At 40.0% G+C, this 72,089-nt stretch overlaps 2 protein-coding genes across 2 annotated transcripts; one reads left to right on the plus strand and one right to left on the minus strand.

The window, feature by feature from the left end:
- Positions 1-8,948: 8,948 nt before the first annotated feature.
- On the minus strand, positions 8,949-42,674 carry CUNH10orf67 (chromosome unknown C10orf67 homolog). The gene is given in 14 exon segments (XM_042816930.1): positions 8,949-9,218; positions 9,894-9,974; positions 10,850-10,937; positions 14,220-14,279; positions 14,375-14,410; positions 14,412-14,458; positions 25,675-25,740; positions 29,137-29,195; positions 30,331-30,475; positions 37,330-37,457; positions 39,064-39,160; positions 40,008-40,151; positions 41,595-41,715; positions 42,574-42,674. Coding segments are annotated over 14 exon segments (1,266 nt in total). The 3' UTR covers positions 8,949-9,125.
- Positions 42,675-53,386: 10,712 nt separating this feature from the next.
- OTUD1 (OTU deubiquitinase 1) lies at positions 53,387-55,760 on the plus strand. Its single transcript, XM_042816929.1, has one exon. The coding sequence runs from the start codon at positions 53,437-53,439 to the stop codon at positions 54,577-54,579; it is 1,143 nt and encodes a 380-aa protein (XP_042672863.1). The 5' UTR covers positions 53,387-53,436; the 3' UTR covers positions 54,580-55,760.
- Positions 55,761-72,089: the final 16,329 nt, after the last annotated feature.

Consider the following 72,089-nt stretch of genomic DNA (forward strand, 5'->3'; position numbering starts at 1 on the left):
CCGAGCCCCGTGCCTCCCCGGTGCGCGCCGGGCGGATGCGAGCTCCGGGTGGAGGAACTCCGCGCCCGGCGGACGGAGGCGGTGTTGGGAAATGTCTTCTTCGGACGCGTCGGTGGGCTCCCCCACCGTCTCCCTCCTCGTCTCCTGAACCCGCAGGGACCGAGAACGGCCACTCGGCGCTGCAGTTGTCGCTCTCCAGCCCCGGTCGGAGCCACGGACGAGGGAAATCTGCCGCCCGACCTCGGGGCTTCCCGGCGTACGGCGGTGTTCCCCTGACAGCCCCAGGGGATGCCTCGCGTCCCGGAGGAGGGCAGCGAGGCCGTCCGTCGGTGCTCAGCGCTTCTCGGGCAACCCTGCAGGTGCCAGGCCGAGGCCGGCAGAGTTTGGGTGAAAAAGAACGTGGTGGAGTGGGGGAGCACGGAGACACGGGGCAAGGCCGGGTGGCAGCAGGCGGGTAGCGACAGGCGCTCCCCGACGGGGCGGGCGGCTGGGCCGGGAGGCTCCGCGGTGTCTGTAGCACCTTGGTAGGCTGCCCCGAGCTGTCCTCGGAGACACGGAGACGAGCCTCTCCGCAATTAACCACGAAGGCAACTTGCCACGTCTTTTGCTGCCCGCCACCGCCCGGCACAGAGCACTGAGGAGGGACGGCCGCTCGGCAGCCGCGGCTCCGAGTCCCGGCCCCGACGGCTCTGCCCGTGCCCCGCTGCGACAATGCCGCGAATGCGTCGCTGTCAGCGCGCCGGGTGACTGATGAGGAGAAGGAGCGGAGCCCTCTCCAAGGTCAAGTTGAAGATCCCGGTGGCGGTTTCGCTGCCGAACAATGGCCGGCGCGGGGCCCTCGGGGGGGCTCCCCGGAGTTGGTTTTTACACTCTCGCCTCCCTTTTCCCGTTCTTTCCCCCGTCTGTGCCGAATGGCTCCGCGAGGGGCTCGGTGGCACGGCTCGAGGGGCGGGGAGTGCGGGCGCGGGGTCGCGGGGGCGGTGGGGGGGGGGGGCGGCTCTGGGCAGGGAAGGTTGCGCAGAGCTGCGCATCGCCCCGCGCGTAGCGCTCTGCGGCCGCTTTGCTCCGCGTTCCGCCAAAGTTTTCCAATCGGAGCGGGGCTGAATAAACTCTCGGCCCTCCTCTCTCGCCCGCTTGCTCCGCTCCGTGATGATTGATATTTTTTATTCAGCCAACTTTTATTTACCTTGCAAAAATGTTCGGGACCAATGTGATAAATTACAGATATGCAAATTTCTTTGAATGGCGTTGTAAGTGTGTCTCGCTGGAGCTGAATGCGGCCTTGCAGTCGGTCTGCGCGCACTCAGGACCCCAGGGAGCTGATCAAAGCACCCTTTCTCTTTCATCCCCAGTATTCTCCTCCGAACTATTTCGATACAATATGTTTCCATGATGCACTCAATGTGCGAAGGACACAGAACTCATTACAACCTAGCTAGTTCTGCCGACCCCTTTGTTCCGAGGCATAAAGTTAAAAAAGGAGGAGGGGGCGCGGGGGGAGCTGCCCGTTGCCAGCTCTCTGAAATGTTAAAGCATGCGTCATTTTTCACCAGGTCTCGTCTCGATATCCTCAAAAGACAAGCTATGAAACCGGCCTCGGCCCTTCTGGCATTAATTACGCCGCTGTCCAACCGATCTGTTTTTCCTATTATATGCATTTCTCAGCGGGGATTTTTTTTTTTTTTTTTTTTTTTTTTTTTTCTTGCAAGACTAATGCAGCTGCGAGCCGAAGTATGAATGCATTTTATCAGTATAGAAAAAGATCGGCGGAAAGTCTGAAAAAGATGTCAAAGTCCGCGGCGGCGGTTTTCTCGCCCGCCCCTGTCTGAGTTCGCTGGGCTTTGGGAAAGCGCTGCGAACCGCGCCGAGCTGTTACTAATGGGTTCTGCCTCGAATTCGCAGCTCCTCAGAGGGGAAAATCTCAGGACGGAAAAGCAAGGAGGGTGCCGAGCGCGGGTTATGCGCTCGCTGGACGCCCGTGCGCACAGCGCCCCTTCCCTCGCTTCCTCCCCAGCGTCCGGGGAAGCGGCCGCGGTCGGCGGTCCCTGCGCAGGGCGCTCCGCTCGGAACCTCCGCGAGGTCCGCTCGGGGCAGCGGCTCCGGCGGGTGACAGTCAGAAAGAAGCCCCATTTCGGCGGATGGCGTTTGTTTAGGGGCTGATTGGTTGACGGAAATGGCTGGCAGCCAGTTCTGGGAAAGATTCCAGACCTGACTCCGATTAACCCTCTCTGGTGAAACTCTGCTGGAAACCAACTCACCAGCAATTGCCATTAATCTACTTACTAATTAAGCCAATTCATTTCTAAAGGAGAAAAATTCCTTTCTTTGGCCAAAGTGATGGGAGGAAATTTGAAAGAAGCGCCAAACTGTGTAACTGTAATTCAGCCAAGGACTGCTAAAACGAGGTGTTGATATATAGCTGGAGATTTAAAACAAGTTTCTAGGGCAACAATCCTTTGGAGGCGGTGGTATATAGTGCATAGTAGATGAAGCTCGAATAATGGTGGACCGCAGTGTGCAATTGTACGGACGTTGGTTGGAACCGGGGCCGCGTTTCCCAATTAAGCCCTTCAAGGCTTTGACTCCTCCGATAATTTATCCGCCCCGTTGAAGCGCTTCGGCCGTGGGCGACCGCTACGGGACCCAAAAACTACCGGAGCGGAGGCATCTCCAAATTTTTTCCCGGTGTCAGGGATGACACGTCCGGGTCTGGAGGCTCTGGAGGGGGAGGGTGGCCGCTCTCGGTGAAGCTCCTCTTTCGGCGAGCAACATTTGGCTCCCGAAGAGCAAAGGCCCGGGAGGGGGCCCCAGGAGGACCAGCCGAGGCCAGGCACCCCGAGAGCAGGAGGGGGAGTCCCGCCGCTCCTGAGGACCCCACGTCGAATGGAGGGAAGAGGGTGCCGCCTGGGCCCCATCTGCCCCGTCCCGCCGCTCACCCCCGCTCCCGTTTCCACGTCGGACCCCCTCGGTACCGCCCGGCAGAGGCAGGGAACTGGAGAGCAGGGACCCCCCGACGGCCACCTCCGCATGAGAGAGCTGACGCGTTCAAGGGCGGATGGTTTAAAGGAAGCGTCCAAATTCCCCCGCGTTTGGTTTTTGCGAGGTGTGGGGCTGCGAGGGCAATCGGGAGGATAACAAACTCAGCGCTCAGGGACTCCGAGGCCGGGCGGGGAGGCGGCGGTCGGAGCGCCCCGCTCGGCGGGAGGTGGGGGCTGAGCCGCGCGCACGGCCGGACGCCCCCGGGGGCGGAGGGGTCTCGGGAAGCGATTCGGTCCCGCGACGCGGTGGGAGCGGACCCGCGGGCGGAGCCCGGGGCAGAACCGGGGACGTTCCGTGACGGCGAAAGTCGCCGCGCAGCGCCGGTAGCGCCGTGTGCGCTCCTATCCCGGGCGAACACCGAACTTGTGCGTTTAATCTCTCTCCGAGATCATAAAAAATAGGACGCGATATCCTAAAAAGACTAATGACATTTCACAGGTAATGCAATTTAGAAAGCAACACTTCCATGTTTTCTTTTCCAACAATGTGCATTTTTGTAAACTGCTATAAATTGCGATTCAAAAGCCCTGATCTCGCCATCCCCAATCATTTTTTATACTGATCAAATGAATGCAGATACTCCCATTTGGGAGGGGCGACATGACATTTCCCTCGGCAGTTCTAAACAGGTCACGGACCTTTCACAGACCCTAAGGCAGTGGGAGGGAGCTCTTTACGAAACCGTGTAACCAAATCAAACCAATGGTTACCCCTTTTCAATACCGTTGGAATGGTTTGCACAATGCTATTCACATAGCAGCAGAGAAACTGAAAGGATGGTCATCCAATGGAAATTTCTTTGCTTTTGTTTAAACTTGCGGAGCTCAAAAAATACTAGAAAACAATTACTTTTTGTATGACAAAAAGATAAACACTCTCCGCGCAGCCGTGCGCGTACGCCGCGGCCCTCGGCGTGCCGAGATATTTATCCACGGAGGCGCACACATGTGTGTGGGGATGTACATTTATCGGAGATGTTGCTTTGTTCGAAGCCATAGGCACAAAGACACAACATGGCTGCCCTGGAGATGACCTATTGCTTTCAAGTTGCTTGAACACATCAGAATTTCTATTGTCGAGGTTGATTAATTGTAACTGATAAGTTACCATGAATAAAGATTGTTTTTCTGTTTAATGTGGTGGGCCTGATTTGGTAAATGCTTCATTCATGTAGCCTTGCAGCGCAGCATATGGGCGAGATTCATTCAGTATCGCAAACATATACGATTTATTATGCTCGTATGGTCACGGCCAAAAGGCCTTTCTATTTTAATGACAAAGTTTGAATGAAAAATTCCATTTAAAGAGTCACTAACGTTAAACGTGCCTTTGTGATTTATTCCGGCTCCCGGCTGCCGGTGAACCGAGCGCCCGGGGCAGGGCCGTGCCCGCGCTCCGCCCGTACCGCGCACCGCGCATCGGCGGCGCCGGGACCCGCGCAGCGCCTTCACCCCGTCCCCGTCGGGCCCCGGCCGCAGCCGGCCCCGCTGTCTGCCGTGCACCGGCTCCAGGTGTGGGAGCAGCAGAGGGGTTTGCCTGCGTTGTGCGGGCACGCGGGGGATGCTGCGCTGATGGCCAAGACAGCTGATTCGGCCCCGCGCGGCCAGGAGGATCTTTTCTGTTCTTTTGACGCGTGTTAAACTGTGTGAATATGATGTCTTCGATTACCTCTTGTCGGGATGGATACTCGTTGTTTAAAGCTTTTTCCAACAACAACAAAAACAAACTTTGACTCCCTTCTGCTTACAAGTCCCCTACTCTCGAAAAGGGACTCAAAACAGCAAAGAAAACCTCTCTCAATAGGAAAACCATGGAATAATGCCTCTGATCTGCAGCCCACCTCTGGGGTCTTTAGATCCTGTTCCTGCCCATTTGAGGGGGCTTCTAGAACTGAATTTAACAAAATCAGCACCTTTGACAGGCAGGCGAAGTAGAGCTTATGCACCACCACGAATAATTGATTAAACATAGGGTTGGTATTTGTGGAAAAAACACCAAAAACCAACCAAACCCTTGAAAGAGCCCTTTCAAGCATTTTAAAAAATATGACCTTTTAACCTTTTCTTCCCCTTTTGACAGAGTAATTTGAAACAGAAACAATGTAATCTATCAAAATAAGTTGTGTTACTTCTGTAAACCAGATATTTATGTTTGAGCTTTCTCTTGCTGACAAGCTGTAAAGGCTCACTGTTATTCTAAGGGTTTATCTCCGCGGTTCTTGTCTTTTCTGCTCATTAAGAGTCTGTCTACAGATTACAAAGTCAATAGATGCAAACACCAGACTGTGAGAAAAATCTCCCTGAGTACATAAAAAGCAACAGCGGTGGACGCTGTACAATGGAAAGCATAGATGTTTGTAGGTGTTCAGTTTTATCATCTTCAAACAAGAGTAATGGGAGTAAACACTGTGGCAAAACTTCGCCTTCCAGTGTTGTGCACTTCCTTTTGTCATTCCCAAAGGCTGATCTTTAGTTATCACCCGTTCTTAATGGCAAATTTAGTAAACAGTTTAATTGAACAACGGTTTACAGGTATTTTGAGTTTCTTACACAAAGCACCAACACTAATTATCAGTCCAGCTGCAATGCAGAGGGCCTGGATGGGATGACTCTATAGCTACGTTTTTGGGTCATCCTCTAAAGGGATGACTGACCTCACTGGGGCTCATTCAGTTCATTAAAACACTCTGAAGGATCCTGGGCCCTGAGCAGGTTTGAGTTGTTAAGAAGTGCCTTTAGGTGTGGACTTCTAATGTTTTATGCCCTAATGCATTGGAGTTATACGCACATCTTGTTAATACTTAAATATATACACTGCCAGTATTCTTTCATCTGTGCTTGTACATTAAATAGAGATTAAAACAAAAACTAGACAAAACCTCAGCTCCAACCCACAGTATCCAACCCACCCAATCCATAGTAGAGGGCACTTATGCATGAGTAGGCTGAAGTGCACAGCTGGATGAATGGTACCAAACTTTAAAAAGTCATTTATTCATTTGAATAACGTTGTTTTAAACTTCTGCAAGAACTGAGTTGTATCATCTCTAAGTTTTGGAAGAAAAAAAAAAAAAAAAAAAAAAAAAAAAAAAAAAAAGAAGCATAAGCATTTCCAAAATATTCACGTGCATACCTGGAAGTTGGTAGTGGAAAGCTATTCAAGAGCAGTCTGAATTCTTCACGGGTGCCACTGCTGTCTGTGAAAGGCCCACTTGCTCGCACCCAGGGAGTTGTTCGAGCACGTGCCTTTAAGAGGAATAGCCAAGAAATCAGTGAGGTACAGGCCTAAGAAGGACATTTAAGCAATCCTGTCACACACTTAAATTCATGTTTATCACGTACTTTTAAAACAACAACAATAACAAAAGGTAGCTAAAATCATTTAATAACTTCCCACTGGCTAGAACTCACACAATCTTTGCGGAATGCCATTCTACCTTCCGACAAAATTACATCAGAGACACTATCCCCTGGCTGTGCGCAGACGGGTCTCTGATAACAGGCACTCATCAGGGTTGAGAGGCGGGCTGACGGCTGGAAAGGAAGGACAGAAGGACAGCAAGGCCACGGCTTCCACGGCTGATCTGGAAGCCACCCCGGGGCCGGTGCTGCGCCCAGCCAGCGCTTCTACGGCGGGGCCGCCGATGCGCGGCCGTGTGCGGGCATGGAGCTGTCGGTGGTGCTGAAGCGCGGCGCGGGGGGAGGGAACGGCCTCAGGTAGTTGAGGGCCAGGGGCGCTGGCAACGCTCTGGGACGTGGGTTCAATTTCTCGCGTGTCTCTTCTTCGCAAAGATCGACACTTGTTAAAATGCTAGCAGCAATTCTTCTCGGGCAAAGTGACAGACAATAGATAGAGTTTGCCGCAAAAGAAACATCCAAACTGCCTGTATTTGCACAGATCTGTCTGGGAGATCTACTAAGAGAAGGACTTTGTGTAGGCAAAACTGCTAGAAGATTGCACACTTCTTGCGCTGAAAGAATCAAACTGAATTACTGTGTGGCTTCTTCTACCAGCAATCAACAAACAGTATGAAAAAGCAGTACAGCACAGCAATGTTTTTAATCTTAGTCCTTAGTTAAAAACAAAACAAAACAAAACAAGAGCAAAATAACAATAACAAAAACAAAATAGAAAAACAGATAATAGTTTATAACCTGAATTTCGAGTCTATTTATTTGTATATTGTTTAACTGCATAACTGTTCAATTGTACTTAGTATCATCTGTTGAATATAACAAATACAGCTTCATGTAGTTCACATAGTTCTATGTAATGTGTTTTATCTGTGATTTATGAAGAGACTTGCATAATAAGGGTGCTCTTATTTTGAATGATAAAACATTTGGTTCAAACTCATAAAACGCTGGCAATTACCAAGAGCTGCTAATAACAGTGCCTGTTTGGACAAGTTCCTGCTTGGTAGGTATTTAAAAGGGTTATGCATTTGTTAGATAGACTTCAAAGAGTAAAGGTAACTAGTGTTAATGTCATTGTGTGAAGCATCCAGACTCTGAAGTTATTGTACTTTCATCTGTTTATCAAGAATGCACAGTCTCTCATGTGGAACTAGAAGACCCATAAACACTCAAACATCCAAAACATCCCTACTTGCTTAAAATATATATATTAGAGGATTCCTGCAAGTCCTCTGTTCTTGTATCTTGAATAAGATATTTGTGTTTTTGAGATAAGTGTAAATTTGCTATTAAAGAACTTTTTGCCTCAAATCCCAAAGAATCCTCCACTTGTATACTGGGCAGTCCTCTCCAGCAAGAATGTAATAGATCTGAGTCCTTTTGAATGTAGCCTTCCACATGTGGAGGAACTGACACTGAGTTAATGCTCCAAAAGCATACAGACTAACTTAGCTCTCTTTTCATAGTTTCAGCAAACAGCCAACAGGAAGAAGGAAAAATCTGATTGTTCACAAAATACTGTGATATACAGTATATTCTTTGTGGTTGCCCTTATCACTGTTATTGACTGATCACAAAACAGCCAATGCTAATTGCAAAACAGTAGAGGCAACTAAATGTTTCCAGAATTAGGACTGTCCAAGGGATCAAGGCTATCAGAATGATCTCCACACTTGTGATACCTCTAACTCATCCCAAAATAAAAACAGTTTGTATGTACGGAATCAGAATAGCTGAAGAAGAGCTACATAAACAGAATACAAGGAGTACAGCAATGTTCAAAGTAAAAACTTGTATGCCGGAGTGTATAACTAAACCAAGGGGAAATGTTTAAATGATGTTCACACATTTACAGATAAAAATGTAGAAAAGGTAGCAATTCTCTATATTTACGTAGTCAGAAATACATATGAAAATTACAACAAATCATTTAGATATGTGTAGTTTGTTCTAGACATAAGCACAGCCACTTGAATTAAACACTGCTATCCGCATATTGGTATTGATGCTCAGTATCTTGCCAGAGAAGGAACCATAAGGTATTGGTAAATAAATTGTTATACCACATATCAAATAAACAAGAAGCCCTCAGAACAATCCTGCTTTTAAAATAAACCATAAACTAACATTCCTAAGAGATAGAGTGAACAATATCGTGCTTAATTGCAATTACATTTTTAAAATTATTTAATAGTAGAGATACTGAAAAGAAGAGGGTTTAGTATTATACTCATGCATCTTTGTTGTTGTAGTGTATTTTTGATAGATGCTAAAAGAAAAGGTAAATATCTCATAATGTTCTTCAAATACAGTTTAGTGGTGATATTGGAATTCAGCACTGAAATGGCATTACGTTCATCTCTTTTCTCGTGGGAAGAGAGGACTATTCACAGTCACACAGAACTATGCTGGAAGGGACCTCTGGAGATCATCTACTCCAACACCCCATCTAACACAGATTCCCTAGAGTAAATTGCACAGGAAAGCATCCAGGCAGGTTTTGCGTATCTCCAAAGAAGGAGACCCCAAAAGCTCTATGTACTTGAAGGTTTGCAGGAAAATGTATCTGGAGAAATACAATTATGTTCAAGTATATATTAAAGAGTTAGAAACAAATACTTAAATTGCAGAATAGGCTACGTTGCATCAAAGATTTCAAAAGCACCATCTTCAAACACTGGCCATTTTTGGTGTGTTTAGAAGCCTAGGAAATTCACCTGCGTCTTCTTTCTGCTTTCCAGTAGACTGGGAATATAATGGGGGCTAGATGAGAAATATTTTCTTGTTGAAGATCATGAGAAGCTATTAGTCTGCTATAACTTGGATCCCTCCCCTGAAAGAGTCTGATAATCCATTCACTGAGCCTGAGGCATTAGGCTTAAAAGACAAAATGAAATGTTATTGTTTTAGGCAACCGTGCTATTCAGAACTTTAGAATGCCATTTCATTTCTCACTCTGGTCTTCCCATTTATTTTAGTACTAGATGAATCAAGCTTATATCAGCCTTGTTACTCACAGAGAAATACTATTTTGGTTCATAGTCAGATAGTTACAGTTGCAGCCACAAACATCTATTTATTATTTCAAGTTACATTAGCTTTAAAACTGAATGTGGATTGCTTTACCCAAATGTTTGTTACTGCATGCACGTGGCAACCAACATTTGGAAGATATGAATATGTAAAATATTTCAATCACGAAATGCATTTAAATAATCACAATTCATGTTGTAAAGAAAAATATCTCTGTCTCAGCAACAAATCATTGTCTCACATTGAGAAATTCTTTCACTGAGACAACTGTCCATTATGAAAATGATGAATGTTGATTCCTGGATATGTCACAGTCTTGTGCTTCACAGAATTGTCAGAAATGCTACCCCTATTTACTGCTGAGCACATCTGAGCTTTTATGTTCTGAAAAAGAAAAACGCTTACCAAAGTTGAAGGTAAATGTGAGCCATCTTTGAATCTGTCTGTGCCTTTTATGTCATTTTCAATACAAATAGGGCAAACCATCTGTAAATGACAGACCAGACATATATTAAACACATTTTAAGACAGTGTTGTTTAAGCATATGAGCTGATAAGCAAGAAATCAACATTAATGAAAGATTTTGAAAAGGATGCAACATTTTTTGGACACTTATTGAATATGGATTTGCAATGCATAATCTTTTATAAATCAGAAGGAAATGTTTTAACTTATCTGTTCCTGAATTGTCCATTTTTTACAAGAAGAGTTGAATATATTTGAGACTAAAGTTGATATATTAATATCCTGTATATGTATGAATATTTCAGATATACTTCCTTTATCAGGAAAAAAATCAGTGGAAGTAACTGAAGTAACAAGTCTGTGCAAGTCCTGTATCTTAATCTAGGACATACTTCACCCTACTAACCTTATCCAGAAAAAAGGTCAAAATGCCACTCTTGATGTTTGCACACACTTGCATAGGAGGAAGATGGATAGTTTTTAGGGGCTGCACTCCCTGCTGCGTTAAGACATACAATGTGAGCAGCCCTCAGAGCAAGAAATACACTAAGTCTTATAGTTCCTGATCCCTCTACTTTCTGTCAGGTGAAGCAAGGGGAAGTCTGTAGTTTTAGTTCAAATCTGGAGTCTGCAAAAGCTGTAATTAAGGCTCTACCATGTGTGATATTTGTACACATGCTACATACACAAGATTGTGCTGTGTGCAGCTGAGCATATCCGGCCTTGACAATCTGCCTTTGTTGGATTTACCATTTCACAATTTTCGCTATCAAATTTGTTTGACTTTATGCTATAGGCTGGCTTCTCTGACTTGTTACATTAGAAAGCTCAGCATGACTTCCAATAAAAACATTAACAGTTAAAAAAACAGTCCAGTTGCTGCGTCTCTGCTTACTGTTTCACCAGCAAATATATATCTAAATGCTAGAAACTGGCGTTGCAGTGTTTGTCTAAGAAACATCTCGTCCTTAATTGCATGCAGACTGAAAAAAATCTCATATTGAATGAACTTATATTATGCTGCCATTCTGAACAATACCATACATAACATTAAAGTTTAAAATTGCCAGTTAGAGAAAATTTACTTTTCGTATCTTTTACAGGGGAAATACTTAGGTAAACACTATTGATCAGCAAAAGTAGAGCAATAACCAGTAAGAATTCAGTAATCCATAGACATTAAAATGCCATTAATATATTATATTAAGTATAGTATATTAAATACATGAGTACAGTAACAGATCCTATGCAGTGGAAAAATCTGTGAGGAATAGAAACAGAACTGGAATTCTAAATACTGTCATTTTTTCTGTCTGTAAATTTACTGTATCTTTAACCTCTGAGTGCTGATACTTTATCTAATCATTGAAAATTGCTACCTAATTTCTCAAGGTCCGGCTCATGAGGTAATTTGAACAGCTGTATGTTTTTTTTTCCTCTTTCTGAACAAAGAAAGGTATTACAATACTGAAACTGAACTTCTAAAATAAGGTAAGCAAAGGGAAAAAAATAAGATGAAAATTGTTCCAGGTGGTAAGTTTGTTTTCTTAAGTAAGGGTAATAGTTTGGATGGTTTGGATTATTTTTCCTGTATTTGCCATGAAAGTTTGATAACTGGCGTTTAAATAGTCTCTTGTGCCACAAAATAACCAGAGCTCAGTTGCAGTTTGTAATACTAGAAGACAACATGGCTTGATGTGACTCAAGTCTTTGACACAAAGATTTTAAAGTAAAAAAAAGTCTGTATAAAAAAAAACCAAAAAACAAAGGAAAAACAAAAAAAAACCATTTCACATTAACTAGCACCTGTCACAGCTGTTATACTTGAGTGGGCAGAGATGATAAAGTTTGATTTCTGTGCCCTGTTTGTGTGTGGTTACAAGATAAGAACTTCACAGATCTTTTAGCGGCAAATAGCAAATTAAGAAAGAAGTAAAGGAACACTTAAATGGATTTAATTTTTATGAAAAATGAAAGAGAACTGTCATTAGAAGGAGCAATCAGACACATGAAAGCTCCTCCAAAAACAGTGCTTCCTGTTTTATTGTGTTGGCCACACTGTCAGAGGCAGGTGTTGGTGGTACGGCAGTAGGGCTTGAACCTTCCTGCCAATATTCTGGTACATTTTGCTGCTGTGTGAGGGATGGCATCAGAGGGGCAGTCTGACTGGCATATGACATGCGAGAGCATATGTGTGGGAACTGCTGAGTCACGGCCTGAACCTCTGATTGATCACCTGAGGCGAGCACTGAGTCAGCCAGAGGAGCACAGGTGAAGGCAATTCTCCTGTGCTGCCGGAAGGGTGGAGCCTGGCTCCTCCTAGACCTATTTAAGAGCTGGCTACCAGTAGGGAAGGATCTTTTCTGGAGATGGCCTCTACTGGTGTTTTGTGGGTGAGCCTAGCATAAGGGTAAGCCTTCCATTTATTCTCTTTTGTTATCATAGTCTACTTTGCCTAGCTCTCTTGTTTATTTTGTAATTATAACAGCCTAATATTCTTTGATTATATAGCATAGGAAGTAAAGGAGTGTAACTGAATTGCTCCATGTGGATAAAATGGCACCCACTGATATTCATCAATGCTTGTTGAATGCTTCTGGAGAAGCAGTGAGGAGGTGGGTGGTGTGATTCAGTAGTGGAGACAGTGACAGAGGGCTGTCTCCACTCATGCAGATTTTTACAAACATAGAATGCAGGCTCTTTTTCTTTGCTGGAGGAAACGCATAGCCAGTGGTGGCGTCTGTGTTGAAAAAGAATATTTTGTAGGTGTGAATTTGCTCTATCAAATGTTATTATTGGGCTCTTTGTATCAGTTGTCATTTCATTGAAAATAAACAGGAGGCATTACTTTTGGAGCAACCTGCATTCAATGCCCTCTAGATATTTTTCAGGCATTTCATCCACCAGACTGCAGTCTTTGATGACATTCGTAAACACACTGAAGTTTTTCTGATCACAAGGGGGCTCATATATTTTATAGTTAAAATTTTAAACTATGCACATAATAGAATAATAATTTATAGCAATGTACAGCATAAAATTCAAGGTAAATATGCTGACCAGGTAATCCTACTGTATTGTAAAAATAAATTGCACAGTCCTTTAATACACTGTCAGGAAGAAAAAAGAAGCAAGAGATAATGATTTTCCTTCCTATGGACTATTTGTATCTTATCATTAATTGCCTTTTTATCTAAATTAATCCGTTTCCATGATGTGAGAGTTCTTTGCTGCATATAAAATTAGAAATTAATCTCTTTCTTCAGCAACTAATTCTAATGTTCTCCGTTAAAAATGCTCCAGTCCATTCAGGTAACACAGTAAATACTCATTAAGATAGAGCTGAGTAGATAACAATGATACAATTTTATTTTTCTACTGAGTCTTGCATGATTGCTAAGAACACTGATAAGACTGTCATTATGTTATCACTGTATCAACATAATGTATTCCCACAATTTTCAGATGAGAGGATAACTTGAGGCCAATCTCAATGAATAACAAACTTAACAAGAAGCTCTCCACTGACCTTAGGGATATTGTATCAAACTGTATAAGCACAAAATGTTTGCTGTGAATGGATGTACTTTCATTACAGTTCACCATTTGTAGGATGGGAATTACACCATTCTCACACTGTTGAGAGGTGTTGGGGAGATAAAAAGTAAAATAACCATCTGAAGTACAGTAGAGTGTGCGGTTGGAGGGGAGTTTGTCTTTCTAAAATATGGTTCCAGCCCAGCTGGATTTGAAACTCTCTAGAAATTCTCAGAAAACAGTCGGTCCCTGGAGGTGTTGAAGAACCATGTAGGTGTGGAGCAGAGGGACATGGTTAGTGGGCATGGTGGGGGTGGGTTGGGGTTGGACTAGATGATCTTTTCCAATCTTAATGATTCGGTGATTCTATATTCTACTGTAATGGATTTTTAGATATTCTTGATCTGATGCTTTCTACCTAAAAGCTATCTTGGAGATATCATGGCCTACGAGAATGGTGTTTTTACAGCATGACACCAAATATGTATGTTGCTCATTCTAAGATGCAGACTAAAGTTATGAGTGTTTGAAAATTCAAGGTTTCTAGAGATAGCAGCAGAGGACTGCATAGTGCAGAGGGAGCTAAACCTAATGCCATCTGATCTGTGCTGCCTCTGGAGCACACACAAGAACCAGAGCAGCCCTAGGGTTTTATCTTGAAGAACTGATTTGCAAAGTCTGACTTTCAGTATTTTATTAATGCAACCAAAGTTATTATAATACTATACCTGTTTTGTACAATCTGGAATTTCTTTTTCCATGTTGCATTACTTTGCTCAGCTTTCTTTCTATGGAGGGGAAAAAATAGAAAAAGAAGTGGTTAAAATTGTGTAGGGGCTTCTCAAGTGTCTTCAAAGCACATCTTAGAAATATTGACCACTACCTTGCTATGGTTTGCCTCTCTTGACCTTCACATTGGTTTTCTATTTTCAGCAGTCAGGGAACTTTCAGCAGCTACATTTGTTATCTAAAAGTAAGTAAAACATTATTTTCTTAATCATCTTGCAAAAACAAATACAGGTTTTGCTCATATGCAGTGGTATTCCTGTGTCAAGTTCTCCTATTTTGGTCTATTAAATATTTCCAGTACTCTGCTAACAATTGAAAGATTATGCAGCCTAAGCCAGCAGTTCAAAGTCGGTTCATCTTTTCCTTTGTTTCTAAGAATGGTGGCAGTTAGGCAATGTTTTGGCAATTGTAACAAAAGGAGCACGGTGGACAATTAGATGCACTTGTCCTAGTCTTATGTGTCTGAACCTCACCTTAGTGCTGTATATGTGTCTGAACCTCATCTTAATGCTATCAGTGGGAAAATTACCATTGCCTTAAATTTAAGAGGACTCGAGACTGATCACTGTAAATTCCCCAAACAAAACCAGCAGTATGTAGAAAGTATACAGTAAAGAAATAAGAAAAAAAATTTGACTCAGATCTAGACCTGATTTGCACAATTGTGTCTATTCTTTGGGCCCAGGGATACCTCCTGATCTTTGATTCTGTGTGGATGACCTGCCACTAAACAGTCCCACACCAGGTATAAGGGCAGGAAATGCCAGGTGCACAGACTTGAAAGGAAGCTGTTTTTCCAGCATGGAAAACTGGATGGAAGGACATATGCAGGTGCTGATGGAGCATGCATAGGAGAAACCTCCTTGCTCTCTGCAAGAACTTGAAAGGAGGTTGCAGCAAGGAGAGTGTTGGCTTCTTCTCTTGTGAGACAGCTAATAGGACACAAAGAAAAAATCTCAAGTTGTCCTATGGGAGTCTTAGATTGGATACTAGGAAGAATTCTTTTCAATGAAAGAGTGATCAAACATTGGAATGGCGAAGTCCCTATCCCTTGAGGTATTTAATAGACATGAGCGCATGGCACTAAAGGTCATGGGACTCGAGAGGTCATGTTAGGGTTGGACTTGATGATCTTGAAGGCTTTTTCCAAACTTGAGTGGTTCTACAATTTCTCTTCCATAAGAAGTTCCCTTTGAAATTGTTTTCTCCTCAGGCAGCACTGTTTCAGTTTCACCTTACATTGGCAGATTAGTCACTGCAATTTCTTTTTCTTCTACTTGCAGTGCTGAAATCTGACCATGGCCGTGAAAAACTTTAGTATCCTATAATATTTTTATCCCTCATGAAATTGGAGTGCTATTAATTGGGCATGACATGTCAGGAATCTGTAACCTGCTAACCCACCTCAAATACACTGTTCTCTCTCAGCAAGATGCCATATGTATTACTTTCTCCAACTGTAAGTTATAGCCTACACTACACAGAGAAAATAAAAAATCAAATGGAAAAAAAAACCCAACAATAAAGATATGAAGCCTCAGTCATTTCCTACTTCCACACACTTCATCTAAATATGTATTTCCTCCTCCAAGAGAAACATTCAATCCCTATTGTATTTCCACAGTTCTCTTCAGGCACACTGGACATGAATCTGGTACCTTATACACTCATCTGTTCGAACAGAGATTTCAAGCTGTCAGTAGTGTTCTGTATTAAACCCTTGCCCTTTCTACATCAAGTCATCATTTTGTTTTTTCAGCTGCAGATGCATTCTATTTTCCCTCAAATACACATGCTGGTGGCTGTGTGGCTAGTTCAGAGGTGCAAACATCAGAGTTAAAGAACAGATAGTATTGCAGATACTTGGCAGTACCAAGACTTTTAAATAAAGAAAAGCCATTTTACTGACTACTAAAAATCAAATTAAATAAATTGCAAAATAATTATCAATTATTATTAAAAGACTTCAAAAAAAAAATCGCATGACCAAATTCATCTTCCAACACTGATTTTCACTGATAACACTCCAGATTTCAATAGCAATACACCTAGGTAAATGCAGAGCTGTAAAAACAGAATTAGGCCCAATATAACTGTACACAAAATATCAAACCATGTGCTTAATGGTGCAAAGCAGCTCAGAACTCCTCGGATTTCATTTCCAGCTGATTCTTCTTAAGAATTACAGATGCTTGAAATAGAAGGCTAATAGGGTGTAACCTTGACTGATCTGCTCTCTGACTGCTGGGTCAGGTTAGGGTAGAAAAGACCACATTTAAAGACTTTCCATAGTTTGAAGATCCGTAGCTCTTGGAATGGTCCCCTGAGGAAGCAGTAGCTGTTCTGAACTCTAGTTCAGGATGGCAGTCAAAAAGAAAATGAGACTTGTACCTGTTCTTCATTTAAGAGCTTATGTGGGGGGGAAAAAAAAAGGATTAAAAAATAGTTAACTTTAATCCCTGTAGGGATTAAAGTTTGTAATGTTTCTACTGAAAATAAAAAAAAGAAGCTGATCTTCTTGAATCTCTGTCATCAAGTACATCTCTCAAAATGATGCACTTCATGTCTGAAAAGAAGAACAAATATCTTTGCAAAAGCAACCATAAACTGGATAAAAGATCAACTTTTGGAGGTGAGTGAAACTCCTGTACCGTTTCAAGAGCATCTCCAGATCACAGAAGCACATTCTTAATACAGAATAAATCTTAAACTTTTAGTAACAAAAAATCTTTGCTATTTATGGTATGTTGTCTTTCAGTTTTAAAACCTCAGACAGGCAAATCAAGATTTTATTCAGAATTAAATATGAAATTGATATAAACAGTAAATGGTTTTTTGCCTTTTCCCATCATTTGAGATATTAGTTCATTTTCATTTTTGCTTCTCAAAATTAGGATTGTATCATTCTAGGTGCTTATTTTTGTCAGTCTCTCAGTCTAGTGCAGAGTGATTGACTAAATGTTATACACTCTTTAAGCAGATTGAAGCTAATGAAACAAATTTCTGCCCCCTATTGATCTATCCAATGAAACACTGCTGAAGGGCTGAGAAACTGTTGCTTACTTCTTTCCATCTGATTTAAGTTCCCATGTTAGATTAATGTTGCTCAGATTAGGACACCCCATCCATAAGCCTCCTGAATAATCTCCACTGAGAACCTGAGCTTTCAACAGCCACCCATGGTACATTTGCATGGTCTTTGGACTGCCTCAACACATGACCATCTGTCATCATTGCATGGTGCCTCTCCACAACTGGGTCGGACCCTTGCCTGAGGGCATTAGGTTCCAGACAATGCTGGTTTAGATGAGCAGTTTGGTTAACACTACAAGGGCCATCTGTTCTACAGGAAATCCTTTCTCTGTGTCATTAATGAAGTATTTGCAGCACATAACTATATATTTGTCTACTTGTGTAAGCTTTTAGGTAACAGGAATTGTGAGGGCACGTTGTTTGCAACTGAACAAAATAGTCTTCAAAAATACCAAACTTTGTTACATATATCATGTTTACCTGTTACAGGTTAGTAGAGATGAAAATCAACTACATATTTAGCAGTGGAAGTGGTTAATTAGCTATGGTTTCAGCAGGGTTATAACACCTCAGAACCTCAGGCAATCTAAAAGAACTGAACATTAATCTAAACCTTGCTTAAAAAGTCTACTGTCTTCTGAAGAACAAAATATGAATCTGATCAAAGGATTCAAAAATTTAACTTTGGCAGGGAAGTACTGCTCTTCTGTAGCATATTAATTTGTTGATTATAAGGACCATATTATGGGGAAGACATTTCATGTATTTCTGCCTGTAATAAAAAATTAATTTCCAGAAAATGAAGCATAGCCAGAATCTAATAACTTAAGTTTAACATGCCTACTATGCTTTCCATCCACTGTTCAAACAGACTTGGCTTTCAGATACTGGAATTGCAACTTGCTAAGTAGGAAGAAAGACAGCTGGGAAAGAGCACTTTGCAGTCATCATTTTGATAGAATATCCCCTTCCTCCAAGTCTCATTTTCGTCTTAGAAGGTGAAAGGTGAAATTCAGTGTACCCTACTTAGAACAAAAAATATTACATTACAGAGAGAAATTCACCTTGGGAAGACTGCTAATTGCCTGAAGGTTTCTAAATGTGATCACTGTGGGCTGAACACCCATGAAGGCCCAGAGATGGATGAAAATGCAGTGGATGTATAGGCTTCACTTTCTACATAATGCGGGTGAGTGTTATATCAGACATAGTGACCTGACTGGGAATCTTCTCTATTGAGGAGCTTCAGAAGTACAATTTCTCTTTTCATAAGTTCTGAAATTACGACTACTTGAGAAATTAAGAAAAATCTAGGCTGAAATTACTGATTATAGGGTGTACTACAGCCTCCTTCTAGGCTACTTAAGCTCAAAAAAATTCAGAAAACTTGAGTGAACCTCAATACTATTTTGAAATCTGAAACACAGATTTTAACACCAGTATATTTTTTTTTCCCCCAATAACTATGATTACAGGATTTTACAGTAATAATGAGTATGTATAAAATCAAAATACGGAGAAAGAAAACCATTTAGTCTGTATTAAATACCTCAAGTTAAGGGGCAAATTGAGGGAAGCTAGAGAATAAAATGGAACCAAGAAATAGAACTGAAAGTAATGAAGCTGTGAAACAGATTTCAGGAGAACTATGGCAAGACTTCAACACTTTTTCTGTTCTACTCCTATACTGTTCTCATTATTAAGTTTCGTGAACATGAATGATTTGCTCTAAATAGAAAAAATATTGAAAAAAATATTTTAAATCTGTTTGATGAAAGTAGTAGAACAATGTACTTTTCCATCTCCAAACTACTGTTTCCCTAATAAACTTACATCCATCTCTTTGCTCAGTAGTACGTTATGCGGTCAGCTACCACAGAAGCAGTATAAGCTGATATCCTATTATTTTCAATGTCTCAATCTATAACAAAATGGATTTTCTTATGTAAATAAAATCCCTACCTAGATACATAAAAATTTAAGGTGAATGCAGGTGTCTGCTTGCTCTGTCCACAAAACAAAATTGTACAACCAGATCTGCTACAGTACAAACACTGAACAAAATATCAGCTAACACTGTATGTGTACTTAGTAGTAATTGCAGAGTAATTTTACTTATTGAATGTACTGTCATGATCCTTGCAACCCACACTCAAAAATTTAATAACTTTATACGTCAGAATCATCTGAATAATTTAGTGTTTTATACATTACCGACAGACTGTATCTTGAAAACACCTGAGGCCATGTAGAACTCTCTGCATTTTCTAACTAACACTGTCCTACATGGGCAGTATGTCTGGTTAGGCCTGGCATTCACACAGTGGCCTTTGGGATGGCCGCTGAGGAGTAGTCAGGGCTGCAGAGATACACTGTGAAGGTGAAACTAATCCAGTGCTCCTTAGTTCCTCAGTATTTTTTTACACAGTTCTAACAGGAAAATTCATGAACTATAAGAAGAAGCAAGAGGAAAAGAGCATTTGTAACAACAACAATTATGCCAATGAAATACTGAGGAAACCAACCTTATTATTCAATCAAATTGTTGCGGGATAAGAGATGAGATCTGAAGAATGATTCACACATGCACGTTAAGTGCTATTTCTTTATGTAACTTAGAATTTTCTTTTAACTTCTCAGTTTTATACCTTTCCTTCTCTTCAGCTGGCTATGTTACCTTGAGCTTAAAGCTCTACTCTCCAAACGGAAGTCCAACGGTGGACAAGGCTTACTGTCAACTCTAACAGCCCTCTGCTCTGAGTCCAAACTGGCAGAAACACTTTAACCAAGGGCTTTTCGAGTATGGAAACATCGTAACTATTACCTAGTGTTCCTTATGCCCCCGTCTTTCAACGTCACAGCTACGTCAGCCAAGTTTCTGGTGAAGACCTAATTTTCAACCCCTACTTTTTTAGGATGTGTACCTATGCAAGACCAGGGAAATTCTGTAGCGAGAAAGTTCTCATGGTATCTAACCATCTTTGTTTGACTGTGGACAAAAATCTCCTCCTGCTACAGTGTTTTGAGCTACAAGAAGTCAAACATAGATAATTACTACTAGTATGCCATACTTTCCTGTTTGTGTTTTTGTTTATTTTAAGGCAATCACATGTTGCTTTCAAATATTACAAGTATTTCAACCATCCAAGATGTTCAATTTATCTCAGCATATGGCTTATTCTCACCACATGCCATAGATTTCCAAGTGTAACTCTGATTAATAGTATATGTCAAACTGTTGAAGGAAATTCTCTTCAAATGTCAGGCTGATTAGAAAAATTTAGATATTATCTTCTGAGCACTGGCCTTTTTTTTTTTTTTTTTTTTTTTTTTTTTTTAAATTATTATTATTCAAACTGAGACGAGGGATATCAGCAGTCCTCTACTGAAATTAGTGCATTATGAAATTTAAATTCAATCTTGCTTTTGGGAAAATAAATAATCCAAAAGTCCTTTCTTCTTACAGTGCTTCTCTGTATTTATTTATTCTTTATTTTGATACTATGAATAGATCCCACAAAAGTTGAAGAACATCCTCAAATGCAAATGCACTTTTCAGCCAATTATTTTTCTAAAACATTTACAATATAATTCAAAGCAAAAGAGAAATACAAACACTTTAACTACTCTTGCTTTTCATGTAGGTAGCAGTAGGTACAAATGATAAATAACATTCCTATTTGATTATGATCACAATCATAAAGCTCACGGCAGAGTGATGGCTTTAATAGTTCAAATAACCTGACTTAGGCTTTAGGTTCAAAAGGGCTAATCTCACAAGGAGGGAAATGTAAATTTTAAAGGAAAGCATTCAAATTCTATTGAAATATTTCAAGATTATACCTTGTTCACACAAATTCATCTATTTAAAGAATTCCAAATTTGGCAAGTAAGGAGAAGGACTTATTGGAACTTATAAATCTTATAAGGACTTCCCTGTCTTTGGGAGGGGAGGACAACTTCAGTAAAACAGACCACCCTTTCTCTCTCTCTGTAAATCAGATAAATGTTTTTGATCATTAAGCATGAAAAGAAGGGAATAATAAATGGAGGATAACTCCCTCAATATTGACCGGAATACAAAGACATGCAATTTTCTAACAAAATCATTTAGTCCTGTGCTGCCGGTATCTCCTCCCATGCACTCTCAAATGAAACAAGATTCTCATGAAAGAGTGAGTGAACCACACTGTGGAATCAGTACACTTGTTTGACCACAACAGTGTTCAGGAGATAGATGGCTACAGGCTTTCAAAAATTGCGCTAAGTATTAAAACCCTTTTTTAACTGTAGTTTGGTAGCCATGAATTCTGTATTTGCAGGCTTCTCTGTAACTCAGTGATGTTTCTTGTTTCGCAGTAATCTTTGCTTTTTTATTTTCACAATCCCTTCAGGATCATATCCTTCTGTTAACCGTGATGAAGAAGAGGAAATGTTTCCATCATGTGGATACAATTGATTCACAGCTTAACAAATTCAGAAATAAAAGGCTATCCAATATCTAGACCATCTTTTTAGGAAGTTGCAGTGCTGTACAGCACAGTAAGATATTGGCCTACTGAAGCATTATGGCATGAACTTAAAGCTCACTTTGTACTGCTTTGGTCTTGAAATATGAAGATATTATGTCAAACAACATCCTACTTTTCTGTCTCTGCTTCATAGCATTGGTTTTTAGGTAAAATACCACTACTTCTGCACGAAAGTTGGATTAGCAGACTGGTGCTATAGGTTCAGTATTTTCAGCTATTTATGAGGTAAGATAATAACAAATGGATTTGCTCCATAAGATACTTCTGTTGTAATCTATTGAACAGATTTTCATTTTTGTGGACAAACCTTCGACTATGCTTACCAGCTAACCACAGTTGTCAAACATCATGCCCTGTAGTCTGCCATCTTTGCTTAGATTAAAGAGCAAGGAACAGTGAGGAACATCTAGATTCAAAGGGCTAGTGAGATAAGGATAAAGCCTAGGAGCAATGTGACTTGACTCCATCTGGAAGCAATGGAAAAAGAGACTAAAAAAGTTGTAATGAGAGTAGAGTGCTACTAGTGCAGGGCAAGGAAAGTATTCTTTTACTCAACTAAAACACAAATACAGGTTTATGGGGAAACCAATGTAAAAAGAGAAAACTAGATTAAGATGATTAAAAAAGAGGCATGACACAAGCAGAACATTGAAATATTGGCTAATAACATTGACTTACATTTTACTTAAAAAAAACCAACTTGTATACTTCTTTTTGTGCACCACCCAGGACGATTGGCATTTTTATTTCAGTGTCTCTTCTCCTTCTGTTGCTACAATGAACCACTGAGAAATACGGATAAAATCATAGGCACAGATTTTTGGAAAAAGTCTAATATTAACTCCCTGTTATAATTTCTTGAAAATTTTTATTAAAATGAGAAAACAAGAAATATTTTACAAATAGTATACTCAAGAGGCAAAGGGCTTTTTATTGACATAAAGTTGTATAAATATGTATTTGATTTTTGATCTATGACAAGGGAAAATTATTTTTCAGTTCACAGACAGAGGGCATGATAATTAGAAAAACACTTTTCCTTTGAAATCTTCGCTGGATATGAACTGGAACTGTTCACAGCATCAGAAAGTAACAGCAACTCCTTGGCTGGCACTGAGCTGTGACAAAGCCAATCATTTCTGTGTTACTGCTCAATGCTGATTATGAGGCTGCATTACTCACATGGCAGGAAAGCGAAAATATTATTTAGAAATGGTGATCCCTCTCCAAATATTGAAAGAATCATTGAAGTAGGCAAAAAGGGAAAAACATTTAAATGAACATTTTCCCCCTAGGATTTGTTCTAGAATCCTACTATTGTTTCAAGTTTGTGTACCTTACTGATGCTGTCAAGTAATTTAATCTAAATTATTACATTTTCCAATATTTATACTATTAGAATAAGTCATTCTGCATCACTTTCCAACATTTATTGTTATAAAGTCAAAATATGCAGAAGTGCATGGTAATACAGAAATTAATTAATTCACATAATAATCTTCATGACAATCCTTTAAAAACTTGTTAGTACTTAGAGACCTTTTGGGAGTGCCAATGCTTTATTCCAACATATGTCATAGGATTTATATTTTCAGGATCATTACATTTCAACCTTACATACAATGCACTTTTGACATTCAGCGCTCATTTCTCTTCCTCATGAGATCGATGTGTCCTGAGCCAGTTTTTATTCTCTCGCTCGTCCATCTTTCATTCCCACATTTGTATGCAATCAGAGTACAAAGAAGAAGTCTCAGTGAGCAAAGTGTGCAAGTTTGCACTAAGCCTACTTCTTCCTTGCTGTTTCCCATAAGGTAGGGTTCCACTTAACCGTGCACTTTACTGCTCCAACCTGTCTGCCTTACTGTATTACTGCTGTATTTCTTTCATATTTCTTGATGATTTGCTTGATGGCATATAATGAAAAGATAAGGCCACAAAAAGCTATACTCTAAATTACAGTAAGTATTGCAGGGTAGTCAAGGTATCTTCAGTACGGTCCATAAGCCATCACAGTGCATACATTCCACGTTTATGTTGGGGTACCATGAGACCTTAGAGCCATCCTCACAATGCGTGTCCTAGATATTTGGTAACTGTGTGCTTGACTTCAAAGAGAATTGGGAGGAGAGGGAAGAATGAGACCAAGTCTTGCTCAACATCCTTTGCAAAGTTTGGGTTACCATGCACTCCTTTGTTTGGAACTCGGGCCATTTCTGAACTAGGAAGGTTTTCGTAGTTCTTTCAGTAAGATGAAATATTTTCTAGATAAAAATTGCAGCTAACTCTGGGGTGAAAATAGAATTGAATGTCTGAGAATCAATATTTATTCATTTTAAAAACTATTTTATTTTACTCCTGAATTATTAAAAGCTTCAATCTCTGTTTTTTTTTGTCTTTTAATATATATAAAGAATAGATCAATCCTGACTGCCTAAATTTTAGTGTTAGAGGTTCCTCAGGGATTTCTAGGACTACCGCAATTCAATTTGTAACTGGAAATGATTCCTCCAGGTACCTCAGTTATGATTTCAGATCCAGAAGTCTGTCTGAGCTCTTCTTGTGTTATAAATCAGTTCAGAAACACACTAGGAATCCAAATCAATCCTCAGCTTTACTGTGTAACAGCAATGCGTTTAAGCGTTTCCGATAAACATACAATTTAACAAATCCGCAAATCAGAGTGCAGTTCCTAGCATCAACCAGGATTCTCTACTGTGCTTTTCTATCCCAAAAGATAATTTTTTTTTAAGGAGCAGCTTGCCCTTTTGCAGGCTAAGTTTAGAAAGGCAGATTTTAAATTATTTCATTCATGACTTCCTAATTTCAAGAGAATTGTGCATACATCTTGTTTTCGTAATGAAAATTATTTTCATTACGAAGATTCTTATGTGGATTAATTTAACAGGGAATTTTTTTGGTGGCTACTCACCTTCGTAAACTGATTTGAAAGCCCTGTTCTATAACATTGTGTTTTGTTTTCCTCTAGTTTAAAAAAATGCAGTCCTACAATACTCACCCAGGCTCACTGAAACTGAAAACTGAGGAAGGAGCGCAGGATTGGCCCCTCGCTGTAAAGCCCACGACACATGGTGCTGAGATTAACAAAACAAAGTACAGCAGCTATGACTTGGCACAAAGTTTGACAAGCTGCAGAAAAGCAAATGTTTAAATAACTGAAGTGGTACTGATTTTCTATTCACAACCTTTTCTCTTCTAAACAGTATCATATTCTTTTCCAGCACATTTAGATCGCAAGTCAAGCTGTGTTTTATTTTTTATTATAATAAACCCAGTCAGTTTACTGTAACAAAGACATACTAGTGGTGATCAGTGTGAAAGCCAGTACGAAATCAGGCTAGGAAAAAAAAAGTCAAATGGCAAAATAAAGGACCAGCCGTCTGGAAAGTTCCTGGATCATGTAAAAAGAAAATAAAAGGCTGTGTTCTTATGAGACTAATGCAGAATACAAAAATATTTAAAGACAAAACTCTCTGTCGTTGCCTACAACATTTGTTAACAGCAGCCATAAACCTTACAAATAATGTCGCATTTATTAAACATTTTCCAAGCCCATCTAAAACAAAATATTGGTATTTTTTTCTTCTAAACATTTCTAGTAGCATTGTTTGTATCTATTCCTCTCAAAATACCACACACAAAAAACAAAACCCTAACATAGTTTTGCAATGGCTTTTTCACCTGTAAAGCAACTTCCTGACCTGAAAAACAACCACATTCAATCTATGGGATATTGCAAAAGTTTTGTGCATTTTATTATATTTGCAATAAATGATGGTTCATGAAAATGTTTACACAGATATCTTACCAGATTTTTATATAATGATCTTCTGTTTTCAAGTTCTGCCTTCATCTCTTCTTGAAATTCAATCAACTAAAATACAAGCACACAAGGATTAGTGTTGGATTTTGTATTCCAGACAGGCATAATTCTCTAAAAATTATTTCTAGAGACAGTTCCCTTATCAAGAGACAACACATGGACAAACATTTCTTTATTAGTACTGGTAGTAGATAGGGATCTTGATTTACTGCTAGCCACTTTCCTTTGGGATTTAATAGTGCCACGAGTCACAAAAAGCCTTCTGAGGTAAGTAAAACAGAGCGTGATGTCACAGGAGGCAGGAAGATGACAAAAACATCAGAAACAGAGAGTTCACTGATTTGAACTCTCAGAAATGTGGCTTGTAGACATGTACACACTTGTAGAAAAATGGCAGGATTGCAAATAATCAGCAGAGTTCTAAAAGATCTGTGTGAGATAAGATTTGTCAGCAAATGATACACGGGTCTCATCAATGACAAAGAGATGTGACTACAGAAGAGTGAAAGAAGGATTTGTCAGGGATTCTCCAGCAGTTTCAGAATCAAAACATGCTTAAACATTACACCGTACAGCAGTGTCCTTGAGTTCTGCTGGATTGGAGCTGTCACAGTTGCTGTCAGTCGGGACCGGCAAGTTAAACATCTATATTTCCCAGTGTGATGAGGAACAGAGTTTGTTGCTTACTGAATTTGCATTTAGAACATTATTAAAACCAGACAATGTTGAACACAACACTGTCATTCATTTTCTTTCATAAAAATGGAGAAACGCTCCCCTTCAGCACAATAACCCAGAAGCTGGAATGCTCAGCCGCAAATCAGGGCAGCTCACATTGTGTGCCTCTGGGAGTTTTATGGGGCTTGATTACAATATCCCAAGTCATGGAAAAGTGCCTTAACTACCACTCTGTGATGAGAATAAGCCACCAGTTCTGTTCAAGCTGTGCCATTGGACTCAAAGAATATGAAATTCATGAGACTAGATACAGAATGCTCACGCATGAGCTTCACCACATAGCAGAGCTGTGACTGCATGAGAAAGAGGAATGCTGTGTTCTGACATGCTGGATCGTTTATGAATTTTACATTAGACTACAAGAAAAAAACACCAGACAACCTCACACACTGCACACGGACACATAAAAACCAAACACAGATACTCAGTAATAATTCAAAGAACAAACTTAGGGGAAAATTCCTTCCTCCATGTATCCCTGCCAGTACTCCAGAGATTATGGCTCTTGTTTTAAGAGAATATTTTCCAATCAGAACACAGTGTAAATGAGCAGTTAAATCACTGCTATACAGAGCTATCTACTCAAACATCCTTGAGTTCACCAATTAGCAGAATGCTAGGCATGCACTCTAGTCCTTGGGAGAAAGTCAGTGCTTGCCATCTCTCATGATGCTTTGAGAGGAGACTGGAGAGCTGGGGCACAGCTGGGCTCAGCTGGGCTGTCTGGGCACAGGGAATCCTGTCAGACTCCAATTCCTAACTACAAGACATATAACAATATTTTCTAATTAGTCCAAGTAAAAGACAGTGCTCTGAGCCTGTTGCACCATCATTTACTGTTTCAACACAGAGTGTGCTTTGAATTTCATCTTTAAGCCTTGACTTTTCCTTGTGTAGTGTGTATAAGAAACTGGCTGGCATCTGGACCAGTTTTGTAAACTCCACTTCTGGAGCGAGAAGTCCAGCTGCTGAGCACTACAGCAGTGCGTGCCTTCTGGTCAAACTCCTCATATTAAAAATAAAGGCTTTCTAATGTAAGAAGAATTTAACCATATTCTGGTTATCGAGAGAATAGCTTCCAGTGGGATATGCAGAAGAGGGAAAAAAAAAATCAGAAACGTCAATAATGTAGTTTATGTTTTAGAATTGTATTTTTTTTCTTTTGGGAACAGAATTACAGTTATCAGAATTGTAATGAGAAGGGCTTCTCCAAAGGCTTCTGACAGCACTCCAATCTTATCTACTTGGCAGAAAGTACAGCAGTCATGAAGGGCTACCTGTGTGGATAGTGGAATTGGAGGAAGTTTGGGATTAAAGCATGTGATCCATATTTACACAAATGAAGTGCTTTGAAATCACATGAGAGATAGGTAGAAGAGTTCCTACACTGCTGCTCAAATCTCCCAGCTGAGGGAGAATCTGCAGGAAAATGTGAGACAAAAGCCTCTATTGCACTGAGATGAAGTGAAGAAAAGGAAAATAAAAAGTAAGCTAGAGGAGAAAAAACTCTGTTCTGATGACTGGCACTTTCAGCATAGTGGGATTTCAAACCTGAGGGGGATTCCTGAACACTGTCAGACCTTAACAGCCAAAACACTAACAGAAGCATCCCTTCCTTGACAATGCAGTGAAGTAGGCTGACCAACTAGTTCTCCATTTCCAATTTTAGATTTCATGCATAGTATCCTTTTTTTAAACTTTAATGAATATAACCTTTCAATAGTCCTTTAGGGATAAGTAGGTTTCTGTATTTTAGAGTGGGAAACTTGGTCATAGAAGGCAGATTCATCTACGGTCACAAGGAAAGCCAATGAAAGGAAGACTTTAGAATTCCAATGCCTTAGCTCACCATCAATTTGTGTTTTTAACATTAAGTTTTGTGAGAACTTTGTAATCCTTAATAAGCACAAAAAAATGTCATTACTTCCCTTAAGATTTACCACAGGTAAGTGAGTTTTCTACAGAATCTCTTGGGATTTTTTCACAGAAGGAATGTTCTCTATAGAAAGAAGATTTGTGACTGTTTTAAAGTTTTCTATTAAAAATGAATAGATCTCAGGAATGAAATATATGCCTTGCAGAAAAAGTCATTTGAGAACTGTCACAAGACAGAAAGGCACTGGAAGGATATGTAGAAGTTATAACAAGTAAACTCTGAGATCTGTCCATGTTTTATCATTTGTTACCAAACGGATATTAGCGTTGGAAATGTTTTTTAGAAAGTTGTGTTTTATGCCTTGCCTAGCTACTGTGTTGCTCAGATAACACATAAATAATAAACCACAAATAATTATAGGTCTATCCATGGGTAATGGAATATTTTACAAATTGTAGGTTACTAAAAAGGCTTTTGTTGGATGTAACTTGCTATTTGCTCTTATCCTGCCTTCAAAATCTTACTGAATGCATTTCTTTCTATACTAAAGTAGTCCATCATTTTAGTGTAGTATACTGAGGTTCAGAACTTTCACTGTATTTCAACAAAATTATACAATATGATGGGTCAAGAAGCAACCATACTCATTAAAGGAACACCAGCTCACTATTACTCTACAATGAGTTATACTACCATAAAACATAATGTAACATTATTCAAGTCTGAGACTATTTTTCAGCTTCCTAGCATTGTTTGGTCTATACACTGCTAACAGTCCACGCCTGTTAATGGTCCTCCAGGAGTGTAGCTAACAAATGTAAAAATTACCATACCTGTTGAATAGTTTGCTCATCACTTTCCATTTTTAATTGCATTCTTTGAACTTGCCTATCTGAAAACAAGAGGAGAAAGAGAAAGCATGAAATTATACGCCTCCATTAATGTATGCAAAATGTTTGCTTCAGGTCAGTCTATAAACCTGGTGGAATGCACAGTGGAGCAGTCCTGGCAGAACGGTGACCTTCATCACTGCCCTTGACATTCACAGCCTTCTTCCTGCTGTTTGGCCGGCTGGTCAGATTGAGATTGAGAAGTAAGTTCAAGAGCCAAGTGTGACTGAGAACCCATAGCTTTTCATTAATACTATTTATGGACATCCTTGCTGTTAGTCACAGCCAGTACAAAGTGTTTTAGCAGGTGGTTCTTCATTGTTCATGCAAAACTTCCAAAAGATAAGAAGCACCATTGAATCAGATGATAAGCAGGAATCAGGAATATTTTCTACGTCGAATTCATCTTGCTACTATTAAAGACAATACTGGGTCTAAACCACATGGATGTAACAAAATTAAACAGCCAAATTCTAATCTATTGCTACAGTTTCCAGTTCTCCATTAAATATTTTATAAAGGAAACATACAAGAAGCAACCTGTTGGTAAAAATTGCACATTGTAGGTTTTTTGTTTTTTTTTTTTTAAATCTCCTTTTAAGAACTGTAATAAAGCAAAAATATCGGAAGCATAGATTATTTCAAAGAAACAATTTCTGTTAGAAAACTTCCTCAGAAACACTGAAGTACATAAACAGATAACAAAATGTACGCTTGGATATTTTGCAGAAGCTCAAAATCTAGCCCAGAGAGAATTTCATGTAATGAAGATAAAATAGCAGATTGTCATTTAAAAGCAAAAATACTGATGTATAATGCTGTTCTACTTCAGTAACTTTACAGCACTTATCTGCCAAAAATATAAACTCAACTGCATTGCTAGGCAACATTACAAGTCTCAAAAGCCACAGCAAATATTCCTTTGTCATAAAATAAAAATATGTAAATATATGCATTAAAATTAGAATAAATGTGTATGACTTTCTGTACAAATACACACAAAATTAGCATTTAATACCAAAAAAAGACAACAGCCCGGGAAGAAGTTACAATACTTCTGAAGTGCAGTAACAATTAATTCCTACTTCAGCAACATTTCAGCTGAACATCTTGAACCACATCAGCTTAAAGTTTTACCTAATGCATGCTTTTCTTTTTCAGAGTGTTGCAGACAATTCTCAAGACGAGCAACCTCGTTGCGTAGTTTGAAAACCTCTTCTTTGAACTCTTCATTCTCTTTTTCAAGCTTTTTGTTTCCACGGTCATCGTCTTCAAAGACAACCTAAAAGATTGCAGTGCCTTGAATTTATAAGTGAGGAATCGGGGGATTCAACATGCTGCACTGCTATAATATTATACAACACAGTATCATATAATTTCTGAATTCTATTACAGAGTCATAATATGAATAGAAAAAAGTTGAGGCTCTAAATAGGTTCCTGCAAGAAGAAAGGCTGCAGTACATTATATACAAAGACTATAACACATGGGGACATTTTATTGACAGGAATAATGCATATCATACTGTTTGTGTGCCCTCATCATTCAGGTCAATTTATTATGGAGGCTGAGTCCAGGAAGGCAGCTGGGGCCTATCCACCCACACTTCCCCCCGTGTTTCTGAAGCGCTGTCCGTAACTAGGCAGGCAGGAGAGGCTGCGGACAGGCAACACCAGGGGGTTGCAAAGTGCATGGCTAAGGAGGGGGGCTTGTTGCCTTTGTGCCATTTCTCAGTGACAGTGCTGCCAGTGTCATGAGGAGCACATCACATGTCAAAGCGGTGAAGTTTTCAGGCTGGGAGCCGCATGGAGTCCATCAGGCCTTCTGATATCAACACAGTTGGTTTGCTACTTGGTGTCGGAGCCACCCAGAGGCAATTCATATTCTGAACATTAACATGGCTTTGCATGCCTGTCACACATAGACCGTGCAGGGGTTTAATGCTATTGAAGACTACGGTTTAAATCTCTATGCAAACAGTGATTACCTTGTAAGAAGGTTCCAGGATAACATACAACAAAAGACTTTAAAGTTATAGTTTTAGTAAAGCAAACTCATTTACATTTTTATTATGCGTGTCCTTTGTTTAAATCTTGCCACGTCCATTATGGAAAAGACTTCTTATGCAACTGGAGCTTATTGGGACAGCTACTCTTTTTTTCTTGTTGGTCTCAAAGCTATTGAAAACATTTGAATATATTGTCTTATGGCTGTCTAGATTTTACTGCCACATATTTCTTTCAAAATTATAGAAAAGCTTTCAGAGCTGGCACGGATCTTTATAGTAATACCGGAATATTAACTAACTCCTGGATCTCTTTAAAATATTAACACAAAAGAGAAGATTCAGACAGCAGCTACTTTGCTTCCTAAGGAAAATTTAGGATGCTGTTTGCTCTGCTTGGTAAAAATATGAACTCTGTTTAAAAAAAATTACTTGAAAATAAAACCCTGAGGTTTTCAAATGACATAGAAACTTGAACTGTAAGGTACTTAGGGGTAACATTTAGCCCAGAACTTTCTGTTTTGCCTCAGAAAAACATTTTTGATCTCAAACTAACCAGAACAGATTATCACTGTATTATATAAAGTTTTGGCCACAACGTTTCCATTGATTTTATAAGAAATCGTGTAAATAAAATGCAAAGCATTCTGAAAAGTAATTCATGCAAGCTTGTGCTTCTCCATCATTTACTGAAGAAATTTTACTTAAAGAGCAAGTTTTCTTAGCAAACACGTTACTTCCAAGAATGCAAGGTGTCTTCATAAAGTTGTGAAAAATGTTTCAACAGTATTTCACCTTAAACAATCCTTGTGCAGCAAAAAATTTGCTAGATGGCATGTTTGTTTTGAGAAGCTGTATCAAGCTCAGGAAACAGCAGCGCTAGGAGAACAGCACGTGCAATATTGGAGTGCTAACTAACTCTGCTCAGGCTGTAGTCAGCTCAGCCCACTGCAAAACCAACTCCGGATCTCCGAGCTTCTAAGAAGCGGTTACAGCTCTTCATAGGCTGAGGTCCGTTTGTTCCTTTCTTCAGGCAGTATTCGAGCAACAGCCGATGCTCGCAGAAGAACCTTGAGTTTATCGTAAAGTAAGCCCAAACGATTGAATGAATCCCGTGAATAAGTTTTAAACGGTGCCACAACTACAAGCGTATCCGCAGTCCTTTAGTGCTTTCATGAAAGGATACAACACTTTCTCCGCCTGGACTTTGCACATTACCGAGGCAGCCTTTAGCTGTAGCCCCACCGCCTGCCAGGGACCAGAACTGCACGTCATTAACTATTCAGGCTCCTGCTGCAATGAGGACACTCATTAGCAAAACGAACAAAGGGACAATTTTCTGTAGCTACAGTCATCTGTTACACTTTGAGTGGCAGGTTTTGTAGCAATGTTCTCTCTACCATCTGCCCACAGCGGTAGCGTTTGGCTTGCTTAAACTGGGGAACTTTCAAGATGTAAGAAAAAAGGGCTGGAGGGCTGGAAGGCAATTATGACACGGCTTAGCCAAGAGACTTCAGCATTTCTCACCTTATCTATTTCATTATCTCCATTCTAACAGTTTTAATACTTTAAGATAAAAAAAAAAAAAAAAAAAAAGTATATGCTAAGTCTAAATAAATCCAATTACACTTTTATTAAAGTGATATAATGCAGGTTGTTACCTGCATGCATTAGGCATTTCTAATTATATTAAATATGCATTCATAATTTTGGGCAGTAAAAAAACTTAAATTAGATTTATCCACCTATAATGACAATATTAAAGGCAAATGGCCTTGAGGTAAAAGTGAGAGAATACAGCTATTTATTATGTAGTTGTGAAATTCACATTTGCCTTTGGCATCTCAAAGTATTTAATATGCACACAAGATAACTAAAGGGACACTTGAAAAACAGGTAGGATTTTTGCCCTTTTAATGCAAAAACATACAACGAAAATTACTGATGCTATCATATGATACCAAAAAAGACAACACTTGAGCATGTTTCAGATAAAACTATAAACTGCAGTTGTTATTGCTGTTAGTTTTTTATGAACTTGCCTTGGTAAAAAAGTAACTGTAGAAAATCTGCCATTTAAGTTATCATCTCCCTTTTCCTTCCAAAGCTATAAATTTAAAGTCTATTATTTACACCACAAGAGGGTGCAATGGTACAAGTCGTCATGAAAAACATCCACAATACAACAGTTTTGAGTTGCAGGGGAAATGATCATTCCAGTGTTTATTTACATTTATTGTTGGAAAATCATACATCCGTAACAAGAGTACATTTATAACAATAATTGTTTCATTTTCATGCTTAAAATGTCAAGGTTGAAAGTGGAAGGTTCTAGTATGGCCACTGCTTGCACAAAGCCATTACTTTTCAGGCAGTCACACTGCTATTGCACTCTTATCTTCAATTCAGCTAATGGGTATACTCTAAAAGGGCTTCCAGTCCTCCAGGATCATTCAGGGGATCAAGATTCTACCACTCCTCTGATAACATACTTCAACTGGCTATCATTTTCCTGTGTATTTTCATCCTCTGGACACTGAATTTTATTATATCATCTACGTAGGTCTTTTAAATGTAACAAAATGGAGGCATCAGAAAGGATAGGACTAACAAATTACTACTGGCCCAGATAACTCCTTTCATTCTTTAAGGCATGTCAGAGACAGAAAAGAAGTTCAGATGGCATAACTTTGGAATGAGAATAGGCATTTCAGTGCAAATTCCTTGACAGGGGAAAACAGAGAATGTTTCCTTTTGCATAAAAGCAGAATTCTCAGAGAACAGATAGAGTTAATTCCTCATTTCCATGTATTTTTTGAGTTCTTTCACTGGGTAATGAGGGCTTTGCCTGAAGAATATTTTATCTCTTTCACAGATTACACAAAGGTCAGGAGCTGCACAGCACCCCATCTTATCAGAGTGACAAATAGAACTGTAGATATTTACCCTACAAGCTCCACAGTCTGTGTTACTAACATAGAATGAACTTCTTATAAGAGAAAACTTCACCAATATGCCTCCTAGCTTTCCTGGTAGGCAAAGGGCCTCATCTGTATCTACCTTCCTCTTCGTGAGGTCTGAAACTAGAGACTTACAGTATTTTCCACAACTTAGTGGAAGGTCACATCACTAAATTTTAAGGCAGGACATATCTTACTGCAGCACGCTATCTTTTAAGCAGTGCTACTAAATCAAACAACTTGCAAAGATCTTGTGTTCACAGGTACCACTCAACTAAATGCATATTCTTCCAAAATAGCAAAATCAGCTTTGTTGGAAAATAGGTTTTATGTAATCTGTGATGCTGATTAAGAAAAGTCACACTAAGTTTTCCATTATGTAAAACACCTACCACAAACCGGTCAGCTGTTTCTGGGGGGCTTCTAAATCTAAGCTCTCTTGGCTTCCAAGTCTACAAATGTGTGTTCTCTGCAGACATTCAGAATCCTTTGTAGTGGTTGATGAATCAGAAAGTAACTGTTACTCTGTGATAAAAGCATATGATTCTGCCTCCTCCTATACAGAACATATCTTTTTAAAAATTGCTCCCAGAGTTTTTTTCATGTTATTAACCACTCTTGTAGAGTGGTTAACTTTTACCTACTTGTATGTTCACACAATTACAGCCGCTTTTTTTCCTCCCAATATGTTAAGAATTTTTTTTTGTTCATAATATTGACATTCATATTACCATTTCATATGGAAACAGATGGATCACGGCCTGAACCTCTGATTGATCACCTGAGGTGAGCTCTGAGTCGGCCACAGGAGCACAGGTGAAGGCAATTCTCCTGTGCTGCCGGAAGGGTGGAGCCTGGCTGCACCTCTCCTAAGGCCCATTTAAGAGCTGACTGCCAGTGGGGAAGGAGCTCTTCTGGAGATCCACTCTGCTGGAGTTTTGTAATGAGCCTAGGACAAGGGTAAGCACTCTATTTATTCTCTTTTTGGTATAATAGCCTGCTTCGCCAAGCTCTCTTGTTTATTTTGTAATTGTAGCATCTGTATATTCATTGATTATGCACATTTATAGTCCTTTTTTTGCTTCATTATCTATTTTAAAGCCTTGCAAAACTTCCAATAATAGAAGGTGCCCAATGAGCAACAGAAGATACCCAAATGACGTAGTGAAGAAATAAAATGTACTCCTGGTGACTGTTGTAGCTAACAGACTGTTACAAAAATGAATTACTATCACTTCCTTCTGTTAACAAGGGCTAATGATGCAGCTTAAATATCCTGTTCTAGAATAGATTGCATAGCTGTCAATTCCAAACAGGGAGAGATATGTATGTTCCTCAGAGGATACATCTGAGACTCCGTCCTTTATGAGTAATACTGTCTAACTTAGGTGGCTGCCAGTAGAAGATGGCATTTTCAGATTTCTGTTACTGCTGTACATCTTAATGACGTGCAGGGAGCTGAGATCAAAAAGCAATCTACCACCAGACTTAGCTAAAAACTCTTTAGAAACTGAGACTGCTTCTTATCAGTCTAAAGTACATGAGAAGTCTGCAATGCCTCTTTAAACTTCTCACATTTCAGCAAGCTGCTGACAAGAGTTGTTAACTTTGGAAGGACATGTTTATATTACTGAAAGGAAAAGGAAATGATGTACAGAAATATGTGACTGAATTAAGTGTCCCATTTGAAGGCTACAGGATGAATAATTAAGACAGTTCTTAGCCATTAAGACTAACTATTTCTGTCTGTATTTGTGTGGGGAAAATTAGTCAAAGGGACTTCTCATGTCTGTGGATGGTTAACCTGGGTGGTTGTTGGACTCTGAGAACTGTTGCAGGAGTTAAGAGAAATCAAACATGAAAGATTTTAATCTTCATTAGGATACCTCAAATGCTGACTTAAATGACCAATGACACAATTCTGAACAAGAAAATATTTTATTTCGGAAGTTACATGGAGGCAGGAGGAACAAAGAGAAACAAGAGAAGTAATGTAAGTATAGAGATGAAATTTTCTGTAACTGAAATGGAATAAAATAGTGCTGAGAGCAATATTTTATTCAAGTATTACATTTTTAAACAAGCTTTTTTTTCTTCAGGATTTACAAAAATATCTTAAAATATTTTATTTTCTTAAAAACAGGAAAAAAAAAAAAACAACAAACCCACTGTATCTATAGTCAAACTATCACTGATTACACTATCACGTTGAATTGAGTGAAATAAATAGATCACTTCAGACTCCTTCAGTCAAAATACCTATCTTTAGCAAGAGATATTCCAAGAAGTGTTCTAATATTTTCCTATCTTTGTCTTTACTGGGAAAATAATGAAACCAGAGATCACAGAACTGTACGGGTTTGGAAGGATCTCTGGAGATCAAAGTCCAACACTGCTAAAGCAGGCTCCCTGCAGCAGGTTGCACAGGAAGTCATCCTGGAAGGTTTTCAGTATCTCCAGAGAAGGAGACTCCACAACATCTTTGGGTAGCTTGTTCCACTGCCCTGTAACCCTCACAATAAAGTTCTTTCTCGTGTTCATATGGACACAAGAAATTTCCTGTGTTCCAGTTTGTGCACGTTATCCCTTGTTTGGTCACAGGGCACTGCTGAAAAACCCTGATGCCACCCACTTGTCTTCTGCCCTTTATTTATAAGCATTGATAAGATCCTGCTTCAGTTTTCTCTTCTCTAGATGGAAAAGCTGTTCATCCTATGGGAGATGCTCCAGTTCACTCATCTCTGTGGACCTCTGCTGTACCCTCTAGAAGTTCCTGTCTTTCTTGAACTGAGGAGCCCAGAACTGGATACAGCACTCCAGACACGACCTCACCAGGGCAGAGAAGAGAGGAAGCATCACCTCCCTTGACCTGCTGGCTACTCTATTTTTAATGCACCCCAGGATACCACTGACCTGCTTGGGCACAGGAGCACACTGCTGCTCACAGCCAACCTCTTGCTCACCAGGACACCCAGATCCTTCTCTGCAGAGCTCCTCTCCAGCAGGTCAGCCTCTAATCTGTTCTGATGCTTGCAGTTATTCCTCCCCAAGTGTAGGACTCTGCACTTGTCCTTGGGAGCTTCTCTCTGCCCAACTCTCCATCCACGTTTTTCAGTGTTTAAAGGTTTCCAGGTTTAGTAACAAGTTTACAATCTTTTTAGAAAAACATACCACTTTAGTCCTTTCATTTTCTTGATATTCCTGCATTTTTCTTTTCAGATCTTCAATTATGGACTCTTTATCACACAGTTTGTCATGTAGAAACCTCAAAAGTTTTCCTGATGAACATTCTATATCTTCTCTATGTTGTAATACTTCTATTAGGAGATGAGATTACTTAATGACATTCTTGCATAAATCACATAGCCCCTTTTTTTTTTTTTAATGCTACAATTTTTTTTTTTTTTATTTGAGCACATCATAGTACACATTCCAGAGTTTCTGGTACTAAAAATGTTATTGTACCTGATATTTCAGATACTTAATTGAGAAATGTGTTATCTAATACCTAATCTATAGTAATAGAGAATTCAAACATGGCAAAGAAAGGAAAAAAAAAAAGGAAAAGCATATTCTATATGTTTAAAAACTTTTAAAGAACATATCTAAAACTCTTACAAGAAACAAAATAAAGTGCAGTGTAAGTACAGTGTAGCAAGATAAACTACTGAAATGTTAACTTCTGGATTACTGACATTTATTTTTGCATCTTGATTGTATCAGTAAGGTGTTTAAATTGCAGTAAAGGTTTTTAAAAAAGCATCTGCAATGATTGATTTGCTTCAATGCAGTAAAATCAGCCTTTCAGAGAAAAACAGAATGTGCAGCCCCATATTATACTGAAATGCCTGCCCATTGTGATGCACAGCCCGCAGTAACCATTAGGAAACACTATGCTCAAAAGTATGTGTGAGCTCTTCCTTCACGAGTACCTTGATTAAGTCATTTTTCAAGGCTAGGTGATTAAATATTGCTTAGCTTCTTTAAAATATAAATAGCAGCAATATTTGTCTCTAGTGCAATCCATTCATATTTGTTTGACTCCTTAGTGAGTGTTACAGTTTCATCCCAGAGCGTCCCACCTACTGAATTACACTCATCTGGCATGGGGTGAATCTCTACCTGTTTGCTGAAGCTGGACTAAAAGAATCCAAAAGTAAAAAGATCTTACAAGGGGAAAGTCAAATAAAGGGAACCCAAACCTGCAGTTCCCTACTGAGAACACTTTACTGAAAGCTCCTTGGAATACATATGCATTTTATTTTTACTACAGAATGATTCATGAACAGGAGCTGGGAAAGAGAACTTTTCAAACACAGTGACATTCGTGTTTTTCTATGTGGCTTGTGTGGCAGTGATCTGATCATACGTACTCATCTGCAATTCAGCTAGTAACCTTATTTTTACGGTGAAAGAAAGACAAAATTTAAGTTCCAAACTTTCTAAATTGGTTCATTCTTAGTATTTGTGTTACACTCTGGAATCTGGAACTCTGAAAATTTAAGGCACAGTTCCTAGAGCACAGTATAAAGTCATTAAGAGTGTACATGATTGGTCATCCTCCTCTTGTAGCCTGGGAATTCAATTTCCAAATCTATCGAGACATTCATTTCTGATTGAACCAAGCAGCATTATGTGATTACTATGTCTCTGCTTCTGAAGAGAGCCAGTCATAGCCTCTGTCTTATAAAACAACTTTCAAGTATGCAAAACTGCACAGCTCAACATGAGAGGAGGGGGAAAACAGGACTTGTAAAAAAACCAAAAACATATTTTTGTGCTATTTTCATTCTACTTGATGTGGCTTATATGCTTAGTCTTCATAGATTATACAAACACATCCTTCTCCAGGTATTGTCAGAACTGACTTATGACCTATCACTACTCCAATCAACAGTCCTTAACCTTGTGAATGGTTAAAACCTACCTTAATATTTCCTCTGAGAACAGCCAGTGCATCACATAACTGCTGTTGGTAACTTTGTCGAATTTGGACTTCTTTCTGGAATTTAATGTACAAAAAAAGGAAGCAGGCAATCACTAAAATAAGCAAGCAAACAAATAAACAAAAACAGACAAAAAACTTGCCTTCCGTGCCTTCCTTTCAATTTAAGAAAATTAAATACCATCGAAACTCCTGTGAAAGAGAAAACTGTATTTGTGTTCCTTTTTTTATCTTTTTCTTTCTTTTTTTTTTTTCATTCTTCAGTCTCTTTTTAGCTTTTGGCTAATCAATGAAACTGTATCTCTTTCTCTAGAAATTGAAGATTCCAAATTGCTTAAAGACAAGCACTTATTAAAGAGTTGTCTCAGATGTTTAAGATGGGAATTAATGCATTGGTTTTTTTTTTTTTTTTTTAATTTTACTTTTCATACGTTCACATCGGGAGCTTGGACATCTTGAAGGCTGAAAGTTGAATCTTGTTTCTCCCTTGTGGTGAGTGCTCACTAGTTGCATAGGACTACTAATGCTGGTGTGAGCTGTGGTTTACTATCTAAAGATCAGTGAATATATATTTTCAAAGAAATACATGGAAAAGAACTGTAAGTGATGTGTATGTACACATATATTTTAGAAATAACTGCACTAGAATGTAAGACACCTTCACAGCTATGGATGTTAATATGCAGAGTACAATGTAATCCATGTTTTATTAATTGCAAATTTACAAAAGACAACTTAGTCATTTTTAAAAAAATTTATATTAATATTTTGCTTTATCTTATTTTCAATACTTCTGTGAATTATTTTTATTAAATAAAACATCGATCTACAGAACAATGATGTACAAATGAGAACTGCCATCGAGTGAAGATTGACATTTAATGGAACAAGAACTTTTCTCTACCTGTTTATGAAAAGTCTCAATGTCTGTCAGTCTACCATTTACATATTTATAGAGATTCGACACTTGCTCTTCAATGTTTTCTTCATATTGTGCTTGAATGGCGCTTTTGTAGATGAACAAATCTTTCTGGAGGGAATTGGTGAGCTAAAAATAAAGATCCTGTTATTACTTATATACAAAGTAAACTAGACATACACACACACACATGCAAAAAAGGTGCAACTACTCTGTTCAATATGCTGTTGATGCTGATTATTCACCTAAATACAAGCATCTAATGCAGTTCTATACCTTGTGGTATCTCCTTTGGCCTACAACAGTCAGTTCAGAAGAGCACGTGTCTCTACGCTGGCAGGAGCTCCCTGTTCCACATCTACAGTGTTTGCTGCCAAATTAAAAATGCCCCTCAGAAACTTTCAATTCTGAAGAGAATATTCATGCAGTAAAGATATTTAACTTCCTCAGGAAATAATTATTTTTTGAATACTCAAGTCTCTGCCAGATGGTAATTAGTTACTGCAGAAGAGATCCAGACAGGTCTATCAATACAGATATCACAATGGAATCCTAGAAAGTGGTCAGAACATGTTCATAAAACTTAAACAAATAGCCTGCAAAGTTTTTTAGTGTAAAAGAGTAAAGATAACTGTATTTTAGCAAGAAGTAACAGAAGAAGTGTTAAAGGAAATGCATTTGGCTTTCCGCTGACTTTGATGAGGAAAACACTCAGAAATCTTTATGATGTACAACGTAGAAATAAATATTGCTTCTAAAAGCAATACCAAGAACATTGAATTTTTGCTCTTCTATATGTTTATACATTACTCATAATCTGGAATGACAAGTGTCTGTTTGTTTGTTTTTCCAAGGAAATTAAACTTTCTGCACACGTAATTACCTCACGTCCTGAAGCATTTTCTTTTGTAATTTCTTAACACAGTGAAGGGACAGATAGCAACATATCATTTTGATGTAACAGTTCTCCCTCTACAGGTCCCTGGAGGCATCTATCTTCACAAACAGTTAAGGCATTTACATTGAGAAAGCTTTATTTTTCCTTGTTATGGACTGCATCTTCGCTCCAAAATCTAAGCATTTAATTTCAGTAAGGCTCTGCTTACATTACACATCTGTCTAAGCAAGTGCAGATAATGCCATCTGAATCTTTTTTCTAACTTTGTATACGATTTGCACAAAGCAGAAGCTTTTCTACTACACTATTTCATTTAAGCAGAAGCAGCAGGGCACGTTAGCTATGCTCATAACTGACATGAGGCCCACATTTATTGCTACACTATTAGCTATGATCAGATGGGTTTGAGACTTTAGAATTTATCATTTTCAAAATTAAACAATGGCAATCTTGATGAAATCTTCTCTGATTCAGTTAGCTGAGTAACCCAATCTCTAATTCACCTATCAATATTTGTGTGTTGGTATATTTTGAAAATAAAAAATCATATATAGAGTATATGAATACAGAATAAATGTCTAAACAGATTGCCCAAATATTATATAAAACAGGTGACAGTGACAAAAGTATCTGTTCTATAGCATGAAAAAAACTCAGATATCTTCCTAGTTTACCTTGATTAAAGCTTGTGTAGCAACTGCTAATTCATTTAATTCTGGTATTTCTTTGATATCTGTTTGTGTTGCATGATCTCTGCTGTGATATCCTATTTTTAAATCATCTGAAATGCAAGGCCTGTAAAAAAATCAATTTGAATAGACAATAGAACAGCAGTTGCATTAACCAGATTAATCAGTCTTTATTAGTAATGGATATTCAGGAATAAAGTAAGTATTTTTTTAATCATTTCACTTGCATGGCATTTTTTAAAGACAGGAACTTAAGAGTGTAACAAACACACCAGCAGCTTCTTTGTGTTTGTTTCATAACAGCAAATGTTTTCAATAAAATACTGAATAACAATGGAAATGTAAGCAACTCAATCGTTGTACTAAAGAACCTAAAAGAAAGTGCCGAAGAACAGAATGCATTCTGACAGCAAACAGACAATTTTCAGTGCTCTGTAGAGAAATCGGTCCAAGAATCCTGGACAGTGCATTTAGTTATGAGCTTGTTTTTCTATTTCACTGATAAATTTGATTATTTGATATTACTAATTTACTCTAAAAACACCTACCATTAATTTTTAATAAAAACCTACAGCATTGCATTGTTAAAAACAGAGCAATGCTGGCGCTGTCAGAATTCCTCTCTGTCACAAGCAGATGGTGTCAGACAACTCCTGCCCAGGGGTAGGTGATCCAAGCCAGCTTAATATCTTAACTGCCCTCGGAGGTGTTCTGCTTTAGGAGCATTCCAAAATATTCCAAGTACAGTTGAATACTACTGGCCACGAAGGGCTGTTTTCATCTCCCCAGGTTCCGTGCAGGAAACCTGCAGAGAGCCCCAGCCGTGCGGTGATGCTGTCAGATGCAACGTATCCCTGCTGGGCCGGGGAGCAGTGGCAAGAGGCACGGAACAGCGCTGAGCGGGCCGGACGGGCAGCTAGCTGAGACACAAAGGGAAACCAGCACAGCCTGGTGAAGGCCTCACCGGTGCTCGCGCTCCTGCAGGCCACATGGCAGCGCCAGCAGCTCCAGCGTGGCCAGCAGGCGGGCCCAGCGCAGCGGGCCGCCCCGCCTCACCGAAGCCATGGCAACCAGCGCTCCGCCCCGCCTGCCCGCCGCGCCGCTCGGAGCGGGGTGGGACGGGCTAAGCGGCGGTAGTGGCGGGGCTCCGCATGGCCGTGCTGTGGTGGCGGTTTGTGCGTTGCGTCACTGTAGCCGGCTGCTCGGCAGGTTCAGGCTCGGAGCCCTGCGTTTTATTTCACCCGTACGGAATTCATAGGTTATCCTGACCCACAACGATCATCGACTGCAACTCCCGACATCCAAGCCCTATGTCTGAGAGTGGTGTCCAAAAGCTCCTTGAACTGTGCCGCCGTGGGGCCGCGCCCGCTGCCCAGGGCAGCCTGCTCCATGCCCACCGCCCTCTGGTGAAAAACCTTTTCCTACTATTCAACCTGAACGTTTAAGTTATTGCCAGGCCAGGGAACACATCTGCCTCAGGGGCATCAGAGCATGTTTCAGAGGAGATTGGACAATGTACCACTGCACCCAAGTGCAGCAATTCTCTCAGCATCTCCATGGCCTTTGGCTTGACCCAGCCCTCCTTGCTCCAGCCTGTGTGAATGTGGAGGTGAGGAGCCCAAACGGGCTCTTTGAACTACGTAAGACTGTGAACCAAAGGTGGAGGAAATAAGGAATAGTGGCTTGTGTGACAGAGGTAGAAGAAGAAAATGCAATTTCATGCCGTTTCAGACTGCAGGATAGAAGATCATGTCAAATGTGAGCATATACGTTATTAGTGGTCTGTCTGCTTTCATTGTAGTAACAAATGTAGGCGTTGACATTTTAGTGTTGAAATGGTTGAGACAACAGTGAGACGATCAACAGCAACTGTGATTTTCTCATAATTCTCCCTTGACAGAAGTCCATCAGAGTATGGGCCATCTGCAAAAACAATGTAGTTATTAATATTTGAATGTTCTATATGAACTGTAGTGTTCTGGTCTCAATAATTTTAGCATTTACACTAAAAATCACTTCAACTTTGCTCAAACTCAAGCTGCGTGTAGAAAGCACGAGTTGAAGGGCAAACATTTATACCACTCTGCTCTCTAGATGTAGGAGCAAAATAACCTCCTACATAAACAGAAACCACAAGGATTTTTAAACAGGATGAGCCCTTTTAGTTTTTGCTAGGATTAACACCATATGTAAGTTCAGTGATATATAAACTTTATGGACCAGAAATTATTGTAGGCATTGTTTAAATAATAAATCATTTCTAGTATTTGGAGTCATTAGTGTGGGTGAAACCTTCCTAACCTCAGCATATGGGATTCATTGGCTTATAGAAAAAAATTGCCTTTAACGACAGAAACTAAAAAATAAATTTTTAATTAAAATTCTCTTTTATTTATTTATTTATTTGTCTATTTATCTATCTATTTATTTATTTTAAGCTCTGGGCAGCATTTCATTTTATCAACAAGAAATATGGAAAGGGATACAAACTAACAAGTTAAATTTAAATTTTTAGAATTGTTCTCTTTCTCAAGCTCAAGGTGAAGGTGAGACCAAAGCCATCTCTATATCAAAGAAATGTAATTGGTAAGAAATCTAAGTTAGCTATACTACCAAAAATAAGTCATCACTTACTACTTTCAGAAATGTTACCTGAGTTAATATAAAAAGGGAGATGTCATTGTTATGCCACATGCAGAGTGGTACTTTAAACCAATGCTTCTGACTTTGGTATTCTCAGGCTTTTTCTTTCAGTTTAGCAAAAATGGTGAAGGTAATTGAGTGAAAAGCAGAAATTGTTACTGGACTTTCAAAGCCCATTTGTAAAACTTGAGTTACTTTTGGGAAACCTTCCAACATGAATAATGTACAGAAAAGCGCATTTTCTTTGGGGAAGAAGTATAATTTGCCATTGGAAGCAGGCAAAAAGTTTATTAATATAGGCTATAGCATGTATGTACAGAAACTATCAAAAAATTACATCTGTGTTTTTCTGATCTATAGGAATCAGATTAAAGGTCAAGAAAGCTGGTTTTCACAATCCCATATATTGCTTGGATGCATGCAAGAGCAGTGTCAGGGAACTGATCAGGTGATCATGTTTATTTGTGAACATAGAAAATCCAACATTTTTTTGGTGATGTATTTCATCCTGACTTGGTTGTTTTCTTATTATTGATTGCAACCTGGTCATACTATTCTAACTACTGTGTTTATGTTAGTAGCTTGATGCTTCACACTATAATTACTGCAGTCATGATAACCTTGTTTATTTAGAAATGTCTTTGCTGTATAATCTGAACAAGGCTAACTATTGAATCTTTTAAGATAATAATCAAGTTATTTGTTTTTGTTTTTTTTGTTTTGTTTTGTTTTGTCTTGTTAATCCAATTCCCTGAAAGATGTTATGATATTTTAATCTAGTTACAAGCTGCTGAAAATGCATTTGAAATGGTGCTGTTGACAAATCTTAAATAGTATCATTCATGTCATAATAAAATATTGGCTTTAACTTAGCAAAACACAGTTGGTTCTCTCTCCAGGATAGCTGTTCTTTCACGGCCTTCTGTGTATTCACAAATGGGAGGCAGGGCTTTTACATCTGCAACTGCACCTCACCAAGCTTAGATGAACGTGACCTCTAAGGAGCTGATGTTTACAGTAGCACATAGCATCTTTTAAAAACAAGGTACTTGCTTATTACTTAACTAAAACAGGGTAGGAGTCTGTTATGTCAGAATGGAACAGCAAAGCTTTTGTGTCTGTACATGGTATGCCTGTCTGTCTGTATAGCTTGGAAGTATCCAGATTCAATGACACAATGGAATTGGCAATAGACAATAAATCTCTCCCCTTTGATCTACCTCAGATTTTGCTTCAGATTCTAGTTGTGATAATTTTACATATTCTGCCTCATTTGACTGACAGTCATCAATAGATAATTTCTAATGGAGTCTCCAAGGTAACCAGGCTTATGTGCTAACAGTTCTTGACATTTTCTCTTACAATCCAAAATTTATCTTAGTCCCTTATTACACAAAAACAAGTAGAGATGGCTGCAATACAAGTACGACAATTCAAACAACATGTGCATTTCCTGCTTTTTCCTGAATATAACAGGCACTGTTGACCTGAGAAAAATACAATAAGTCCATTTTATTCTGTCTGTGTTGGAAAAAGTGAACTGATCTTCAGGCACATAGCTCCTTTCAAAGGCCAGTGAACTTCAAACAAAATATAAAAGACAGTTGCTCTTTGTTGAAACTAATGATGTTAATCCCTCAGAAAATTGGGGGGAGGGGAAAATAAAGTAGTAGTAGCACTTTCAGAAGAGAGATGTATTTGCAGGTGGAGAGGATGACAGATTGTAAATCCCTTGGGAAAAAAAAGAAAAAAAAACACAACAAAACACAAATAGAACAAAGAAGCAGGCTGATATTTTGCTGCACGTGAAGATCAAAGTCTTTACTATTGCTACACTGTTATTAAGCCAAAATGGTCCTTGCATTCACAGGCCCTCCTGATTTCCCCATACTGCTGCAAATATTTTGTTACCAGGATCCTTTCATAAAAGTATTTGCAATTATGTCATATCTGAAAGCTAAGGCTATGAGTCAAGACTAAATTTATTCATTGCCAAGTTGTATCCATTTCCTTTTGGCTAGTGCTGTCCTTTAGCTTCATCAGCTCTTCTCACTCCCTAGTATTTCATCTGTCAGGTATTTATGGAGGGCCCTTTTCAACCTGTGCCAGATAAAGCAATTCAAGAACAGTTAGTCTCTTGTCACTGGTGCTCCAATCGTTTTAATTCCCTTCTGCTCATGATGCAGTCAAAATGTAACGTCCTTCAGCAGTATTGATCAGAAATAGATAAGGTATCCAGATGAGGTGATAGTGGTGAAGCTACAACAATTCCACAATCTGGGTCTCTGCTCCTGATGATTTCCCACAGCTGATATTCTGCTAATAGCAGAAATACTCACCTGTCACTGAGTGGATGTCTTCCATTTGCAACTCTGATTTTCATCTACCCTCGGAAGCAGCTCGATTTCTAGTCTCTGACTGTTTCCTATATGGTATTTCAAAAACTGTTATTGTAAAAATGCTGCTCAGCTCTATTGCCACTAGTGAAAGTCAACTGCACACCATATGGCAGGGTAATTAATGAAAATATTAAAGTCAGTCCCAAGACTGATCTTTAAAGAACTCCACTGCCAAATGTCTTTCAGCATAATGATTCCTTTAAATTATCTGCAGTTTTCTCTCCTTTAATGAGTCCCATAGCCACCTTTCAATTCTTGTTCTAATCCCCATTTTCATTGGTTTAGTAATGTCTCACGCTGAGCAGTACTAGAAATTTTATTGAGGCCCAACAAGATTAGACATACTAAATTTCCTCTAGTAATTTTGTATCAAATTCAGAGGGACATGCACAATCCCTTCTGTTCAGCAGAAAGGCCCAGATCTGTTATATAAGTTAATCTCAGTTGGGATTCTCACTCTGAATTACTAAGTAATTAATGTTTAATTTTTATAAAATTGTGCTTGTATAGAAATCATGAGAAGATTGCTTATATTTTCATGTATGGATGATGTAACTCTTAACGAGTGCTTCTTTGTAACAATTTTTAATGTTTCAAATAATCTGAATAAGTACAGAAAATCATATTGCTAAAACATTTCAAAATTCCTACAGATATTCACTCAAAGCAGCAGAAACATGACTTCGCTTTTCAGTATGACTGAATTGAGTTTAGATACCATTTTGCTGGGAGTTACTGGTACAAATTCACTAATATTCACTATAATTCACTTTTAAAATTATCTCATAATGTTGAAGCAATATTGAATCAGAAAAATAATAGTGTTTGTATATTTAGCTATAACAAACTAGATTAGGAAAGGTTTAATTATTTACAGAGTAGGACATTAATAAGGATGAATTGATGTCACCCCTCCTCTGGTTCCACCTGTGTTATTTTTTCTCATTAGATAGTGGAGTTAAATAGCTGCAATCTGACCTTGCCTTAACAGTTAATTCTGTGCTGTGTAGGTGGAAATAGAACAGGTTGGTATTGTGATGAGGTAGGTTCTTCCCCTAAATTCCACTGGAGCTAGAACAGTACTTGTTGAGCTGGTTACACTGCATGTAACCACAGTCCTTTCCCACAGGATAGATCAAGCAGTGGAATAACAAAGGTATTTTATTTAATTAGATGCTATTCCTCGACTCTGAAAACATGAACTATGCAATGTGGTTTTCTGCTAAGCTCACCCATGTGTGAAGTAGTGATACCTCTTTCTGCTGCTTACCAATGGTAGGGAAAGCTGACTATTGCAAGGCTTTGGGGGACAGGGCAGATGAGACTGTTCTTAGAACTAGTCTCAATCTCAAAGCCTTCTGGTGTAAGGCCACCTGTGGAAATAGTGGCTGCTTGGTACCTCACTGAAGTTATGCTTCTACTTCGGGAGTAACCAGTCCTGTAGTACTGCACCGTTTTCTTTTAATGTTATTTCATACTTAAAGGTTTTTTTTTTTTTTTGTATTTGTTTTGTTTTGCTTTTTTTAATCAAGAGTAACCTATTAATGATATCCGGCTTCTGTTATTTCTGTATTACCTACTTCCTCTACTTCCTTCACAGGCTGTTCTTGTCAGAACCCTGTTCTGCTCTTGGTATGAGCTAGAATAACTACTTTCCTTAACGCTAAAATCATCATTAACCAACGTGAAAGGGAGGGAAGGCAACTATTTCACTTCCTATAACTGATAACAAAATATGGGTATTGCAAGCACTTTTATATCCTTTACGGTTTATTAAAATATATAAAATAGCTCATTTTAAATGTTGTGTGCATTACAGAGCTTGCTTATTGCATTATTACAATTGTTTTTTCTCTGAGGAAATAGCTTTTATGATTCCTTTTTGTATTCTGATATCATCTTTGGGCCCTATTCACAATGACCACCACAAATACCATCTACACACTGAGTAGAAACGAGAGACTTCACCTGCGTCACAGCTCACATTTAGAGGCTCACTTATCAAATGGGATGTGAATCCAAGACCCTGAGGTGTGAGTGGAAGTCTATATTTATCATCAGCAGCACTTTTTCCAGTCTTGCCATGTGATGTCATACTGTATGTTACATCTCTAATGCCCAGGGCACCCATACAGTGATATGACTTTAACCTGAGAGTATTGCAGAAACGAAACAACAAACTGTGAGTCAAAACTGTCTGAGACACATCTCTTGTTTTATGCAGTATATGTTTACCTCAAAAATAGCTGCTGATATGGCTTACTTTCCATTTTATGTTAGTAATACAGAAAGGGTTGAGCAAAATATAAGATCATTACTGAAAGAAAAACAACAACAAACCAAACTGGCATATGGAGTAGGAAAAAAGACTGGAAGTGGAAGCAGCAGAATCTGTCAGTGCTGTTGGCCCATTATATCTACACAGGTTCATTTAACTAAGGGTTAATTATTCAGGTTATAACTTGGTAACTTTATGAAAGGAATGATATGATCGCGTGCAGGCAACAAAAGAGAAGATAGATGATTCAAGAAGTTTTTTTTTTTTTTTTTTTTTTTTTTTTTTTCCCCAGCTAATATTTCTTTGGATGCTAGGGTAAAGTTCTTTACAGTGGTGAGTGCTGGAACAGGCTGCCCAGAGAGGCTGTGGATGCTCCATCCCTGGAGGTGTTCAAGAACAGGTTGGATGGGGCCCTGGGCAGCATGGTCTAGTGCCAGATCTGGAGGTTGGTGGCCCTGCCTGTGGCAGGGGGGTGGAACTTGATGAGCCTTGGGCCCATCCAGCCCAAGCCATTCTATGATGTTCCTTCCAAGCATTGAAAGATCCTTGGTATGTATCCATTATACACACAGAGATATTTTGATTTTTCTATTTTTTTCCCTTGGTATACTACTTCAAATTATTTTAAAAAATAAAATAAATAATTCCATCATCCAATTATGTACAAAGAGCTATCAATTCATGAAATACTTCAGACAGAAAATGTCTTTGGCTGAAGTACAGATACATCAGCATAAATAAAAAGCTGTGGAAATGCTTATTCAGTGTCATTCAATACGTCACTTCAGCTACCTTCTTTCTCCTTCTTCACTAATAAATGATCCTGCTGATGTAATTAATTTGTTCGTTAAAGTTAGAAGTAGTTCCACTCTTAGGCATCCAGTTTTACGTCACTGAATGCCACTGTTTTTCCACAGCTGTTTCTATGCTTGTGGTTTGCCTTGTAAACAATCTAAACCATTCCTGGAATGTGCAGTGTAACCAGTGGTAATGATTATGTCAGGAGAAATTTTAACCTCAAGAGATGCTTATGCTTTGTTACCACAGGGATTGCTTTAAGATCTATTCTGCATTAGCAAAATGTTTACATTTGCCTACACTGAATGAACCAGAAGCCTGGGAACATTACAGAAGACAGTGAAAGGCATCTCCATAGTACGTTCTGCTTGCTCTTTGAGGCCTTCTAATGCCCACGTGACAGAGTATGCAGGCAGAAGTGACAGAAATGGCAAAACAGGAATTTATGGAAGCAATCCATCTGTGCATTGTGTTTTAGCCAGTTTTTATATGCTGTAAAGCAAAGTTCAGTTTTTCCCCAGTGGCTGCTCTACATGCAACTCAGAGCAAATAAGCACCTCCTGGCAGCAAAAGGCACCAAAAGCACAATATGCTCCTTCCTTTTACAGATGGTCTTATATTAAGGAAATTCAAATTCTTCTCTGAAATTTAATATTCACAAGAATTTATTCATAGGACTGGATCATTCCTTTCTATTTCCACCCTTTTCTTCACCTAGTGATCTTGGATCAAAGCATGGGTTAAGATATTACTATTATTGCAAACAGATGTCAGACATTTACCAAATGACCTTTCAGGTAAGTGCTGACTGTTGGCAACTCCTACAATGAAAGCTGAAAACTAGCCATGAAATGCTTGTGCTGCAGAGGTACAATGGGATTTTTGTTGTTGATTTCTAGAAATATTGGATTCCACCCAGGCCAAATGTGTGTGACTAACTCTAGATGCTCAGTCACAGAAAATGTTAGCCACGTTACATTGTCAGTATTTAATAACACAGGTAAAATATGCTGAGGTGAACTTTTCTTTCTATTTCCTTCACATGGGAGGTAATTAGTATGTTAAAAGCAATATGCAATTAACTCTCATAGAATGGCAGAACTGTTTGTTATGTTGCTCAGTTACCTAGTAACAGATTTTGATTGTATTTTAACAGTACTAAGAAGGTTATATATATTTTAAGTGAAAACATGGGAATGATGTTACTGATACCTGTTTGTAGAATGATCTGGTAACTGTACCAAAAGCTGCAAGTGTAGTTAATGTGCATTTCAGGATGCTCTTTGGATTTTTGTTCAGCTATAAATAACCTTTTTCCCCCTCCAAAATATCTTGAAGCACAGCATTGAAGTACTAACACAATGGAAATCTGGGAATACGTAGTGAATCTTTCTTTTCTCAAATACTAATAATACTAATAATCAGAATAACACAGCTGCCCATCCGTTATTGTACTGCTGTTCCAAATAACCAGTGGTTTTGGAGGGACAGAACAGTCATTACTGGGAGTTTCTGTAACATCCTAGTAGAAAGAAAATTGTGGCATTAAGTATTCAAAGAGCAGCACTCATTTTTAACAGAAATGCTCTTATTCTGCTGGATCCATTTACTATTCTCTAACAGAAAGAGCTGCCTCTTTCCTCTATACTTCCTCCTCCTGTTACCAGACTATTTCAGACTTCAAATCCACCACCCAGTATAAACCTCTGACATTTACTTGCAGGCAGAACAATTCACTAAGCAAAAATATACAGATCTTTGTCTTTTTTTTTAAACTTAAAAAAAAAAAAAAAAAAAGTATGCAGAAGAGCTGGTGAGAATAAAGTAACATACATCATTATTATAATGACAAAGGTCACAACAGCTATTGGCACATTTTAAACCCTCTGGGAAGGGACAGCTTCCAGTGATTTTACATTAGATCACCTGTGAATATACTAGAATGCATCTCATCTTGGAAATGTACCTTGTAAGGTTTTGATTAACAAGTAAAACCAAGCAGGAATTTTTCTTTTGCCCCAAGCCTTTGCTTGAAAAGTATTTCAATTTAGCACCACTTGATTGGTATATTTTACTCTCTAAGAAATGATTTGTCCAGAAATAAAGATTCACTGACTGATCTCATAAACTATATTTAAAACAAAGTTCTGAACATTCTGACACATGAGAGTCACTCTGTAATTTCAGAGCAGTTGTAATACTTTATCCTCCTGTTAACAGGCTGTAAGAAATGCTCCTGGCTAATGCACATCACCATTTGTTCTACAGGTATCAGCTTTCTGGCTGTGGTGGATAATCAGGACCGTAGAGCCCGATTCATATCTGATGTACCTCTTACACTTCAACTTTGGAGGCAATAATTTTGGATTTGTATTGATTCTTTACATTTCAATTGAAATATTCCCATTAATGCATTGAATTAGATGCTGTATTTTATTCAAAATGAAGAAGGAAAGCAAATGCGAAAACTGTTCCCTTAGGTACCCACAGTTTTTAGTATTGAGAATTTCAGTGTTTTTCATTCCACAGGTGGGTTAGCCAAGGTATCAAAGAGATCAAAACATGGAAGAGAATGGCACTGTGTTGTATTGCTGGTAGCCAAGGAACCAGCTGCAGAGACTGGGGATAGGGCTCAGTTTCCAGAACACGTATCCAGAGAAGCAGTTCTTTTCAACATAGTAGTCTGCTGCAAGAGGTCAGTTATGTCTTTTTCTTTAGCGTAATACAAGAACAAGGGAAAATAAATGATGAGAAGATAAAAAAGAAGTTGGTTACTCACCACCACACCCGCTCTTTTTCTCCTTTCTTCTGGTTGGATTGCAGAACTGAAGCTAAAACCTTTCATCCCTAGGTTTATTCTGAAATCTATTATTTTTCCCTATATAACTTTGAAGTTTAAACACAATATCCACTTTTCCATTCTAGTAAGACTGAATGCCTGTGTTAACCCAGCATGAAGTGGGACTTCTTACTCAACATGCCTGCCATAACGTAATCACAGCCAGTGTGTGCAGATAGCGTCACTGCTCATGTCTGATGGGTGAGATGTGACTTTATTTATATCACAGCTAAGGCAAAAAGACACGTGCTGATTTAAGGTGCCACCGACATCAATAAACCAATTGCCCATGATCTTTGGGAATGTATTTTAAATCTCTCCTCTCCAATTATTAACTGGTGACTTATATCGTAGTTTTATGTACACGTCTATATGTACCACGCTTTAGCTGATGACTTATATCGTAGTTTTATGTACGCATGTACTCGCACCACATTTCCCTAAGCCGAACTCCGGCCGTTCCCACAGTCGTTCACCGCGGCGCGTCCCCCCGCCGATGGGCGTGGCCTATCGCAACCCCGCCCCCCGCATTCCAACGTGCGCGGGCCCCGAGGTAAACACGGCGCCTCCCCGCCCCGCCCCCAGCAGCTTCCAGAAACGCCTCAGCGCTTCGCCGCGCGCTCCCGCGGAGGGGCGGGCCCTGGCGGCGGGGCCGCGCCGCTTGTGGCGCAGTCGGAATTGCGGCGGGCGCCGCCGGGCCCAGCGGGCAGCGCGGGGCAGGGGAGGGGCGGCGGGGAGGGGGCGATGCCCCGGGTTATTTTTACCCGGGCGGCTCATCCTCTCCGGCAGCCCCGGCGCGGCCCCCGCCGCCGCTCCCCGCCCCGGCTCCGGCGGCGCCGCCTATAAAGCGCCGCCCGCGGGGAGCCGAGGATGCAGCTCTACAGCTCCGTGATCACCCACTACCCCGCAGGCGGGACGGCCCCTCCGAGCGCCGCGGCCGTTTTCAAGGTCTCCGTGCCGCCGGGACCCCCCTCTGCCGACGCAGCGAGCGACGCCGCAGGGCCGAGCCCCAGCCCGACCGCCGAGAGCCCCGCCAAGGACGGCCCGAGCCCGGGGGGCCCTGCCGCCGCCGCCATGCCCGCCTTCTCCTCCTGCCTGGAGGTGATGCCGAGCGGCCCCGCCGCCGCCGCCGCCGGCCCGCAGTACAGCTCCTGCGCGCAACTCACCGTCAGCCGCCGCCGCCCGCTGGAGCGCGTGGTGCCTATCCGCCTGCTGCCCCGGCCCGAGCCCGCTCCGCACGGCCGCGCCTGGCTGGAGGGCGTCGTGCAGAGCGGCGCCGAGGAGCCCAGCAACCGCAGCCTGCGGCTCAGCGAGCACTGCCAGGCGCTGCAGGCCGCCGCCGCCGGCCAGCCCGGCCCGCAGCCCGAGCGCGGCGGGGAGGACGAGGAGGGCGGCGGCGCGGCCGGGGCGCGGCGGGCGGAGCGCAGCGAGAAGCTGGCGCTGTACCTGGCCGAGGTGGAAAAACAAGACCGGTACCTGCGGCAGAAGGGCCGCTTCCGCTTCCACATCATCCCCGACGGGAACTGCCTGTACCGCGCCGTCTGCAAGGCGGTGTACGGGGACCAGCGGCTGCACGGTGAGCTCCGCGAGCAGACGGTGCATTACATCGCCGACCACCTGGACCACTTCGGCCCCATCATCGAGGGCGACGTCGGGGAGTTCCTCATCGCCGCCGCGCAGGACGGCGCCTGGGCCGGCTACCCTGAGCTGCTGGCCATGGGGCAGATGCTGAACGTCAACATCCACCTGACGACGGGCGGGCGGCCCGAGAGCCCCACCGTTTCCACCATGGTTCACTACTTGGGGCCCGAGGACCCGACGCGGCCCAGCATCTGGCTGAGCTGGCTGAGCAACGGCCACTACGACGCCGTGCTGGACCGCGTCTGCCCCAACCCCGAGTACGAGGCCTGGTGCAGGCAGACTCAGGTGCAGCGCCGGCGGGACGAGGAGCTGGCCAAGTCCATGGCTGTGTCCCTCTCCAAGATGTACATCGAGCAGAACGCCTGCTCGTGAGGCCGCCCGGGAGGAGGGCTGCAGGGACAGATGGACAGATGGAAGTGTGCTGGCCGTGATGGTGATGCCTTAATCCTTAATGAAGCAGCAGCACCCCGGACTGAGATGAGCGGTAGATCGTGGGGGATAATTCCAGGCGTGTTTGTAGTATTCTGTTGTAGAAACTTAGCCTCGGATTATTTGCCAGCAGGTTCTCTGTGTATGTTTGTGTCTCCCCTCCTCACCGTTTCTCTATTTTCTATGAGAATGTATTTTTTGCACATTTTTAAACTGTTACGTCCATCTTTTACATCTCATGTTAGTATCTGGCTTTGAGCTGCATAGCCAAAAACATTTGTAACAATTTTTGTAAATAAGGCTTATGATGTAACAGCTATTTTTTGCTGTGTTTTTTACCCATAAACCTTATATTTTTACCAAATGAAGCCAATGTCAAGCGACCCTTCCAAACTGGTGAAAGAAACTTGGGTATTCTTTGCAAAACAATAGTTCTTGTTCAAGTGCGGCAAAGCAGGAGAAGACTGCTTTCAGAACAGTTGGTTTCTCTGCCTCGAGTGCAGAACAGGTCCTCTGAGCCGGCTGGAATGCAGCTCCATGTGCACCGCGTGGGGAGCAATTGACTCTTCTGTATTTAATTACTGTTTTGAGTAAACTGGCCTCTCGTTGCCTGGTTGGCTCACCCTCTGCGCCGTTTATGTTATTTATCTGTAATAACAGAACATTAACTTGCAATAGAATGTTGTGACTAGATAATAGCCTACCGCTTTGGCAGTAATTGCCTTGGCTGCACCTCGGTGTTTGTGTTCCTGTTTCTGGGGTTATGGTGTCTTTTGTATGAGCCCTGCTTCTGTTTTGGCGCTTGTATTGCACCAACAAATCATTATCTGATCACAACATTTTATTCATTGGATGTTATTTTCTAAATAAGAAATCAGGAATGGTATTCTGCGTTAAAAAGTATTTAAATTGAGATTTGTATGGTTTGCTGGGTCAAACATTTAAATGTTTCCAACCTAAATTCTGTTTCTTCTACTTTCTGATTAACTTGTTAGATATATTTATTAAGTACTGCAGTTTGTACTTTTTTATTTTGTAATATATTGTGATTTTGGAATTTATACAGTATTTGTATAATAGGAATATTCTCAGCTAAAATGGAATGAATAAAGAATATAATTTTACTTGTGCTCTTTTTTTCTATGCTTTGTGCTCCTGGCATGAGGAACTGGAAGTTCATTCCCAAGAGCTGTTACTTACCTTCTTTGCCTTACTTTCCCCAGTGAGTGGGGGGGAAGCAGGGACATAATATTTGATAAATGTGAACAGGTGATATTATGGGTGGTCTGGAGGTGTGAAAGAAAAGCAAACACTTAATGACAAGTATTTCAATTCTTTTGTACTTACAAGTGGTCTTAGCATAAATATTTGCCCTTGAGAAAGCCCTGAGGGATTCTTGTCTGTACCAGGGAATGGTACCATGGATTGTGGTGAAACAGAGCCCTGCTGGGCAGTGCAAGCGTTCGCTCGGTCTCATGTTGCACACAGAAGCTGTGGATGCCCCATCCCAGGAGACATTCAAGGTCAGATTGGATGGGGCCCAGGGCAGCTCAAGCTGATGAGTGGCAGCCCTGCCTATGGCAGAGGGATGGGACTGGGTGGGTAGTAAGGTCCTTGCCAAGCCAAGCCATTTTGTGGAATGTGTCTGGTAACTTTTATTCTGCAGCCGTTCCCAGGCTTGTTTTAGGTTAGCCCTCCCTCTGTACTTCTCTCAGTTACTTGGATGGAAGTTGTATCATAAGGAAATACAGCTTTTTGCCTTTCCTTTTAAAAGTGAAATGCCTTGTAAGCTGTTAAATAGCATGGTGTGTATTTGCATACCAATCTTTGCCTGTCTCTAAAAATAGAAGGTCATCTTTAAACAAACAGGAGAGCGCTGGCTTAAAATTAGGATTAAAGATAAGTAGCTGAGATGCTGCAGTCTTAATTGAGCACGTGTGTTCTGATAATGAGCTGCAGGACTGACTGTATGTATGTTTGCCTTATGTGATGCAAAGAGGAAATCAGAAACTTATGTCATTTCCAAAACTGTCCTGATTTAAATTCAGAGTGTATTTTCCCCATTTTTTTTTCACACACAATCATGCTTTATCTTTAAAAGTCAAACAGTGGTGGAAGAAGGAGTCTTGCTGGTCGGTCCACCGGTGCCTTACCTTAACTAAATCTCTGGAAGGCTGAACTCTGAGGGGAGAATGTGGCAAAGATGCAGACACGGTTGTGTTCATGGGGAAGAGAGAGAGCTGATGAGGAAAACAGCTGCTCAGCTGACTGAGCACGGAAGTACTGATACAGCATTGCTGAGTATCAGGGATGTGTTTCATGTTAAAAACACTGCGTCCAGTCTGATAGCTTTGAGTTGGATACTATGAATTTGTTCAAAGTTGTCAGTATCTCATACTTTTTCTAAAACACTGATTTTACTTTAGGTCTTTTAAAGTTATTAGTTTCAACTGTACTGTGAATTGTGCACATACTCAAAGCTCAGGAGCAGTGATGGAGTAAGCTGAGCGGAAAAGGATTGGCATTGCCAAGTGTTCACTGTGTGAGAAAAAAAAAAAATCCTGTTAAAATATCAACAAAAAAGTAGCAGTAAAATGAACAGCACTGAACTCTGGGATGAGTTCCCAGAGGGTTCCTAGGAGTTTTGATGCCATTGCAGATGTCAGTGGCACGCATTTGACTTTCAGGAATTAGAACTGTTGAACTGATTTTAAAAGCTATTAAGGATGTATTGTTGAAGCATGTAACAAGTACTTTAGTGGCTTGCAGTACATACTGTGTAGATTTCAGAAGAAAATGGATAAATAGTACATTAGGTGCTTAAGGCATGTGGAAACTGAATTGTTTTTGTAACGCTGCTGTTTTTAATTCAGCTGAGAGACAGAGTCCAGCTGCAAGCATCTTGCCTGAGCAGGAGTGTTTTATTAGTGACAGTGGTCCAAAAGTGGGCAAAGTTGTTTGCCATCCCCCGTTTGAGACAAACTTTCCCAGCAAAAGCACAAGTAGAGGCAAGTTTTCCCTTACTCAGTGGTGAGTAAGGGAAACTCAGTATCTATGGAATGACAAATGTTGCCCTTGCTCGTAATTTCAGCACCAGATTATTTTAACCTTGGGTAATCACTTGTATAACCCAGCTAATCCTGAGACCTGTCTGGGGACTGTGGGAAACAGGCTCATATTGTTGGCAATAAGTGAGAAGGAGATCTTGGTTTCCAGTGTTCAGTTGTGTGGTTAAGTGAGATAGAATATGTTTTAATTCTAAACTGAGCAAATGTGAACTGGAGTGTGCTTCTCTAGGCTGCACAGCAACTTGGAGATGCCATCCTCACTTGTGTTCTGTAGTAGAAGTGGGAGTTAGATGGCAGGTTGAGTGCTTCATGTCAGGAATTCTTTAGGTTGCAGGATGCCATTTTGTCATGGAAGGTTAGCCATGTTGTAATTTTCTTGTGTCTTGAACAGGTGCTGTAACACAAAGCAAGGTTTGTAAGAATGGAAATGGTTTGCATGTAAAAGGAACATTCCAAAATGGGAAAGTGCAAGTTGAAAGGGGAAGACCTTTCAAATGTTGCTGTCCTTCATCTCAGGCAAAGTGTTTCCTCTTGGAAAGCTGAGTGGATCCTTGCCTATGCTTAGTAACTTCCTAGGATGTGTAAAGGTTGCCTACCACCAGGTGCTGGGTGTGAGAGTCTCGTTGTACTTTGCCAGCACACCAAATGTGTAAAAAATACATCTGTGACATTAATGTAACTCGTACATGAAGGTGTATTTCAGTACTCCCTGTGAGCATACAAAATTTTCTGCATCCGAATGTTTCTTCTGGCTGGTTTTGCTCTTATGCTGGGATTAGTGGATAGGACTAATTTCATTATCTATACCATACTCTTTTCACATGTACAAGAGCCCAGCATTATTCCTGCATAAAATTTCTATATTTTCATATTTTGGCTATTCAGCAAACCAACATTTCTGGGCAAGAAAACACATGGTTTCAGATCTCTGGGTGAGGTCTGGAGCTTGGTGACCTCTGTCCCTTTAACCTAATATGGCTAAGAGCAATGCTTCTTCCCATCGTTGATGCTCTGCTCAAGTTAAGAAATAACAGGATCTTTGGAACTCCAGCAGAGCTTCTTTTGCTATTTTTTTCAGAAAGAGCCTGTGAGCAAAGTGTACTCTTTTTGTAAATAAACAATACGATGCATTTTCTATCTATCTGTCATTAGACTTAGAGATTGAGCTTTGACTAAGCAATTAAGGAACGTGTTTATGTGTCTTGTTTCCTTAGCAAATTTCAGCTCCACTGGATCAAGTTACTCACAGGGCTGACCTTACTTTCTGTAGCTTAAGGTAGGAGTGATGATAAAATTGTCTCATTAATTATCCTCATAATTTGATATGACTCCTGCAAATCCTACCTACAATCTCTTTAATTTTGTTGTTTATCACTGATCATTTACCCTTCCAAGTTTAACCCCAGAAACTAGTTCTGCTGTACAATAAAACCTAATTAAATAAGACATCTGAATGAGTTTATGAGTTGACAGCTGTTTTGCTGCTTGTATGTAATTGGAGAGAAAGGTAGTGCCTAAAATGAAGCCGTTGTGAAAGAACTTGTTTTGCTCTGAAAGATGGTTATGTCAGCCTGCATAGCACTGTGACTGCTGATGTGCCTTTAATGCACTCGTGTTTGTTAGTTAGAATAAAAATGTTATCTCACAATGAGTTAGTTATGTTTTTACTAAACTGAGAATGAAAACTCAGGAGACTGGTAGATTGAAAATGAAAACAATATTCTGCTTTTAGGAGCCAGGAAGAAATTGTTTTTTCCTTTCCTTTATTTCTCATCATCAAGGAAAAGAAATCTTTAGCTTTACGTAATGAATGTTTGTGCCCATTCTATTTGAACTGCATCCTATTTGAACCGATAGGTTGAGTAAATGTAGGATAAGACCTTTTACTTCTGATTAATATGCCCAGAAGTGAAGTTTCCTTGGCTAACAGATTATGTTTTATACTGCAGAACGCTATGAGAAGGGTGTAATCTCAGCTGGAACTTACTTGAGAAGCAGTGCACACACTCTTTGCAGTGAACGGAATACTTTTTATATTTTTGGCATGCAGCTTATCTTCATTATCAGGAAGTAAATATTTATGGATGCTTTCTCAATTAGATAGCTGTCCTTTTGTATAAACTCACAGCAACTTGCATAAAACATTTGTGCTTATGATTCCTGGTAGATTTCCACTTTTCAGCTGGTGTTCCATAGCAGGTTTTCTCTCCTTGTAGAGGATCTTGATATAGATCTGGCTAGAGAAACAAACGTATTTTAAAATGGACAGACAGACAAATGTGGGCCCTGCTAGGTAAACTGAAGAATGTATTTTCTTAAGATAGTTATTCTGAAAAGCATTATGAACTTTGATATCACAAAGCAAACAGCTGGGGTAGCCTAGGACTGCTTCTTTGAGGCATTTTGTTGCCACACTGAAATTGTTTCAGCAAAAAAATGAAAGAATGTCATATTTTCAGCAAAACGTTGTCTAAAATGGCTGGACAGGCTTACAGTAATTCTCTATCATTTTTATCCTCTATAGCAACATTCCAGATATTTTCCCGTTGTATTTTCTTTCAGGAGTCCTCACAATTGTCATCCGTAACACATAGCTGTATGGGAACTGTTGAATCATGACCTGAACCTCTGATTGATCACCTGAGGCAAGCAATGAGTCAGCCCTGGAGCACAGGTGAAGGCAATTCTCCTGTGTGATCAGAAGAGGTGGAGCCTGGCTGCACCTCTCCTAGACCCCATTTAAGGGCTGACTGCCACTAAGGAAAGATCTCTCTCTGGAGATTGCTCCTCTTGGACCTTTTTCTGTGAGCCCAGGACCCAGGTAAACTTTGCATTCATTTCTAATTATTCCTCACTAATGCATTAATCTTTCCAGTCAACTTCTCTATGTAAGTATACTTATATATATATATATCTGTATACTTGTTGATTATACAGTAACATAAAGTTTTCTTTCACTTCTGGCAGTCCTGGCACGAGGTTAGATGAGGCTGGGAGTGAGGGGGTAAGGTGGTTCCTGCAGTGAGATGTGCTGGTTTATCCATACATCAGCTTTCTCTGTTTGACAATAATAACACATTCTGCATTGACCAGTGGCCAGAAGTACACTGACACATAGGCTTTATGTATGGGTCACAGAAGTCACTTTAATTTCAGTTAAGAAGCTTAGCAGATATGCATGACCAGCACCAATGCAGGCTATACACTGCATCAAATATTATTTGTATACTCAAACCTGAAGTTACGGTAAGTATCTGAAATAAGCTTTGATTACATGTAAGATTAATCAACAGCCCACATGTATGCAGCTGTGAGTCCCCCACAGCCTCATTGTGCTGATCTGACGACAGCTCTTCCAGGCTGAGCCTTAGTCTCTGGGTTCTGTCAGGCATCTCAGTGCCACTGAGGACTGGGGAGCTCAGCATGTCAAAACCACTCCACACATAGCCCTTTGAAACTCTTTTTTCCGTAACATTATTTAGTGGATGAATAACTGCTTGAAGGGGTCTTTTGACCTTGTTGTCTGGAAGCTTACATGATGCATTGCGTTAGGCTCATCATCAGGTGACGAAAGACAACATGCTACAGGTAGGTTGTAGTTGTAAGGAACCATGTCATCCCAGAGAGCAGCAATGTTAGTGTTTGCAGTCATTCTGCCAGCTGGATTTTAGCCGTGAGAGCAAGTGAGCATTACAACAGCGGATGCTCTACTTCAGACAAGGGATTGAGTTAATCTCTGCTAAGGCCTTGGGTGCTTCCTCAAGGCCTTGCACTTTATCTCAGTGCTCTCTGGGTTGGGCTTTTGCCAGGCAGCAGCTGTAGCAAATCCCTTGCACACTGGTGCTGATAGAGGAGATAAACATGAGGCAGGTACCATCACTGTGCAGGAAAATCTGTGCCACGGTGTGTCTCACTGATGCTCCTTTGGTGTCCTGTACCACTCCTATCCAGGAAGAGGTGTGAGGGAGAAGGGTTTATATGCCACAGTTACATGGAATCGGTCTTTCTCACAACTCTGTTAACATATCTCATACAAAGATCTTCAAACCTGCTCTGAGCCAGCTACGCTTACATTTCTTCTGCAGACTCTAAAATTTATCACCAATACTTTTATAGCTATGGAGGCATTTTAAAGCTCTGGAAATGCCACTGACATTTAATCACCCTGAGATCTCCAGTGGAATGTAATTTTTTGTAAACCTAATGCAAGTCTGGATCCAGATTTATCTGCTGTTTGGATATTTGTTTCAGTCTATTTACTGCCACCGTTATGCATTTAATTCACTCATAAACATTATTGTACTTATTCCTGTCACATAGGGCTGAAATTATTGGGTAGCTTTCAGTGACAGGGAATGCTATCAAAAACTGGAAGGAAAAAGGAAAGAGAAGTGCCTTACAGTGGGGAAAGGTACTTTGGTGGTTAAAGACAAGAAAAAGCAAGCAAAGAAACAAACAGTTATCAACATGGACACTTCAACTACCAGTCATCTTCTTTCTTTTTTTTTTTTTCCTTAACTGAAGCTGTGATGAGGCTAGCTCTTAAGTATAATTCCCTTCCTCGTGCAGATATCTGTAGTGCTTGTGGATGAGGAAGATAAAAATTTGATAAGAAAAAAGAAATTGCATTTTCTATACACACAAGAAGGATTAAGAAGGGGTTATTTGCAAAGTGTTACCTTTTCCCCCCACAGAAGTTACATAGGAATGGGATACATACATGGGAGTCAAACCCAAAGTATATTTTAGAAATTTTACACCTGATGAGATTTGATTTGTTGTTTCCAGCTTCACAAAATTTATGACATAATCTGAGCACACAGCTGGGCCTTTGTGAACAGTAAGTTTCTGAAGTATTAATTCTACCACTATAGACTTTGTAAGTGTTTACAGCTGTGTTAAGGTTGGTAAGTAGCAAGGGAATTCTCAGCAGGAAATATTACATGAATAGGATGTTATAAAAGTCTGACGCTTCTTGCGTGCTTGGCTGTAAATTTCCAGCTTAAATTTGTTAGGGGAAAAAGAGAATGTAACGTGGAACTTATTTGGACTCTTTACTGCTGTGCTGGTGGAGAGCTCATCTCAGCAAAATCTCTCATCCAATTCCTTTTCTGAAAGAGCAGCTCTGGCTTGGTGCAGATGCATGTGGTGTGTAGCATGGCTGCAGACCCTGTGCAGTGCAGGGCCTGTGTTTCTTCAGTGAGGTCCAGCTCCAGCCTCAGGAGCACAGGTTGGCTTTCAGCAGAGGGTGTTGGTCCTAGGACCTAGATTTCAAGGTGCCCATACTTCTTGCAGTGCTTCTGTGCGCATTCTTACAATGCTAACATGTTTGTATGAGGAGTTTGTAGCCCCAGGAGAGCACTGAAGGCACTGTGTTACAGACCTATAAAACTCCCATATATGACTAAATTGCCATTTAATAGAAAGCCGTGGTGACTGTAAACAGGAAAATGGTATACCAGTTATAAATAGTTCACTTCTCAGCAATTGCTGTGGAAGAAAAAGAGGGAATTACTTGAAACAACTCAGTTCAGGTCCCTGGCTGAAACAAGTCAGCTGCTTTGCCAACCCTTGGGAGTCTGAGTTCCACACTACCCCTGCTAAAAGAGTGCTAGGCTCTGAACATTGACTCAGAATGATGAGGTGGTCTGCAGTAACAGTGAGGTAAAACATTTACACTTCTTTTTTTCTGTTCTTCTTCTGAAGGCTTAGAAGGAAGCTGCCAGCTCCTAGATGTGTACAGGCTTTAAAGGTCAAAATGTGACTCTGGGTGCACATCAAAGAGTTTCTTAGCTCTGGCTACTGGCTTACACCATCCATTATCCCATGCAATGCTGTCACTGTCCCACCAGCATGTGCTTCTATCACTCTTTCCTGCATTATCTTCAGCTCTGCTCTTTCCATTCTTCTGTCAACCTACAGCCATGCTCTATTCCTGGTACTTTCTTCCCTCTCTTTTTTTCTAAAATGCATTAGTTCCAGACAACTTCAGCTCACGAGGAGCTGCTCAGAGCTGTACCTGAGGCTGCTGTACCATGGTGTTCTGCTTCTCCTGCATCACCAGGGGTCAGAACAGTGGGCACTGGGGACAAGGCAGCACTGAGGGGGTCACCGGCATCCCCAAGGATGAGAGGCTGCAGATTGGCTGCAAGCATGGGAGTAAAGCACCCAAATAAGCAGAGTAGTTGCTTAACCTGCTTACATGTTGGCATTTTTGCCCCGAAGCATAGAAGTCTGCCAGGCTATGGTACCTGTTATTACCTCTTAAACCTTGGAAAACAGTGTTTTGTGTTTTGTGATGTCTGTATTATTTTACTTTTAAAAAGTCACATTTGACATCAAGTTCCTCTGCCTTTGGGTCACCTTGTGTTCTATACACCCTTTAAGTCTGTCTCCCTTCCTGGGAACTGTAGGTTAGATTTCTGAAATGGCAGCACCATTCAACTGCTCTTTTACTCAACTTCTGCGTATCTGAGATGGGAGCAACAATTTTCTCACAGCATTAGCGTGCCATGAACTACAGCGAATGTACTTTATAAACAGGAGAAAGTACAATAGAGCTGCTATGAGTCATGGTAGATTCAATACACATAGTTTATTTTTCTTACTTTTCTGTGCTTGTAGATGCTAATTCATGATAGATGCAATTGAAACATTTGACATTTCTGTTTTTCTATTCTGCTGGGCTCCTTTTGCTGTTTTTCTTTACGTTGTAACTCCTTTCTGGCAAACTTGTTTTGAGCTTGATTGTGGGTAGGTACTTGTGCATGTGACTATTTGTATACTAAAGTATAACATCTATACTGAAGATCTTAATAAGAGAAAAAGATAGCATTTACTTATGCAAATGTAAGTATTTGAAGGTTAAACTCGCACAATAGATCTAGTTAGTAATTGTCATGCTATGAAGAGTCCTTATAAAAGCCAAAAGAAATACCTTATGTTCAAATATCTAATAATTAAATCCCTTAATTAGTATAACATTGCAATGCTAGTCTCTTATTTGAACAGAATGATGTGTATGGCTCAAGTAGCATCTGTAAAAATGTCCTACTTATAGTTTATCATTAAAAACACATTTCTTTCAGTGAAGTTCACTGTGGCCAGAAAGAGAGACTTGCTGTGCTTTTACTTGTGTGTACTTTGACCAAGGCAGAATGCGATGCCAGCTCTTTGACAGTAATAATTTGCAAAATAAGTTCCTTCTTCTCAGGCTATTTCATATCATTCATTTGCTTTCATCTCTATCCCAGACAAGGTTAGGGATGGAAAAATGTTCTCCAAGATTTGTCACTAACCATGAGTTGTGCATTGCAGCATCTTTTCACTGCCTTTAAAAAAACATGAGGAGATTAAAAACTGTAGTATATTACACTGACAGATGAGATGGACTATTTTTTTCCCCTTATATAACTGGATAAACAGTTCTGTAGGAAAATAGTGTTATCCTCATACGTTATTCTCTGCAGCAGTATGTGCATAAGTAATTCTCAGTAGAGATACCTTTAATAACAGAAAATGTGAAGTGAGTTCTGCTGTATGGCTTTGACTTCCAGTTCTAGCACTGGAGATGGACGCTGAGATAATGTGGTACCCTGTACTGCTTCAAACCTGCAGGAAAAACTGCTTTCCTTTAAATGAGTATCACACGTGTCTACATTTTGCTGCATTGATAACTCACGATTACTTCTCCAGTGTTCAGAACTCTTAATATTTACAGTGCTGAACCTGTGAATAAATGAAGGGTCAGACACTCGAAGAAGAGGAATGAAAGTAACAGTTATGTTGTTTGTGATGTTTCTCCAGTTTCATTCCTCTTTGCCATTCCTCACAGGTTTTAGCCAAACAGAAGCCCAGCTCAAGCTTAAAAGCCAATATGAGCCAAATGTGCTTTTGGCTAAACTTCAACCTTCCTTGTTCACTGCCTTGAGTTAGCGTGTCAGGAAAGGGTACCAGCCTTGAAAAGAAACACCACCTTAATTTGTCACATGTCACTACAAACGGATGCTTGTGATGGAGGAATTCAGTAGCTTCTTAAAGAGATCAACAGATTACAATGCAGTTTGAACAGAGCTTTACTAAAAGATTAGAAGCCTCTTTTAATGACTGAGATTAAAAGCACTGAAAATCTCAGCTGCTACATTGCTTGATTTGCAAAGATCTATGTATGTGGGCGTGCACTTTCTAACCTTATGAATAGATGTAGCTTGGGCTGATGGGGAGGGACAGAACTGGTGCCAGAATTCATAAACATACCCAGAGCATCAATTATAAACTCTGTGAGCACATATCAGTACTGTTAAAGAGGAGGAGAATCAAAGCTTTACAATGCACTGAAGAAAAAACAAAATCAAACAAACAAAAACTGATGTGGTGAACTGTATGTAAGTGCAATGTTCAGTTCAACAACAGAAAATAGATTATATGTGAAAAGCATTTTTGAAGTTATTTTCAATTGAGCTGCAATTAGTGCAACATGCTTTTAACGAATAGCATGCTGTTAATGCCGTGTGTATGTTGTGACTCTTAAAAGCTGTGAGTTTGTCGAAAGGTATACTAGAATGTGCTTCTACCTGCAATGTTTTTAGACTTTTCATACATATAATTAAGACCAAACATCTGCACTCCTCCAGTGATGTATAATTGGATGGATAATGGTTATCATTGTAACAGTGCATGTGAAGTAATTACTGCAGGCCTCTAGAACAGCAAACACTTGGGACAAACCTAACGCATTTGCAATATACAGCTGTGCCCTTTGACAGGGATGGGTGGTATATGCATTCAACACTTTAAATATTCAGTTCTACAATCTAAAAGAAGCTTTCATCCCATTGCAGTGATCCTCTAAAGTGGTTCATTTATCAGTATTATGGCTTTGGTAGAAAACTCTACCCCTGATTGTTTTGCACTCTTGGTAGCCTGGAGCCAGTTCAAAAAAATACTTTAAGGGTTCTAGACTCCATCAGTCGTTACCAGATATCTTCCTTGTCTTTCCAGGAGTTGCCCCTTCAGCTCTGAACACCCTGTATCACTGCACTCATTTTAGAAGAAAAGAAATTCCTGCACAGAATGAATCCAGACTCACTGTACCCATCTCCACAGCTGTGACATTTGGTTCCACTCCCTCAGCACAATAGATCACGTTGCCTAAAGCCCCATCCAACCTGGCCTTGAACACTTGCAGGGATGGGGCAGCTTCTCTGTGCCAGCGTCTCACAACTCTCACAGTGAACAATTTATCACTATCATCTCATCTGAACCTATCATCTTGTAATTTAAAGCCGTTACTGCTCAGATCAGTTCAAACTGATCGTCATACCTAACTGAACTCAGAATAATTTCTTTAGCTTGCGACTAGCTTTGAACATCACTGCCCTATTTAGAAGCTGAAGAAAGGCCTGGGAATTTTCCCTTCTGTAGCAATTGGTCTGTGGAAGATGTTCCTCCTCCATTCTGTGCATCCTTGGACTTTCACAGTGATAAGAACTATTGTCAAAGAAATGACGTTTTTTGGGATGACATCATTTGAATGATTGCTCTTCCTCTGTTTCATTTTTAGGTTGCACTTAGGTAGCAGACTTAAGCTTTACTAACGCTGAATCCCAAGTGCAGCGGAAGTCAAGGCTGTGAGGTTAGGATAACTGGGTAAGTAGGCCAATAAGTAATTATGGTAAGAAGGTTAATAAAATTAGTAGCAGCAATAAATGGCTGAAGTTATCCTGCTTGAGTTCTTTGTTCTATGTTTTGCCCGTGATTGTTTTCTTCGAATTATTTACTAGAAGCAGCAGAAAATTGCTAAACACTCTTGCAGTCATAAAACTGAAAATTAAATGACAAGAGAATGTCTATCTCACTTGATGTGAGAAGGGCAATGCAACTAGTGTTTGAGAAGTGGAATGTTTTACACTGAGTGATACAGTAGATAGACATTACTGAGTCCAGAACAGAAGTTGATGCAAATGGAAGGATAAGAAAAGCTTAAGCAGCAACACATCCAAAGCAAAAGAGCGCCTGCAGGTGTTATAACTGAAGAGAGGCACAAGGTTAGCAGTCTGGTGCATTTGTCATCGGTATTTGAACACAGCCTGTGTTCGGCAATAGAGATGTGAAATACAGAGCTCAGCTTTATTTCCATCTCTCTTCTATTATTTGTGGGTTATGATTGGTGCATCTGGGCTTTTTTTTTTTTTTTTTTTTTTTACTCCTTTTAGCACTGAAGTCTGGAGGACTTTAGGCCTAGACCAGCATATATGAAACAGACTGTCCAAATAGGATGCAAGTCAAATAATACATAATTCTCCAGACTTGATGTGCAAAGATGTTCTTCCAGAACTGGCCCTGTTGCCTAATAAAAAGCATGTAGGTGCAAAGAATCGTGGACACTTGGGTTGAAAGAGAAATGAAGACTACACAAGGAGGGACATAGCTTTGCCATGAAGTTGCACAGATGGAAAATCTTCAAAGAACACATCACAGTTGTGTATTCTGTTCTCTTGCTTTTGCTCATGTGTTATTATTCTGTCCACACTACACTAGAAGTTAAAGTGAGAATTAATGCCTATATCCTTGTCCCAAAGATCCCTATCTGAAATACCTACAGCTTAATTCATTGATCTTGTAGCCTGGTCAAGTCTGCCAGGTTTTGAGTTTATCTGTGCTGGTAGAAGTCACTGGGCAAGGATTATACTCTTACATTTTCTTAAATGATAAAGAAAATAGAGATCATGACTGCGTTATTACATAAAGGACTTCTCTCCAAACAGTTTATTATTTAAAAAAACAAACAAACAAAAAACCTCGAACAAAAGTTCACTTGCAGTGGGGAGGATAGGACCACAGGACAGAGTATGATTGCAGTTTGAACTTCAATATGTCCTGCTGTGCCCAGGTGATGCAAGAGAAGAGATGTTCTCCTTGGGGACTGCTTCCAAGCTCTGCTCTGCAGATCTGCTGTGGACACTTCCAAAAGTGTCTCACAGGGACTACTCAGGCAAAAATACCTTAAGCTTATGAGAAGGGCACAAATTTTCTTTTTGAAACAAAACAATCAGCTTCAGAGACAGATCTACGTGTTAATCTTGAAGTTTACGTGGGAGGATGAACATATAAATTCTTCTTGCTAAAGCATCAGTCGCACAATGCCCACATGGAGTTTAAATATCTCATGCTTCTGCCTTATGTGATAGTCATGGCTTGGGAAAGTTCAATATCTTCCTATAGTGTTCTTAATCCTGTTGGTTTAGAAGACGTTATTCCTTCTATTCTGTATTGTTTAAAAATATATCGCTCTGTAGAGGGTCAGGGCATGTCAACTGTTAAGCTGAATGTTCTGTGAATGGAGCAGTACAGTATCTGCTATTCTTTAAGCAAGGCTGCCTTCCTACTTATGATCTCATTAGGCTTTACTAGTAAGAGAAATTCCTGAGAAGTCCTGGGAAAGAGAAACAAGAAAACACAGGCACTTTCCTGGAGGAAACCTGAGGGGAAAGGGGCATCATCCAATTCTCAGAGGTGTAATATTTCCAGAAATGTTATTAAAACCACTGTTCTTGAAGATCTTATACTTTAGAAGAATATTTTGTTAGTTGAAAAGAAAAATACAAATTTTTTTCTGAGGGATCCCAGATCTTCCAGAGAAGGTGCAGGCTTGATCTGAACAGAAGATATGGGAACAGTTTTCTGTAATTTCAGTTTAGATACAGTTGGAGTCGTTCAAGACCTACAGGGATGTTTAGTTGTGTGCCTAAATGTGACATCAAATTCATCAGAGATGACATGCCTATGTATGCTAGGTACAGTACCATATATGTGGGTCCTGTCAAAGACTGTGGTAAGCACTGTGTAAACAGGTAACAAAACCAGTCTGTGCTTCTGGGAGCTTGCAGAAGTGAAAAACAAGTTGTAGCAGATGAGTGAAATAAGCCAAATGACTTTTATGTTCCAAAAAAATCAAAATAATAGTTTAGTTGAAATACCAACTTACTGCTGGGGATGCACCTTATAGCTGATGTTGTGGCATCTACACCTTTGAAAATAAAACCTTAAAGTAATATGTGTCCTAAGATGTTTATCTGGGCTCTTAAAGACATTTATCCAGTGCAAATGCATCCATGCATGCACTCACATATGTATATACGCACACAAACAAGTTCTTATCATAGGTCAAAATACCTTGCTGACAGTAATTACAGGTTCAGAAATAACACTACAGTTCTTTAACTTAATAGAATGATAAACAAATGAAAAACAAGCTTTAGATTGTCTGTCTTTTAGCCAGATCTGGTATTTTTCTGAAGTTTCATCTTAACAATTCTTCATTATCTGTTGCTTTGTCATGTACCAAAATGCATCCTGCATGATTACTAAAGTGTGATTCACTTGAGTTTTTCATACCTTGAAATATGTTTTCCCCAGCTAACCATTACCTCTGAGGATCAGCAAGAGGCTGCTGGGTTTCCTGCATGGAAAGTAAGTTTTCAACACAAATCTGATTGTGCGTGCATGAGGTTTCATGGGTATTCTCTGTGCTGTCCTTGCTACAAAAGTTGATATAGTGGCCTTTGGTTTGATGGCTGAAAGATTCTCTAATGTCTCCATTTAAAACTTTTTGAGAGAAAAAAATATCTTCTTCCTTTAAACTAAAAAGGCAAGAAATGGTTGGGTAATGAAATAATACATATATATTAAATGCTCTCCCTTCTTTGTGTGGTTTTTTTTTTAATTTTTATTTTTAAATAACAGTCATTCTGTACAGGCTAGATGATTTGAGACTGCTAGGGAGGTAAGGTAGTCAATAAACCTAAGTACTGATACTGATGCTATTGCTTGGACAAATTGTTTCCTACCAGGTGGTTTTGCTTGTCACTATGGAAATAAACTGCTACAGTGGGAGTCTTGTTTACTCTTTGGATGACTCCTCTTTCTGTAACTTGTAATTGCTAAGTAGTGGGATGCTTTGCTTTAATACAAGAGAAGAACAGACAGGGCAAAAGTAATAGTGGTGGGAGCAGACACATTCTGTTTGTTGTACTTTCATCTTGTAAAGTAACATGATTTAAGTTTTTGAAATATCCTCAACTGAGGAAAAACTGGACAGGGTTTTGATCTTTTTAGCATTAAAAGAACTTTTTTTTTTTTTTTTGGTGACTTGCTTAGCTCTACAGAAAAAATAACATGGATTTGGGCCTGATGAAAGAAGAAAAAGACCAGATTTTTAGAACAATACAAAAGAGCAATGGAATAGTAGTAAATTTCCAGAGGGCATTTATTTGAAAACTGCTGGCCCAGAATTGAGTAAAATGAAGGTAAGATGAAATACTAATGAAAGGGTAAGATGATTACAATGATATAATTATTAATATCGAAAGTTACTCTGAAACATACATCCAAGCATTCAGAACAGAGAAATGTCAGTTAGCAGCTATAGTTCTTCCCCAGTGTAATGTCATGTTAATTTTCTGTTAATCATTTTTCTATGATTTAATTTGGAAGAAGCAAACAAGTAGTACAGCTTGACTAACAGGTGGCAAGCAATCATTTATGGGGTAGGCTGCAAGCTGCTTGTGATCCCACCTGGCCTGTTGCTACTGGTATTCCTGCACCCATCATCCTCTTCTACTAATATGGACTGACAGCAGACCATCATCTAGCTGTCATGCAGCTGCTCCATGCCTGCTTGCTGCCACACCAATCATGTCTTCCTTGCTTTCTCCGTTTCTCTTGAGCTTATTCTAAGATACTGTCAGTGGGGCTTTCTTTCTCCATGTAGATGACTAGTTATTTCCAGCGTGGAAGCTGAGAATTTGCAAGCATACATGGTAAAACTTCTTAGAAGAATGTCTCCAAGGCAACTATTTTAATCTTTTAATCAAGATGATGCATGACAAAATGGTTACAAAAAATGTATTTGCTCTTATTGCATTCCGTAGATTTTGTAGGCCTTTAAGGCAACACTTACAATCTAACTAATGCCAGGATCTAAGCCTGGGCTAATAACCAGATTGTTAGTTCAGTTCCTGGCACAGTTTTGGCATGTGCCAACTTGCACGTTTCCCCAGCAGTGCTTGGATCCAACCCAGGGCTCTGCCTCATCTGGGCACTGATCCCAGATGGCAGGAGATGAAAGCTGGACTTTGTCCTTCAGTCTCAAGGCCAGAGGATGAGCCTTGACCTCTTCTATTTGCTAGTATAGTAGTTTGCCTAATATTCTTAGTTTTGTTTCCAATGAAAAATGCCAATGACTACTTATTGAGATAGAAAAACTTAGCATTGCAACCTTAATGTACAGCAAAAGGACAGGATCAATCTTTGAGGGAAAAGATGAAGCATGCTTTATGTATTGTTATATAAAATAACCTGTGTAAAGGTCTCGCTTCATGCAAC

The sequence above is a fragment of the Centrocercus urophasianus genome, unplaced genomic scaffold, assembly GCF_019232065.1.
Source record: "Centrocercus urophasianus isolate 14NV4802_14NV808 unplaced genomic scaffold, USGS_Curo_1.0 seq_16, whole genome shotgun sequence".
NCBI classification, from domain to species: domain Eukaryota; kingdom Metazoa; phylum Chordata; class Aves; order Galliformes; family Phasianidae; genus Centrocercus; species Centrocercus urophasianus.

Bases quoted from the DNA above. Each gene is read 5' to 3' on its own strand.
- OTUD1 (XM_042816929.1), top strand. From the start codon at position 53,437: ATGCAGCTCTACAGCTCCGTGATCACCCACTACCCCGCAGGCGGGACG.